The 72089-nt window shown below is 36.2% G+C and overlaps 1 long non-coding RNA gene across 1 annotated transcript; it reads left to right on the top strand.

Moving 5' to 3' along the window:
• Window positions 1–43981: 43981 nt before the first annotated feature.
• LOC116596906 lies at window positions 43982–67044 on the top strand. Its single transcript, XR_004288357.1, has 3 exons — window positions 43982–44059; window positions 64876–64945; window positions 66884–67044. It is a non-coding gene; the product is annotated as an uncharacterized LOC116596906 (long non-coding RNA).
• The last annotated feature ends 5045 nt before the right edge of the window (window positions 67045–72089 follow it).

Raw genomic sequence — 72089 nt, 5'->3', positions numbered from 1 at the left:
ATGTATAATGGAGCCCAGATCTTATAGAGCTTAAGAACAGTGTCCCAGGGGCTGCCTGGGTGGCTCAGTGGGTTAAGCCTCTGCCTTCAGCTCAGGTCATGGTCTCAGGGTTCTGGGATTGAGTCCCGCATCCGGCTCTCTGCTAGGCAGGGAGCCTGCTTCCTCCTCTCTCTCTCTCTCTCTCTATGCTTACCTCTCTGCCTACTTGTGATCTCTCTCTGTCAAATAAATAAAATCTTTAAAAAAAAAAAAACAGTATTTCAGATGTCAAAAATTCACTAGAGGCAGAAATAGATTTGACTAAAAACTTTACTGACTCCTTTCCTCACAATATCGCTTTAAAATATTTTTTTAACCCTATTTAAAAATGCTCTTTAAATTTGGGTGCAGAACATTCAATACTTTAGATTCCACAATGAGTCATGAATATAAAAAGCTCTAAAGAAGAGATGACCCTTAACTTGGTACTCTTCTACATTATCTCAAGTTTCAAAACACTGCTCCTCCCAAACTGGGTGCTTGCAGTCAGTGACCAGAATTTAAACATTAGAAGTATAGATCATATTTTAGTAGACTTTTGATGTGGACCCTCAAGAATACACCAGACATTGAAGATGGGGAAAAAGAGTGTGAGCCAAGGAAAAACAATAGGCAACATCATGAAGGTAGGTGTCAAATTATGGAGAATTGTGCTGTCTGAAGGAGTCATCATGTGGATGGAAAAGGAAGGAACATTTTGCAAATTACGTTTCACAGAGCTGTCTCTGGAAACAATATACTATGGAAAACTGAGGAACTTGACTAAGATACAGCCATTGAGCAATTATTGCAAGAATTCATGTAAAAGATGATAGAGTCTGACAGCTAAAGTGAGAATGGAAGAGTTAGAGTCAAGAATTGTTTCTGAAATGGAACTAAAAGTGATGCTTTCATTATTGCTCTATGGGGTTATTTGTCTGTTGTGGGAAGTACCTGGCATAGGATTTAACTGAGGTCAGTATACTGATCATAGTGCTTACTAGATGTAAAACTTTGGACAAGTTATTTAATCTTTCTTAAGTTTTGGTTTCATTATCAAAAATGTGAAGAAGAGGGGCGCCTGGGTGGCTCAGTGGGTTAAGCCTCTGCCTTCGGCTCAGGTCATGATCCCAGGGTCCTGGGATCGAGTCCCACATCGGGCTCTCTGCTCAGCAGGGAGCCTGCTTCCTTCTCTCTCTCTCTCTCTGCCTGCCTCTCAGTGTACTTGTAATTTCTCTCTGTCAAATAAATAAATAAAATCTTTTTAAAAAAATGTGAAGAAGACAATTCATAGAGTTTGGGAACATGCAAAGACTCCATAGTTCTTAGTTTTTCTTTATTTTTAATTTAACTTTATTTTTAAAGGTATTTTATTTATTTGACAGAGAAAGTAAGAGAGCACAAACAGGAGGAGCAGCAGAGGGAGAGAGAGAAGCAGACTCCATGCTCAGCAGGATGCCCAATGATGCAGGATTCCTTCCCAGGATGCTGGAATCATGACCTGAGCTGAAGGAGGATGCTTAACTGACTGAGCCACCCAGGTGTCCCTAAATGATAGCTTTCAGATATTAGATTTCTTTTTTTCTGCTATAAGCATAGAAGCTTGGACAGTGGTAGTAAGAAATTATAACTGTTTTTAAACTTAGTATGAATATTTTGACTTTACCATGGTTTCAGTGACTTTTTCCTCTAATCATATATGAACTTTCACTAAACAGAACATATATATATATATATTAAATATATATTAAGGTTGATTTTAATCTATAAAATATTGAAAAAGAGCACAGGTTATATGTAATGGTGTCGTTTTGGCTCAAAGTTGGTAGCTCTTAGCTTTGGCTAAATACTGGATTCACCAGATACTTTTGAGAATAAAATTCCTAGGATAAAAGCCAAATCAAATGAATCAAACTATCAGCAAATAGAGAACAGGTGTCATTATTTTTAGATCCCAGGTGATTCTAGCACACAACTTACATTGATCACTACTGCTCCAAGTGTTCCAAGACACCACTTCTCAAAATTCAATGAGAAAAAAATTACCTTGAGAATTTGCTGAAATGCAGATTCTGAATCTTTATGCTTGGGTGGAGACTGAGACATTCTTTATTTCCAAAAAAAGATCCCAGTGAATGTCTTGTAACTGATGGGCACAGCCAATTCTGAGTAGTGAGGATCCTCATGATTAAGATCAGAGAGGCTACTATAAAGAGGGAAATCCTCCCAAAGGTTGGGTCAACAATGGCCTGTGTGTCAATGGTTGATGAAGGATGGGGGCTCCATTTCAGACAGGCAGATGAGGAGATAGAAAAGTCATACATGAAGGAGACACAGAGAAGTATACAGGACACAATTAGATTTTTGAGGAGCAGTGGATGATTAAGCCGTAATATTAAAAATGTCAGACCAGACTAAGGCCTGGAAAGCTCTAGAGTGATATTTGAGCTTTTACTTTTGATTTAAACAGAAATTTGGGAGAAGCCTTACAAACACATTAAAATATGATCAGGAGAACTGGGGTTTGGGAGGGTGAGCTTCTGGGCAGGTTATATATAGAGCCAATGAGAGCTGAAGGGTGGAGTAAATGATGCTGGTGGTATAGAGTAAAGGGAGTAAGGGATTCTGGGAGTAAGGGAGGCTATGGGTGGGGATATTTGTCCCTAATAATGAAAGGCCTGGCGCAAGTGTACAAACAGAAGCAAAATTTTAAAAAGTAGTTGTAATAGTGCTAATCATAAATTTCACAATTGATTTTTTTTTTTTAATTTATCATTTTTTTTTTATTTCCAGCATAACAGTATTCATTATTTTTGCACCACACCCTGTGCTCCATGCAATCCGTGCCCTCTATAATACCCACCACCTGGTACCCCAACCTCCCACCCCCCGTCCCTTCAAAACCCTCAGATTGTTTTTCAGAGTCCATAGTCTCTCATGGTTCACCTCCCCTTCCAATTTCCCCCAACTCCCTTCTCCACTCTAAGTCCCCATGTCCTCCATGCTATTTGTTATGCTCCACAAATAAGTGAAACCATATGATAATTGACTCTCTCTGCTTGACTTATTTCACTCAGCATAATCTCTTCCAGTCCCGTCCATGTTGCTACAAAAGTTGGGTATTCATCCTTTCTGATAGAGGCATAATACTCTATCCCCAGGGGTACAGGTCTGTGAATCACCAGGTTTACACACTTCACAGCACTCACCAAAGCACATACCCTCCCCAATGTCCATAATCCCACCCCCTTCTCCCAAACCCCCTCCCCCCAGCAACCCTCAGTTTGTTTTGTGAGATTAAAAGTCACTTATGGTTTGTCTCCCTCCCAATCCCATCTTGTTTCATTTATTCTTCTCCTACCCACTTAAGCCCCCATGTTGCATCACCACTTCCTCATATCAAGGAGATCATATGATAGTTGTCTTTCTCTGCTTGACTTATTTCGCTAAGCATGATACGCTCTAGTTCCATCCATGTTGTCGCAAATGGCAAGATTTCATTTCTTTTGATGGCTGCATAGTATTCCATTGTGTATATATACCACATCTTCTTGATCCATTCATCTGTTGATGGACATCTAGGTTCTTTCCATAGTTTGGCTATTGTGGACATTGCTGCTATAAACATTCGGGTGCATGTGCCCCTTTGGATCACTACGTTTGTATCCTTAGGGTAAATACCCAATAGTGCAATTGCTGGGTCATAGGGCAGTTCTATTTTCAACATTTTGAGGAACCTCCATGCTGTTTTCCAGAGTGGCTGCACCAGCTTGCATTCCCACCAACAGTGTAGGAGGGTTCCCCTTTCTCCGCATCCTCGCCAGCATCTGTCATTTCCTGACTTGTTTATTTTAGCCATTCTGACTGGTGTGAGGTGATATCTCATTGTGGTTTTGATTTGTATTTCCCTGATGCCGAGTGATATGGAGCACTTTTTCATGTGTCTGTTGGCCATCTGGATGTCTTCTTTGCAGAAATGTCTGTTCATATCCTCTGCCCATTTCTTGATTGGATTATTTGTTCTTTGGGTGTTGAGTTTGCTAAGTTCTTTATAGATTTTGGACACTAGTCCTTTATCTGATATGTCGTTTGCAAATATCTTCTCCCATTCTGTCAGTTGTCTTTTGATTTTGTTAACTGTTTCCTTTGCTGTGCAAAAGCTTTTGATCTTGATGAAATCCCAATAGTTCATTTTTTCCCTTGCTTCCCTTGCCTTTGGCGTTGTTCCTAGGAAGATATTGCTGCGGCTGAGGTCGAAGAGGTTGCTGCCTGTGTTCTCCTCAAGGATTTTGATCGATTCCTTTCGCACATTGAGGTCCTTTATCCATTTTGAGTCTATTTTTGTGTGTGGTGTAAGGAAATGGTCCAATTTCATTTTTCTGCATGTGGCTGTCCAATTTTCCCAGCACCATTTATTGAAGAGGCTGTCTTTTTTCCATTGGACATTCTTTCCTGCTTTGTCGAAGATTAGTTGACCATAGAGTTGAGGGTCTATTTCTGGGCTCTCTATTCTGTTCCATTGATCTATGTGTCTGTTTTTGTGCCAGTACCATGCTGTCTTGATGATGACAGCTTTGTAATAGAGCTGGAAGTCCGGAATTGTGATGCCACCAACGTTGGCTTTCTTTTTCAATATCCCTTTGGCTATTCGAGGTCTTTTCTGGTTCCATATAAATTTTAGAATTATTTGTTCCATTTCTTTGAAAAAGATGGATGGTACTTTGATAGGAATTGCATTAAATGTGTAGATTGCTTTAGGTAGCATAGACATTTTCACAATATTTATTCTTCCAATCCAGGAGCATGGAACATTTTTCCATTTCTTTGTGTCTTCCTCAATTTCTTTCATGAGTACTTTATAGTTTTCTGAGTATAGATTCTTTGCCTCTTTGGTTAGGTTTATTCCTAGGTATCTTATGGTTTTGGGTGCAATTGTAAATGGGATTGACTCCTTAATTTCTCTTTCTTCTGTCTTGCTGTTGGTGTAGAGAAATGCAACTGATTTCTGTGCATTGATTTTATATCCTGACACTTTACTGAATTCCTGTATAAGTTTTGGAGTGGAGTCTTTTGGGTTTTCCACATATAGTATCATATCATCTGCAAAGAGTGATAATTTGACTTCTTCTTTGCTGATTTGGATGCCTTTAATTTCCTTTTGTTGTCTGATTGCTGAGGCTAGGACCTCTAGTACTATGTTGAATAGCAGTGGTGATAATGGACATCCCTGCCGTGTTCCTGACCTTAGCGGAAAAGCTTTCAGTTTTTCTCCATTGAGAATGATATTTGCGGTGGGTTTTTCATAGATGGCTTTGATGATATTGAGGTATGTGCCCTCTATCCCTACACTTTGAAGAGTTTTGATCAGGAAGGGATGCTGTACTTTGTCAAATGCTTTTTCAGCATCTATTGAGAGTATCATATGGTTCTTGTTCTTTCTTTTATTGATGTGTTGTATCACATTGACTGATTTGCGGATGTTGAACCAACCTTGCAGCCCTGGAATAAATCCCACTTGGTCGTGGTGAATAATCTTTTTAATGTACTGTTGAATCCTATTGGCTAGTATTTTGTTGAGTATTTTCGCATCTGTGTTCATCAAGGATATCGGTCTATAGCTCTCTTTTTTGGTGGGATCCTTGTCTGGTTTTAGGATCAAGGTGATGCTGGCCTCATAAAATGAGTTTGGAAGTTTTCCTTCCATTTCTATTTTTTGGAACAGTTTCAGGAGAATAGGAATTAGTTCTTCTTTAAATGTTTGGTAGAATTCCCCCGGGAAGCCGTCTGGCCCTGGGCTTTTGTTTGTTTGGAGATTTTTAATGACTGTTTCAATCTCCTTACTGGTTATGGGTCTGTTCAGGCTTTCTATTTCTTCCTGGTTCAGTTGTGGTAGTTTATATGTTTCTAGGAATGCATCCATTTCTTCCAGATTGTCAAATTTATTGGCGTAGAGTTGCTCATAGTATGTTCTTATAATAGTTTGTATTTCTTTGGTGTTAGTTGTGATCTCTCCTCTTTCATTCATGATTTTATTTATTTGGGTCCTTTCTCTTTTCTTTTTGATAAGTCGGGCCAGGGGTTTATCAATTTTATTAATTCTTTCAAAGAACCAGCTCCTAGTTTCGTTGATTTGTTCTATTGTTTTTTTGGTTTCTATTTCATTGATTTCTGCTCTGATCTTTATGATTTCTCTTCTCCTGCTGGGCTTAGGGTTTCTTTCTTGTTCTTTCTCCAGCTCCTTTAGGTGTAGGGTTAGGTTGTGTACCTGAGACCTTTCTTGTTTCTTGAGAAAGGCTTGTACCGCTATATATTTTCCTCTCAGGACTGCCTTTGTTGTGTCCCACAGATTTTGAACCGTTGTATTTTCATTATCATTTGTTTCCATGATTTTTTTCAATTCTTCCTTAATTTCCCGGTTGACCCATTCATTCTTCAGAAGGATGCTGTTTAGTCTCCATGTATTTGGGTTCTTTCCAAACTTCCTTTTGTGGTTGAGTTCTAGCTTTAGAGCATTGTGGTCTGAAAATATGCAGGGAATGATCCCAATCTTTTGATACCGGTTGAGTCCTGATTTAGGACCGAGGATGTGATCTATTCTGGAGAATGTTCCATGTGCACTAGAGAAGAATGTGTATTCTGTTGCTTTGGGATGAAATATTCTGAATATATCTGTGATGTCCATCTGGTCCAGTGTGTCGTTTAAGGCCTTTATTTCCTTGCTGATCTTTTGCTTGGATGATCTGTCCATTTCAGTGAGGGGAGTGTTAAAGTCCCCTACTATTATTGTATTATTGTTGATGTGTTTCTTTGATTTTGTTATTAATTGGTATATATAGTTGGCTGCTCCCACGTTGGGGGCATAGATATTTAAAATTGTTAAATCTTCTTGTTGGACAGACCCTTTGAGTATGATATAGTGTCCTTCCTCATCTCTTATTATAGTCTTTGGCTTAAAATCTAATTGATCTGATATAAGGATTGCCACTCCTGCTTTCTTCTGATGTCCATTAGCATGGTAAATTCTTTTCCACCCCCTCACTTTAAATCTGGAGGTGTCTTCGGGCTTAAAATGAGTTTCTTGGAGGCAACATATAGATGGGTTTTGTTTTTTTATCCATTCTGATACCCTGTGTCTTTTGACAGGGGCATTTAGCCCATTAACATTCAGGGTAACTATTGAGAGATATGAATTTAGTGCCATTGTATTGCCTGTAAGTTGACTGGTCTCTGTTCCTTTCTGATCTACCACTTGTAGGCTCTCTCTTTGCTTAGAGGACCCCTTTCAATATTTCCTGTAGAGCTGGTTTGGTATTTGCAAATTCTTTCAGTTTTTGTTTGTCCTGGAAGCTTTTAATCTCTCCTTCTATTTTCAATGATAGCCTAGCTGGATATAGTATTCTTGGCTGCATGTTTTTCTCGTTTAGTGCTCTGAAAATATCATGCCAGCTCTTTCTGGCCTGCCAGGTCTCTGTGGATAAGTCAGCTGCCAATCTAATATTTTTACCATTGTATGTTACAGACTTCTTTTCCCGGGCTGCTTTCAGGATTTTCTCTTTGTCACTGAGACTTGTAAATTTTACTATTAGGTGACGGGGTGTGGGCCTATTCCTATTGATTTTGAGGGGCATTCTCTGAACCTCCTGAATTTTGATGCTCGTTCCCTTTGCCATATTGGGGAAATTCTCCCCAATAATTCTCTCCAGTATACCTTCTGCTCCCCTCTCTCTTTCTTCTTCTTCTGGAATCCCAATTATTCTAATGTTGTTTCGTCTTATGGTGTCACTTATCTCTCGAATTCTCCCCTCGTGGTCCAGTAGCTGTTTGTCCCTCTTTTGCTCAGCTTCTTTATTCTCTGTCATTTGGTCTTCTATATCACTAATTCTTTCTTCTGCCTCATTTATCCTAGCAGTGAGAGCCTCCATTTTTGATTGCACTTCATTAATAGCTTTTTTGATTTCAACTTGGTTAGATTTTAGTTCTTTTATTTCTCCAGAAAGGGCTTTTATATCTCTCGAGAGGGTTTCTCTAATATCTTCCATGCCTTTTTCGAGCCCGGCTAGAACCTTGAGAATTGTCATTCTGAACTCTAGATCTGACATATTACCAATGTCTGTATTGATTAGGTCCCTAGCCTTCGGTACTGCCTCTTGTTCTTTTTTTTGTGTTGAATTTTTCCGTCTTGTCATTTTGTCCAGATAAGAGTATATGAAGGGGCAAGTAAAATACTAAAAGGGTGGCAACAACCCCAGGAAAAAATGCTTTAACCAAATTAGAAGAGATCCAAAATCATGAGGGGGGAGAAAGGGGATAAAAAGAGGTTCAAAAAGGAAGAAAGAAAAAAAAAGAAAAAAGAAAAAAGAAAAGAAAAGAATTAAAAAAAAAAAGGAAAACACCTAAGAAAAATGTAAAAAAGAAAAAATATATATATTAGATAAACTAGTAAAAAATCGTTAAAAAAGAAAAAGGTAACAGTTAAAAAAAAAAAATTTTACCCGAAGGCGAGAAAAAAAAAAAACAAAAACTGAAAAAGAAAAAAATTAAATTAACTGCAAGACTAAAAAAAAAATCACAGGGAAAAAGCCATGAGTTCCGTCTTGGCTTTCTCCTCCTCTGGAATTCTGCTGCTCTCCTTGGTATTGAAACCGCACTCCTTGGTAGGTGAACTTGGTCTCGGCTGGATTTCTTGTTGATCTTCTGGGGGAGGGGCCTGTTGTAGTGATTCTCAAGTGTCTTTGCCCCAGGAGGAATTACACCGCCCTTACCCGGGGCCGGGGTGAGTAATCCGCTCGGGTTTGCTTTCAGGAGCTTTTGTTCCCTGAGCGCTTTCCGTAGAGTTCCGGAGGACAGGAATACAAATGGCGGCCTCCTGGTCTCCGGCCCGGAGGAGCCGAGAGCCCAGGGCCGCACTCCTCAGTGCGCCCTCAGAGAACAGCGCCCAGTTACTCCCGTCTGCCTGACCTCCGGCCGCGCTCCGAGCTCACCGAGCCTGCGACCAGTTCAAGGTAACACCGATCTGCGAGCTTACTGTCGGCTCTGTCTCTGTAGCCGGCTTTCCCGTTCTAATACCCGCAAGCTCTGCGACACTCAGACACCCCTGATCCTCCTGTGACACTGCGGGACCTGAGGCCACGCTGAACCCGCGTGGGCTTCGCCCCGGTTTAGCCTCTGGAGCGATGTCCCTCAGCGGAACAGACTTTTAAAAGTCCTGATTTTGTGCGCGGTTGCTCCGCCGCTTGCCGGGAGCCGGCCCCTCCCCCCGGGGTCTATCTTCCCGTCGCTTTGGATTCACTTCTCCGCCGGTCCTACCTTTCAGAAAGTGGTTGTTTTTCTGTTTCCAGAATTGCTGTTCTTCTTCTCTTCGATCTGCCGATGAATTTTCAGGTGTTTGCAATCTTTAGATAAGCTATCTAGCTGATCTCCGGCTAGCTGAAGCAGTCTCAGCCTGCTACTTCTCCGCCATCTTGACTCCTCCCCCCTTCACAATTGATTTTATATATGACAGGTACCCTGCTAATAGTTCTGATTATATAGTTTCATGTTCATAATATTCCTATGAGATAGATCATATTATCCTATTTTATTGGTTGTAAAACTAAAATAGAGGGAAAATTAGTATCTTACCTAGGAGCACAGTACTGATAATAAGTTCAGAGCCAACTAATTCATTCTTTTAATCTTTGTCAGTTTTTCAAAAGCATCACACTATTCCTTTCTACTAAAAAAAAAAAAAAATCCATGTTTCCATGTTTACAGTTCCATATCCATGTGCTGCTGAAATAGACTTTTAGTGCAACTGAAGTAAGCAAATTTGTCCAAATTCAACAAAAAGGCAAAAAAGCTATGCATGACTTTGGGAAACCATATAACTCTCAACTTTTTCATGTTTATTGTAATAGTTTAGAGAAAACATTTCTAAAGAATAATGTCAAATTTTTGATATGGAAATCATAATACCTGTTTGTGGGAGTTTAAAGACTTGTTCTTTATATGGCTCTCAGGACACCTATGCAGCTTGGGATATGATATTGGGATATGATAGGTTTTTGTTTTTTGTTTTGTTTTGTTTGTTTTTAAGCTTTATTAAGGTACAATTTGCATATCATAAATTTCACTCATTTAAAGTGTATAATTTAATGTGTTTAGTATATTTAGAGCTAGTGAAATATCATTATGATCTCATTTTAGACCACGCCATTATGCCCCCAAAACACATGCCAACTCCTGTCCTAATCTACTACTGCTTTCTATTGCATGGACTTGTTATTTTCCATTTATATAGATTTGCACACTTAATATAAATGGTGTGATAGAATATATTGTCTTTTTTGACTTTCTTAGCATACTGTTTTGTGGTTTATTCACATTGTAAAATGTATGAGTACTTCATTCATTTATACTACTGAATAATACTCTATCCTATGGATTCATGGATACACCACATTAAATGTATCTTTATCAGTCTATGGACATTTGGGTTCATTACACGTTTTGGCTACAGTGAATAATACTGCTAGGAACATTCCTGTACAACTTTTTGTATATATTTTTTTTCCATTTCTCCTGTTACGTAGAGTGGAAATGCTGGTTTATATGTTAATTCCATGTTCAACAACTTGAAAAACTGCCAACCACTTTTCCAGATTGGTTGCTCTATTTTGTATTCTCACCAGCAGTATACCAGAATTCCAATTTTTCAAAATAGTAATTTTAATTACTCTACGTAATTTGATTTAACAAATCTGTCCCAAGCCCCAAGAACCCAAATTTTTATAAGAGCCCTATGCAAATAAATGGTACCCCCAAACTCACTTTGAGAAAAATGAATAAAAGTGAATGGATTCTACCAAATCGTGAGACTTTTAAGATACTTTTTGTATTAAAACAAAAAGAAAAACCAAAAACAGTTCTAAGGGGATTGCAGACATCCTAACGCTGAGGACAGAGGATGACTTTATTGTACACTTGTATGTACATATACAAGATGTACATTGTATATATAGTATACATATATACAGACTATTTTACTATAGAAATCACAAAATGTAACCCTGAGTTCCCCTAAATCTTGTTTTCAGTGGCTATATAGTAATAATGTAACCACCATAATTTTTCTGTGCTATCATAGTCCAGGGACCATTCTGGCTCTAGATGACAGGGAAAACAATTTTAGATGGGAAAGTTCCTAGAGAATTGCAGAACATGCAAACACAAAACATGAAAATTTCTTTCAATCAAACCAATATTGTCATTAAAATGTAATTTTACCATCCAAATATTATGTATTCTAAATGTTATCTTGACATTTCTTACTATCTCTAACTTCTTTCAGGATGCAGCCTCAGTCAAAGAAAACATGCTGGGAAGAGCTGTCTTGACAATTATCTTTAAACTAAAATCTGCATGATACAGATTTCAGGGAAAGCAAGTTTATCATTTCTAATTGCTTTGAGGGATGAGAATGAAAAAGAAAGCAGTCCCAGAAAGCACTCCTCCGTAAAAAACCAAAGTGGTAACGTCACAAATATAAAATTGGGGGAGAAATTTCATTTATTCAAAAATGTGCAACATAAGTAAAGACAGTTGCTGGTCTAAGGGCTGAGTGGATGTGATCCTGTAGTGTATTTTGCCAATTGGAGGACAATGCAATTGTCAAAAACTTCCTTCTGTGAATAATTTGTGTGGGAATTGAGTAGTATTTTGTTTTTGAAATCTGTGAGGATTGAGAATAATTTTACTATATTCCACTATTTTTAGTAAAAATAATGTTGGTGTATCCATTATCCATTATTTTTGTTTTAATTTTTTATTATACATTATTTTTAACAAAAAAATATAAAGAGATGATGCTGAAAAATTTTTAACAGCAATTATTTTAAAAATATATAATTTTTTGAAACTTGAAAAAGGCAGAGTATAGGAAGTTGTCATCAAACTGTGAGCTACGCCTTTCTTGCAACACACAAGGCCAAATAATGTCAGATGCTAGAAACCCGAAAGTAAAGGTAAAAGGGAAATCAGTGTCTGGTTTCTGTCAGGGTGATAAATTTAAGACAACGTTTCTGAAAATCACATCATAGGGTTTTTAGGAAAATACCTGACAGCGCAGATGATAGTTTAAAGAGAAAATAAATGAAAGATATCCCCAGAAAACACAGACAGACAAATATAAAGTAGTGACTCAAGGGCAACATAAACTTATTGCCTTCTGATTTTCTTCACAATAATACTTTTTTTTGCTGATTATTATAAGAAATAAATGTCAATGAGACAATGTGGCAGAAGTTGATTTTGCTACGTTGGTAAAAATGTAACGATATTTTGTCTCTGAAAGGTTGGCTGAGAGTTTATAAATATGGTTTCTGGACAGACTGAAAACAAATGAGCTTCAATGTAAGATGTTTCAAGGCATGTTTTATGCTCTCGATCTATGAGCAATCAGGTATTTAATGTTTAACTAGCCACGTACTGTTTATTGGGAAGGAGGGGGAAAATCGAGCCTTTAATTCTACTTTATGGGAAAAAGAAGGAATGGGATAATCCTTCGAGTGCTGTAATTTGTACAAAATATTTCCAACCAAGGGGTTTTGGTAGGACCTTATAAATGTGTACCATACATCAGGATAGTCTATTTGAAATAATGGAAACGCATTGAGAAGACATGACCCTAAGCAATTCAGTGGGGGGTTGGGGGTTGAAGAGGAAGGTGGCATGGAAGATATTAAATCATGCTTCCTTCTGTCATTGCCAATTATATATTCAATTTCCAAGTCAATGTTTAATATATCATCAGAGCAATGCATTATAATTCTAGGATGGCTGGCATAGTCATAGTAACATCACTCTGATGTCATCTTAAGTTCTGGCAAAGAGCCACAATGACCATGAAAGTTTAGCCATCTTAAGAAACATTTCTTGTATTTTTTTTTAAATAAGTGATTAACATTAAGCCAAACTAAAGAAACAACTCATTTGAAGAAGTGGAGGTCATTTTCCAACTGTTACTTCATAGTGTACACTGGCATTATGCCAGGAAGACAGAAGGGAAAGCCCTGTAATAAAATATGTTTTAATAAATTATTAATTTTTCATAGCCAGGCTAAAGATTTAGAAGGAGGATGGCATTTTCTAACTAGGCCACAGGCTTATTGAGGTTAAAACTCTTTCTCTTTTGCCCAACATCGCAATATGGATGAGCCTTTGCTCTAGCTTATCGTAACTGCAGTGCACAATCGATATTTAAATCCTGAAAGATCAGCAATAATGGATGCAAACGGAACAGATCAATATTTAGCCTTTTGTGGACTATAACTTTTATCTTAGCCCCAATTACTCCATGGCACAGAGGTTGATTTTAAATGTCTTGGGTGTTTGGAATCTCACTAATTTTAATTTTAATTTTCCCAAAGTTACAAAACACGTTGTAAGATACCTAGGGAGGTGTTGATAAAAATCATTCCAAAAAGATGTTAAAAAAAAAAAAAAGATGCTTAAATAGGTTTACTGTCTTTTCAAGATCATTTAGCAATAATGAATTTCAATTGTGACATATATACGTGAGTGTGTATATATATGTGTGCATGTTTAATCATAGGGGATCAGATAATTTTAAAATTCATGAAAAGATATTTCCTTGTAATGTCTTTGGCAGTATTTCATGACCACTTGAGAGACATTTGCCCAGTTTATCTTTTTAGGATAAAAAAAAAAAAAAAACTAATTACAAATTGAATCAAATGTTAGCACTAAGATATTGTTTAATTATTCAGGTATCACAGCATAACTAATCACTTATGATAATTTGTCTCTGAACTTTGCTAAAGGTTTTAAGGAAATCAAGATTCTGGAAAAAATAGCATACTTTCTTTAGAAATAGCAATTTCAATTTATCACTCTGTGAGAAGATAACTACTCATAAGTGTGAGTTCTGTTCCCCAAACCCCAAACCCTATCTAATGCTAACAAAAAAACAAAACAAAATAAAACTACTTTTCATGAATAAGTAAACTTGAACATTTAGTATGGAGAAGTATAAAGTAATACCCTTTTTTGTAGGACTTCTATTTTTAGAGTGCGCGTGTGTGTGTGTGTCTGTGTGTGTGTGTTGTCTCAGAATTGAAAAGGGAGGAGTAAGACTTCCAATCACAGTAAGCATATTGCAGTCAATTACTTAAACTAAACAAAATACAAAAAGCAACTGCTTGAAGAATCCGACAAGTAAGTAAGAATAGGAAAATTGGGAAGGACATTAAAACTTGAATAAAAGCTAATATGGTCATGTTGTGATTCAGTTTTTGTTTCTTCTTAATCTCCCCACTGTGAGACAAATTAAACTGTAGGATGGATACTATCATCAAAAATCTCTTGTAATTCCTCCTCTGGCCAGAAGGCCAGGAAAAAAGCCACCTGCGAGCTCAAGTGAGTAGGAATAATTCTTTGTTCCCCCCCCCTTTATAATTCTCCTCTTCAGAAGCCGGCACCAGTGCAGAGCTACAATACCACATGGCAGAAGTGGCACTAATATCTAGAGATTAAGAAAAACACCAATAACCCTGGATTCATAAAGAGTATATAAAGGTATTGTTAAAAAAATAATGTAAAGGAATTCCAGATATATATATATGTATGTGTGTATATATATATCCAGATGTATATATATATATATATATATACATATATTTTTTTTTCCTCTTTTTACCTTGTCCCAAGGGCAGGCTCAGATACATGGATCTGTACAACAACTTGGGAGGCCAAAAGATTGATATAATCCCATCTTTCTTTCTAGTGGCATCAAAAAAACCCAAAACAAAAAATAGTCCATACAAGTTACAGAGTGTCAGAGAAATCCCACAGAGGAATAAGCTGGAGAGCCCCTATCTGCATGTGAAACAATGCAAGTCCTGAGCTCACCTCCAAGTGTCCTTGTGCAGAATGTACCCAAGAAGCATAGCCAAGAGTTTGAAAAGTGAACTACTGTATAAACCACTGCTACTCCTCAGGTGACAAACAGACTCAAAGAACACAATACATTAGATTTACATTAGATTACCTGCAGAAGGCAGTCTGACTTGCATTCTATAAATAATTTGACTCCTTGCTAAAAGAAACAAAAATCAGCATTATCAAATGGACTTTAGGAAGACCTAGTTTATAACAGTTTCCAAATGTCCAGACACTATCCAAAGTTACCCAAAACATCAGGACCCAGAACATTTGACCAAGAACCAGAAAAATCTGACCAATTATCAAGGGAAAAGAAAATCAACAGATGACAACCCTGAGATGACACAGATATAGGAATTACCACACAACAATCTAAAGAAGTTATTATCAAGCTTTATGAGGTAAACATGGGCACTCTTGAAATGAATGGGAAGAAACAGAAACTATAAAACAAAAGCAAATAGAAGTATTAGAACAGAAAATAAACCAATATTTGAAAAATAAAAATACTGGATAGGCTCAAAGTAGAATGGAGATGACAGAGGAAAGAGATAGTAAATTTGATGCAGAACAATAGAAATTGACCAGGTCTGAACAAAACAAGAAAAAAAAAAAAAAAGATGGAAAACAAAATAAACAGAGCCTTAGTGACCTGTGGAATAATATTTAAATGTTTAATATTTTTATCATTAGAGTTTTTAAAAGAGGAAAATGTAAATGCTATACAAAACATATTTGAAAAACAGTTGTTATAAGCATCCTAAATTTGGTGAAAAGCATACATTCACAGATTCAAGAATTTCATTAAACTTCAAATCCATAACAATCTTAAAAACCATCTGTATATAGAGAGCTCCAAAATATTAGAAACACTAAAACTTGATTTTAAGAAGGAGAAATATAAAAGTCCACAATTACACTAGAAGATTTCAATACCCCTTTCTCTGTAATTGTAAAGCAATAAGACAGAACATTAACAAAGATATAAATAAAAATATTTTTAAAATACATATTTTTAAAGATTTTATTTATTCATTTGAGAGGGATTGTGTGTGTGTGTGTATGTGTGTGTGTGTGTGTGAGAGAGAGAGAGAGAATGCACAAACAGGGAGAAGGGCAGAAGGAGAAGCAGACTCCCCACCAAGCTTGGAGCCTGATGTGGAACTTGATCCCAAGACCCTGGAATCATGATCTGAGCTGAAGGCAGACACAACTGACTGAGTCACCCATGCATCCAACCTCCCCTTAAAAAACTTAAAGAAGGAGAAAAAAAAAAAAAAAGCTTAAGATAGTTAAAAAAACAAAAAACAAAAAACAACAACAACAAAAAAACCACAACTATCTTAACAGTACCATCAAGTAACTAAAAACAGGGTTTGGCAAATTATGGTTTACCAATCAGATATGGGCTACCACCTTTTTTTGTATGGCCTGGGAGCTAAGCATGGATTTTACACTTTAAAATGGTTGTATTATAAGTGGTTATATACTTATTACATGGTCTTTTCAGTTTTGCTTCTTGGTCTGTAAAGTCTAAAATATGTACTACTTTTGCTCTTTAAGAGGTTGCCAATCTCTGAACTAGAAAGTGACATCTATACAACATTCAACAACTACAGACCAGATATTCTTCCAAGTGTTCATGAAATATTCACTAAGGCAATGTAGGCCACAAGGCAAATCATAAAAAATTTAAAAGAATGGAAAGCATACAAAGTATGCTCTATGATAATATCAAGATAAACATATAAATCTATATCACAAAGATATCTGGAAAATCCTCAAGTAGGTTGAAATCAAACAGCACAGTTCTATATAATTAATGGTTATAAATGTATGTTACAAAGAAAAATAAAAACATATTTTAATTGAATTACTATACATCAAAATTTGTGGAATGCAGCTAAAGCAGTGCTGAGAGGGAAATTTATAGCAGTAAATGTTTGTATTAAAAATAATAAAGGTCAAAGATAATCAGAGCTTCTACCTTGAGAAATGAGGAAAAGAATAGCAAATTAAATAAAAAGCAAGAAAAATGAATGAAAAATAAGTAGAAGAACAAAACAATGATGTAAAGATAAGATAGAATCCATAGAAACAAAGATAATTTTTAGAAAATATCAAGAAAATGCATAATCTACCACTTCGACAAGAAAAAAGAGAGATTAACATTAATAATAACATCAAGAAAAGAGGACATTACTACAGAGGCTAAATGGTGAATACAGGAATAAAATAAATAAATCTACAAATCATTGTAAGAAATTAAAGGTCTAAATATTTGTGGGGTGCCTTTTTGGCTCAGTCAAGTTAAGCATTTGACTATTGATTTTGGCTCAAGTCATGATTGTGGGGTTATGGAATCAAGCCCTAAATCAAGTTCTGTGCTGAGTGTGGAGCCTGCTTGATATTTTCTTTTTCCCTCTCCCTTTTTCCCTTCCCACCCTGCTCATGCACTCTTTCTCTCTCTCTTTTAAGAAAAAAATCTAAATATTTGCAAAATATTTATTTTTCACATTTTTCAAAAATTATATGTTCATGGATCAGAATGCTTAATTTTCTTTAAAGATTTTATTTATTTATTTGACAGAGAGAGAGATCACAAGTAGGCAGAGAGGCAGGCAGAGAGAGAGAGGGAAAGGCCAGGTTCCCTGCTGAGTAGAGAGCATGATGTGGGGCTCAATTCTAAAACCCTGAGATCATGACCTGAGCCAAGGCAGAGGTTGACCCCACTGAGCCACCCAGGCGCCCCTGAATGCTTAATATTTTTAAGGTGGAAATACCACTCAAATTGATCTACAAACTCAATATAACCACTATAAAAATCCCAAATTTCTTCATCATAGAATTGACAAGATAATACTAAAAGTCTTATGGAAAATCATGGGATGCAGAATAGCTAAAATCTTTAAAAAGGAACAAAGTTGGGGGTTTCACACTTCTTGATTTTAAAAATTTGATATGAAGTTATGTAATGAAAACAATGTGTTACTGACATAGGGCAGACATATAGATCAATATAAGAGAGTCAGGAGCCAGAAATAAACCTTCAAATTTATGGTAAATTGATTTTGACAAGTGTGCCAAGACAATTTAATGGGGAAAAAAAAGTGTTTTCAAAAGCAATGTTGGGAAAATTGGAATTCCACATGTGAAAAAATAAGGTTGAAATCCTTACACATACACAGCAATTAACTCAAAATTATTGCATATTTAAATTTAATACCAAAAACTATAAAAAGGAAGGGAAACAAAATTAAACTATTGGGTCTACACCAAAATTAAAAGCTTTTACACAGCAAAGGGAACTGTCAACAACACAAAGGCAACCTACGGAGTGGGAGAAGATATTTGCAAATAATAAATCTGATGAAAGATTAATATCCAAAATATATTTACAAAACTACTCAATTTAATATAAAAAAACAAACAACTCAATTAAAAAATGAGCAGAAAACTTGAATAGACATTTTTCAAAAGAAGATATAAAAATTGCCAATACACACACACAAAAAGATACTCAACATCACTATCATCAAGGAAATGCAAATCAAAACTACAATGAGATGTTACCTAACAGAATAGCTAAAATTAGAAACACAAAAAGTAATGTGTCTTGGCAAAGATGTGGAGAAAAAGGAACCCTTGTGGACCTTTGAAGGAATGTAAAATGGTGCAGCTGTTTTGGAAAACAGTGAAAATTCCTCAAAAAATTAAAAATAGAATTACCATATGATCCTATAATTCCACTACTGTGTACTTAAAACAAAAACATGAGTTTGAAAAGATATGTGCACTCTTGTGTTTATTGCAGCATTATTCAAAATAGCCCAATGTCCATTCATAGATGAAAGGATAAAAAAAAGAATCAGTATATGTGGATGCACAATGGAATATTATGCAGCCATAAAAAGAACAAAATCTTGCCACTTGCAACAACATGGATAGACATAAAAGTTATACTGTTAAGTAAATTAGTCAATCAAAGAAAGACAAATACTATATGATTTCCCTCATGTGTGGAATTTAAGGAACAAAACAAAGAAAAACAAACAAACAAACAAACAAACAAACAAAACAGACTCTCAAATATGGAGAAAAAACTGGTGGTTTCCAGAGGGAACATGGGTGGGGGAATGGGTGAAACAGTAAAGGGGAATAAAATAAAAAAAATAATTTAAAAAAATAAGATAAAATAAAAAGACAATCTATATAATGGAAGAAAAGTTTTGCTACAATTATGTAGCTGATGAGAACTGTGGCTGGAATATATAAAGAACGCTTATAAATAAATAATAAAAAGATAAATAGCCCATTTTTTAAAAATGGGACAAACATGTTAATCTATTTTTATCTAAAAAAGGTCTACAGATGACTAAAAAGCACATGAGAAATGTTTTACAAGATTAGCTCTAGGGAAATGTAAATCAAAACCACAACGAGATATTACTTCACAACCACTAGGATGGTTATAATAAAACTACTCAGATGTGACTGTAAGGTGGGGCAGCTGCTTTGGAAAACAGTTTGACACAAAATGTTAAAAATGGAATTCACCATTGGGCAAAAACAATATTTTAAAGTTTATTGAGTTGATGTTTGCATAACTCTACAAATACACTGAACACCAGTGAATTGTACACCTTAGATGTATGATTTGTACCTATGTGAATTATATATTAATAATGCTCTTACATAAAACAAAACAAAAACCTATATATAGTGTCTGTAGCAGCTTCATTTGTAGTTACCAAACACTGAAGCAACCCAAATATCCCTGAACTAGGAAATGCATAAACAAACAAACAAACAAACAAACAAAAGAAGAAGAAGAAGAAGAAAGAAAAGAAAAGAAAAAGAAAAAGAAACTACTGATGCATGCAACGATATGGATGAATCTCAGATGCACTATGCTACATGAAAGAAGCCAGTCTAAAGAATCAATATACTCTACAGTTCCACTAATATGACATTCCAGAAAAGGCAAAGTTAGAGAGATAGAGCATAGATTAGTGGCTACACGGGTAATAAATCATGGGAGGTTTGACAGCAAGAGGATAGCCTGTGGGGCTTTTGGGGGTGATGGAACTCCTCTGTGTCTTAATTTTCCTGATGATCCCATGATTTTACACAAGCCAAAAATTTTAGACTCCCAAAAGTGTGTATTTCTTTTTAAACAAATTTAATAATAATACAACTTAAACAAACAAATTGGCAAATTTTCTCTGTGCTTTATTTGTTCCAGGCAGGCATTCTTTCAGGGTCTTTAATGTTGCCGGTCCTAGCAATGACAGCATGGAGTTAGACACTATTATTTTCACATTGATGTAACAAATGAGAAACTAAAGTTTTGAGAGCTTGAGAAACTTTATCAAAGTCACAAAACTAATACCTTAGAGCAGGAGATTTGAACCCAACAATGTGGTACTAGGTCTTAATTCATTTGTCCTGTTATAACCAAATACCAGAGACCCAGGGCTTATAAACAACTAACCTTAATTTCTCACCATTCTGGGGACTGGGAAGTCAAAGATCAGGGTACCCTTGGACTCAATGTCTGGTAAGACCGGCTTCCTCAATAATCCCCTTCTTCTTGCTGTTATCACACATGGCAGAAGGGACAAGGGAATGATCTTGGGCCACTTTTCTAAGGGCCTAATTCCATTCATAAGGATTCCACCCTCATGACCTAATCACCCCCCAACTTAAGGCTCCACCTCCAAATACTGTCACATTGGAGGTTAGGATTTCAACATATTCATTTTGGAGGGACATAGGCATACAAATCATAGCACACTAGGAACTAGATCTTAATCTTTCCATACATTGTGTTTTATCATATGATCAGGAAAAAAAAAAGAAAAAAAGTCTGTATAGGGGTGGATTAGGATAATCCCCGCTCCATGCTTGGGAACTACAAAATCAACAACAAAATTTTTACTTTAAAAAAAAACAATTTTTACTTTAACTTTTCATTGAAGTTCACCATGATTCAGAAAAATGAACAGTTTAAAAGCACATAGCTCAAAGGATTTTCACACCCCCACAACACCTGTGTAACCAGCATTCAGATTAAAACAAAACAAAACAAAAAAAACAGACCATCTTAAGGTTCCCTTAGCCCCCCACACCTAGAAGCCCCTCATGCCCCTTCTGGCTACTACTTTCCATAAATTCTGTCTTCTAAGATCATAGGTTGGCTTTGCCTGTTCTTGAACTTTTATGTAAATGGAATTACACAGTGTGTGCCCAATTGTTTTGGCTTCTTTGGATTGGCATAATGTTGTGTATAGCAGTCATTCTTATTGTTGGGTAGCATTCCACTATGTGACTATAGCATACTTTACTCTGTTGTTGATGGACATATGTGTGGTTTCCAACTTTGGGGTTGTTGTGAACAGTCTTGCTATAAGAATGTGTGCACTTGCCCTTGGATGAACATATGAATGCATTTATGTTGGTATGTTCCTGGGAGTGGAACTGCTGAATTATAAAATCTTTAGTTTGTCTTTTTTTAAATATCTTATTTATTTATTTGACAGACAGAGATCACAAGTAGGCAGAGAGTAAGCTCTCTATCTGCTGAGCAGATAGACCTGCTGGGGGCTTGATCTCAGGACCCTGGGATCATGACCATGGGGAAGGCAGAAGTTTTAACCCACTGAGCCACCCAGGTGTCCCTGGTTTTGTTTTGTTTTTATTTTTTAACATAAAATATATAGTTTGACAAGTCTTTTGAAGACCCTTCAAAAGGATCAAGGGGATGTCTGAGTGCATCTCTGTCCAAGAAGCTGAAACAAATATTCAGCAAAGAATAAACATTTGTTGATGTGGTGCTAAGGTCACAGGTAAGTTCTACCTCTTTCTGATCTTATCTCATGGTATGAATTTTGGGTACAGATTTTAGCTCATGTGTTGGGCTACACTCTACATTGTTTGTGAATATTTTTCAGGTTACCTCCCTAAACCCTAGAGACTTTTCTTCCTTATTCAGAAATATTTCATCTCATAATCTCATTGAAAGCTCTTCATAGTCAAAAGTTCTCCAAAATAATTAAACTAGCACATATACTAGCTTTCTATTCCAAATGTTTTGACAAATGCAAATCACTACAGTTGTATTAATTACACAGCTTTCTTTAATTATTAAATAATACAAATCATTGTATCTAACTATATCCTCATGTTGGCTCAAGAGTACTGAGATTTAAGTTTCTGAAAACTAAACCTGATTTCTTCAATCATTCAGAATAAAATGTATCTGCTTCCTTTTTCTTTTGGGCCAAATTGAATAAGATTTATTTTAATTCTTTATTTATATGAACCCCTTGATTCCAATATAATTTAGCCTTTAAGCTAAGCAGACATTTATTATATTTTAATCTGACAAAAGGGTTCAGAACATTTCAGTATCTTAACCAAAGGTGGGGAAAGAATAATTAAAAAGAAAACTTCAGAATTGATTTTCACAAGAGAAGTTTCCAATCTGTGTTATTTACCATCCCACATTTTCAGTTTAATCTAACCCTGATTAAAAGCTATTTCAATTTCACATTTTTAAGGATGATTTATGCCCAAATCAACACATGTTGATGGGGAAGTCTAATGTTTGTTTTCTTCCTTCAGATAAAGTCATTCAGATTTTGTCAATAATTTTTTTTTCATCTTTGGGTTTACATTCCATCTTTAATTGATTTCAACAAGCTTCTCTATGTGCCAATCACTAATAGGACATTGACATATAGAAGTGAAGTTCAGTAACTACTGGCCTTTTTTATTTTTTTATTTATGTTTTTATAATTTTTAAAATTTTTTAATAAACATATAATGTATTATTAGCCCTAGGGGTACAGGTCTGTGAATTTCCAGGTTTACACAATTCACAGCACTCACCATAGCACATACCCTCCCCAATATCCATAACCCCACCACCCTCTCCCTAACCCCCTACCCCCCCACTCCCCTTAGTTTGTTTTGTGAGATTAAGAGTCTCTTATGGTTTGTCTCCCTCCTGATCCCATCTTGTTCCATTTATTCTTTTCCTACCCCTCAAACCCCACATGTTGCATCTCCACTTTCTCATATTAGGGAGATCATATGATAGTTGTCTTTCTTGGATTGACTTATTTCGCTAAGCATAATACCCTCTAGTTCCATCCACATCATTGCAAAATACAAGATTTCATTTCTTTTGATGGCTGCATTATATATATATATATATATATATATATATATATATATATATGGCACAGCTTCTTGATCCATTCATCTGTTAATGGACATCTAGGTTCTTTCCATAGTTTGGCTATTGTGGACATTGCTGCTATAAACATTTGGGTGCTTGTGCCCCTTCGGATCACTACGTTTGTATCTTTAGGGTAAATACCCAGTAGTGCAATTGCTGGGTTGTAAGGTAGCTCTATTTTTCAACTTTCTAAGGAACCTCCATAACGTTTTCCAAAGTGCTTGCACCAGCTTGCATACCCACCAACAATGTAGGAGGGTTCCCCTTTCTCCACATCCTCGCCAGCATCTGTCATTTCCTGACTTGTTAATTTTAGCTATTCTGACTGGTGTGAGGTGGTATCTCATTGTGGTTTTGATTTGTATTTCCCTGATGCTGAGTGACGTGGAGCACTTTTTCATGTGTCTGTTGGCCATCTGGATGTCTTCTTTGCAGAAATGTCTGTTCATATCTTCTGCCCATTTCGTGATTGGATTATTTGTTCTTTGTGTGTTGAGTTTGCTAAGCTCTTTATAGATTATGGATACTAGCCCTTTATCTGATATGTCATTTGCAAATATCTTCTCCCATTCGGTGGGTTTTCTTCTGGTTTTGTTAACTGTTTCCTTTGCTGTGCAAAAGATTTTGATCTTGACGAAGTCCCAATAGTTCATTTTTGCCCTTGCTTTTCTTGCCTTTGGTGATGTTCCTAGGAAGAAATTTCTGTGGCTGAGGTCAAAGAGGTTGCTGCCTGTGTTCTCCTCAAGGATTTTGATGGATTCCTTTCGCACATTGAGGTCCTTCATCCATTATGAGTCTATTTTCGTGTGTGGTGTAAGGAAATGGTCCAATTTCATTTTTCTGCATGTGGCTGTCCAATTTTCCCAACACCATTTGTTGAAGAAGCTGTCTTTTTTCCATTGGACATTCTTTCCTGCTTTGTTGAAGATTAGTTGTCCATCGAGTTGAGGGTCTATTTCTGGGCTCTCTATTCTGTTCCATTGATCTATGTGTCTGTTTTTGTGACCACTGGCCTTTTTTTAAATATGATAGATGATGGTTTTTTAAGGGGATAAATTAAAACATTATCAGTAAATAACTTTGTATTTCTCATCACTTTATGGCATCTAGTGTTATAGTAGTATATTCAAGTGATTTACCAGCAACAAAAATGCTCTAAAATATATTCTTAAATAATTGTTATTTATTTAATGCTAATTAGTTGAGCATCAATACTCCCTTTTCAATCATCTAGCATATTATAGGTCTTTTAAGATTAACCCTCACTTTCCAATATTCTAGTAATTTAACCATTGAACCAATCTATACATTTATTTTCCAAAACAACGTACCTCTTACTATCCAATGAAAGAAGACTATGTTTCATTTATAAATCTTATCACTGAATTTCATTGATAATAATTATGTTGTAACTACAAAATCCAGCATTATTTTTAACTTTTCTACATTTATATGTGACCATTTAAAATCTCTCAAACAATGTAACAACAAAATATAACATTAATCCTATGGGAAATCAATCTTTTACTTTTCTTAAAATATAAACATAATTCATTAAAATAAGAGAGATTTGGACTCTGAAATTTGAGGGCATCTTTATGATAACATAATAAAATTGTCTCTTTTATGTTTATTAAAACTATGTGGTATCCATTTAAGTACTTAGTACATTTTTTTTTCTTGTTCCTTAACATATCTAAACCTGATTATCACTTCATTTTATCTTGTGTTTACTCCATAAGCTATCCATACAGTGAAGACATTAGGCATAAACAAGGAAGAGGAAGCAAATCTCCAAACACCTGTATGACTCTGGCAAAACGAAGCCATAGTTAAGATTTCTCTTCTAATGGCCAGCTCCTATACAGTGTCCCTGGTGTTGCAGCTTGCTGATGGACATCATTTACATTCTATTACTCATTAGGATTTCCCTTTAGAGTAATTCACATTAGGGTTACTGAAAGGCCCTTTTGTCCATATTCTCCTAGAGCTCTGTGGTTAGAGCATATCATGAATCTCTCTATTAATTACTCTCTTTACAATTTAAGCTGGACATTTTTGAAACTTGAGAATCTTTTATTCCATAAACCACAACTGTCATTAAGTAGAACAAGTAGGAACCAGAAAAATAAGTGTTGATATTTTCTTGAATATGTCTAAGAGTCTGGTTCTTAATATATTTGCCAGTTTCTTTTAACTTTCTGGACCCTAATAACTTGTATTTAATATATCAGGGAGAATATTGCAGCATGAAGAAATGTTGAATGTGGTAAGATGATTGAATAGCTGGTGCTTCTTTTGTGAAAGAATATTGTATTCTTTTTTATTTTTTCTGAGATTTTATTTATTTGATAGAGAGAGAGAGAGAGAGAGCAAGAGAGGGAACACAAGCAGGGGTAGTGGGAGAGAGAGAAACAGAACTCCCATTAAGCAGGGAGCCCCATGTGGGACTCAATCCCAGTACCCTGGCATCATGACCTTAGCCAAAGGCAGACACTTAACAACTGAGCCACCCAGGCACCCCAGAATATTGTATTCTTTATTATCACCCTGGTTATCAGAGAGTGGCTCATGTAGTTATTCCGTAGTATATAAAAAGTCAGAATTCTGTTCCATAATTCCTTTTTCTATAATTGTTGGAGAGAAATATACTCTAAGTTCAAGTTCTAACTTCTCAACTTTGGGAAGCGTTATGTATTTTTTTTAGTTTGAGTTATATTTCATATTATTTTACACAATATTTTTTAAGCATGTAAGAGATTTGAGGGATGGCTGAAAAGTCTTCCTCAAAACTCTGAAAATTTCTCTTTTTCTCTCTCTCAGAAACCAAATCCTTTATCACATTTTCCCAAATTAATTACAAAAGTTAAAAATTAAATCTTACTTTTGTCCCTCACATTAATCCTAAGTAGATCAGTTATTTTGTCCATATTAATGGGAGAATAGCACTGGTGAGATTTAATTTCAAACTTTTGTAATTATAGCTAAAATTAAATTTTACCATGAATGAATTGTCTATGTCCTAGATGAGAGCAGACTAGGAGGATTAGCAATTGGACCTCCAGGATGACTTATGTTATCTTTGATAATTAATTAAAATCAATGTGTAGAGGCCTATATTTGGAAATTTAAGGAGTTTTCAAGCAGGAATTTTTAAAAAATTCTCTTACAAGTTTGATATAAGATATGCAGGAGTGACAGTGGTTTGAGAAAACTCCAGGAGACCAAAAGTAGTACAGTGAACCTAGAATACCTTACTCTAGTTACTGAATTAAGCAGGGTTAGGTTCTCTTCCTGGAATACTGCAGAAGTTTAATAAAGTTGAGAAACATGAGTTTTTTTTTTTTTTAATATTTAATTTATTTTTTATTTTTTTTTATTTCCAGCATAACAGTATTCATTATTTTTGCACCACACCCCGTGCTCCATGCAATCCGTGCCCTCTATAATACCCACCACCTGGTACCCCAACCTCCCACCCCCCGTCCCTTCAAAACCCTCAGATTGTTTTGTTTCTCAAGTTGAGAAACATGATTTTTGTTTCTCTAATATCTGAATAACTGATAAATAACTGAGAAGCCACAATAGGGACAGAAGAGATTGGATACTTTATCCTTTAAAAAAAAAAAAAAGAAAAGAAAAAAAGATTTTATTTATTTATTTGTCAGAGAGAGAGCACAAGCAGGGGCAGCAGGAGGCAGAGGGAGAAGCAGGCTCCTCACTGAGCAAGGAGTCTGCTGCGGGACTCAATCCTTGGGCCCTGGGATCATGACCTGAGCCAGCCAGGTGTCCCTGGATAATTTAACCTTAAAATTGAGTCTGTATGGATAATTATAGGAAAATGGGGGAGGAAATCTGTTAACTCTGAAGAATCTCTTTAAGTGGAAGCAAACACAAATTACAAAATTTCTGGTTAACTATTCAAATGTAAATGGAGAAAGGTGTAAATGTAGTTACAATGTAGATGTTGTACAAGATATTATTTAAAAAACATTGCCCATCTCAGAATGTCGACTCCTAGAGGAGAACATAGGCACAGCAAATTCTTTCAAGACAGGCTTCCAAAGGCCAAGGGAAAAAAAGTGAAAATGAACTTCTGGGACTTCATCAAGATAAAAAGCTTCTACACAGCAAAGGAAACAGTCAATAAAACAGAGGTAACCCACGGAATGGGAGAAGATATTTCCAAATAACCCTATAGAGAAAGGGCTGATATCCAAGATATATAAAGAACTTCTCAAACTCAACACCCAAAAAACAGATAATTAGGGGTGCCTGGGTGGCTCAGTGAGTTAAGCCTCTGCCTTCGGCTCGGGTCATGATCTCAGGGTCCTGGGATCGAGCTCCATGTCGGGCTCTTTGCTCAGAAGGGAGTCGGCTTCCCTCTCTCTCTCTCTGCCTGCCTTTCTGCCTACTTGTGATCTCTGTCTGTCAAATAAATAAATAAAACATTAAAAGAAAAACAGATAATCAAATCAAAAAATGGGCAGAAAACATGAGTAGACATTTCTCCAAAGAAGACATACAAATGGCTAACAGATGCATGAAAAAGTGTTTACAATCATTAGGGAAATTCAAATCAAAACTACATTGAGATACCACCTTATACCAGTTAGAATGGCAAAAATCAAGAAGTCAAGAAACAACAAATGCTGGAGAGGTTGTGGAGAAAGGGGAACCTTCTTACACTATTGATAGGAATGCAAATTGGTGCAGCCACTTTGGAAAACTGTGTGGAGGTTCCTCAAAAATTAAAAATAGAGCTTCCCTATGACCCGGCAATTGCACTACTGGGTATTTACCTCAAAGATACAGATGCAGTGAAAAGAAGGGCCATATCCACCCCAATGTTCATAGCAGCAGTGTTCACAATAGCCAAAATGTGGAAAGAGCCAAGATGCCCTTCAACAGACCAATGGATAAAGAAGATGTGGTCCATATACACAATGGAATAATACTCAGCCAGCAGAAAGGATGAATACCCAACTTTTGCATCAACTTGGATGGGGTTGGAGGAGATTATGCTAAGTGAAATAAGTCAAACAAAGAAAGTCAATTATCATATGGTTTCATCTATTTGTGGAACATAAGGAATATCATGGAGGACATTAGGACAAGGGGAAAATGAAGGGGTAGAAAGCGGAGTGGGAGATGAACCAGGAGAGTCTATGTACTCTGGAAAACAGACAGAGAGTTTTAGAACTCTAAAACTCTAAGAGTTCTCTAGAACTCTAAAACCCCTCTTTAGAGGGGTTTGAGGGATGGGTGAGCCTGATGATGGGTATTAAGGAGGCCATGGATTGCATGGAGCATTGGGTATTATATGCAAACAATGAATCATGGAACACTACATCAAAAACTAATGATGTACTGTATGGTGACTAACATAACACAATAATAAAAAAATTACTGGAGGAAAAAAAATAAAAATAAAAAAATAAAAAATAAAAAGCATTGCCCAAAGTTTTTGAACATTTAAGGAGAAAGGCCTTATAAATTCCCAAAGAGGTAATCATAGTAATCAGAGCACACAGGCATTAAGTTCAGTGACTAAACAACTGAGTGGTTTTTCTGGATGTTTAGCTATTTTATAAATGCCATACCAGAGCAGTGTGTCACTCCATTAAAAAGTCCAGCTGGGTATCTATTTCCCTGGCCCTGGCAGCCTTATGTTTCCAGGTGCAAGGTTGTACTTAGAATGGCAGCTGACCCTTCTTATGGCCAGTGCTGATGTGTTCTCGCAGTTCCTGCTGTATCTCCCTGGCCGTGAGAGTAACTGCACTGTGGGTGGATGTATTCTGATGCCTTCCATCATGACATCTGCCCAGTCTTGTTGTGCATACCCATTCCAACTAAATCTTAAGAAAGATCATTTTCACACTGCTACTTAGGAATTTGTTAGAGCTGTTTTTTTTTTAATGGATTAACTACACTACAAAATGCAAAAAGTGTAAGACTTATACTTTGCCTATAATCTCATAGCAATTAGGTTTGTGTTGAAAGAGAATGGGGGTAGATCGTTATTTTGCTTATTCTGTTATAACATGCATTTACTATAGATTTGTTTGATTTTTTTTTTTTTTCCTTCAGCTCCTCCTTTAATACTTTCTTATAATATCTGGTTCTGGTCACTTGAATTTTCAGAGTGGACTGAGTCACCCTCTACTACCAACCAGGCAAGCCTTAGATTTAACTTGAAAAGTAGTTAAAATAGGGGCGCCTGGGTAGCTCAGGTTGTTCAATGTCTGCCTTCTGCTCAGGTCATGATCCATGGGTTCTGGGATTGCGTTCTGCATCCATCAGGATCCTTGCTCAGTGGGTAACCTGCTTCTTCCTCTGTCTGCTACTCCCCCAGCTTGTGTGCCCTCTCCCTCTCTCCGATAAATATATAAATAAAATCTTTAAAAAAAACAGCCACTCTGGAAAACAGCATGGAGGTTCCTCAAAATGTTGAAAATAGAACTGCCCTATGACCCAGCAATTGCACTATTGGGTATTTACCCTAAAGATACAAACGTAGTGATCCAAAGGGGCACGTGCACCCGAATAGCAGCAATGTCCACAATAGCCAAACTATGGAAAGAACCTAGATGTCCATCAACAGATGAATGGATCAAGATTATGTGGTATATATACACAATGGAATACTATGCAGCCATCAAAAGAAATGAAATCTTGCCATTTGCGACAACATGGATGGAACTAGAGCGTATCATGCTTAGTGAAATAAGTCAAGCAGAGAAAGACAACTACCATATGATCTCCCTGATATGAGGAAGTGGTGATGCAACATGGGGGCTTAAGTGGGTAGGAGAAGAATAAATGAAACAAGATGGGATTGGGAGGGAGACAAACCATAAGTGACTCTTAATCTCACAAAACAAACTGAGGGTTGCTGGGGGGAGGGGGTTTGGGAGAAGGGGGTGGGATTATGGACATTGGGGAGGGTATGTGCTTTGGTGAGTGCTGTGAAGTCTGTAAACCTGGTGATTCACAGACCTGTACCCCTGGGGATAAAAACATATGTTTATAAAAAATAAAAAATTAAAAAAAAATAGTTAAAATATACACCCACTTCTAAGCCTGGCAATTTGTTATTATGACTGAACTAGGAAGATGTCCTGTCCTCTTTGCCTGATTTTGTGCTCATGCTAGACGTGTTCTGCTTTTTCTCTCAGTTCTATCTATCATTATTGACAGGTGTAGCCTCAGTGTCCAAAGAAGTCTTTTTAGTGTACTCCAAGACCATGCACTTTCCCTGTCTATATTCATAGAATTTCACACCTGGCTTCTTTAACTATCTTTAATTGTTCTTTGGCCTCTCCTGTGGTCTTGAATTAGTATCTAGTGTTGGTATTTTACTAAGCTTTCTGTGTATGTTTATTTCATCTCTACAACTAGACTGTAATGTGCACTATATGCATTTCTGTATCTTGCCCATCTTTCTCCCATCCTACCCCACTATGACAGTATCTTGAATGTAACAGTTGCTCAGCACATTCTTGTTAACTCACATTTTAGTTGCCAATTCTAAGTAGAAAAGATAAAATCTAATTTCTCATCTATAATAGCTTAGATGTTTTTAATAATCAGATCAGAGCTAGCAGATATATGGCCAAAGAGAATTGAGGGAATGAAAGTCGAAAAAATATTCTGTTGGGGAGAACTAACTGAGTTGGTGTCTGCTGCGATTTTGTCTGAGTAGATGATGATCGTCTGAGTGATCATCTGTCATTTTGGGAAAATAGTTCATTCGTTTTGTCCTAGAATGTAGTAATCATATAATAGCTTCCATAACATTTTTTCAAAACTAGAAGCAACATGTTAAAAGCCAAAAACACAGTGGCATGCATGTAGCCTTCCATAATTATCATCATCTATAATATGGTCTAAATTGTCAATGCTACCACTATTAGGCCACTAATAATTGACATTTCATAGTCACAAATTTCCCTTGACAGAACAGCATGTCAGACATCTGTTACCACTGCACTCCATTGCTTTTGCATATTTATATTAACCTCCTTGTTGACCTAATATCTGTCTTCTGCTTCTAGATACAACAGAAGAAGGTCCTCTGAACTTCAATCTGATAGTTACAGGGCCTACCACCATGGTAGGTAGCAGTCTACATCCTGAGAACCTATGCCCGACAGCAAGCTGAATTCTGCGTTACATTTTATGCTGCACAGCTAGAATTTCACTCAAAAGCCATTGAATACATTAGAAAGATTACTTTGCCCCTTCTGACTCTAGCAGAAGCAATAAACCTTGAATGCTGTGAAAAGGCTACGAATGACTGGCCCCTGAGCTTAACAGTTGGAAATAACAAACGACCAGACTGGTTGCTATGACAGTGTCCGTCACTGGCAGTCCACAGGCTCTCACATTCTCTGTCTGCATAGTTTTGCTTGGAGCACACGTCTTCCCTTTCAGTCATAGAGAACCCTGGCTGGCTCTAGGCTTGTCTTTCCCTCCACAAGGTCCTCAGTTACACTGACCAGTAAAATGCACATCCCCAAATGCACCCGCCAGGTTTTCCTCTACCTCCAGAGGTTTCTAAAGGCTCTCATCTTGGGATTGATTCCAGTGTGAAGCTTTCATTTATCTTCCAAACCTTAACTTTTGCTTTTGTCAGCAGAAAGGGAATATAACATCTACATTTTGAAAAGTGACCTAAGGGGTTTCCTTTTATTTTAGGCATCTGAATAAAATTCCTCAGTGGGACTATCATTTTTATCGTGTTCCTAATCATACAGCCACTCTCTTACGTTTGCCCAGAAATGCATTTAATAACTGATACCTTCTTGTTCTCTTTTATCTCTTCTTTTAACCCACTGACCATTTCCTGTACGCCAAAAAGAATTCACTATTTGTCAGCTTTTCCCTCACTTCTCAGTTATTCATATTGTGTCATAGCTGTAGACTAAGTTTATGTCTTTACACCTAACAATCTTCCTTCTACATATTTCCCAGGCTCCTTTATCCTTTACAAGAGTCAGATGTAGACATCAGTCCCCAAAGTGCCCCAGATAATGGGAAGCAAGAGGTCGAGAGGAGGGGGTGAAGCCTCCAGACAAAAATGTGTAATGAACAGATTTTCATGGTTTAATGTTGTTGTCTAGACTGTGCATCCCTAAGACCTACCGCAGCTTGGGGACTAGGTTAGGAATGGGATGAGACATAGAAATGTTATAAACCTAAATAGAGACTAAAAATCTTTGGCAACCGTAACTAAACTCCTTCCACACCAAGAATTACACTCTCTTTAGAGAATTACTGGGGAAAAGAAACATCTCCTTTGTAGCAGGAAGGTGAGCACAAGAGGTAGGACATTTTTCTGAGCTAAACAAGGTGGGAATGACGGGGCTGAATTGTTATGTAAAGGAGAGAATAAGCCCCCCTCACTGAGATAACTCAAGAAGATTTTCTAATCATAGGAATTTGGGAGAAGTGTAAAGTGTCCCATAAGAGAAAAATTTGTTAAATTTTATGGGCTTTTTGGAGGAAAAGACAAGTAAAAGTTTAATACTAAAAGAAGTGTTAAAAGCATGTCAATTAGTACAATTTATGAATAAGATATCACCTGATACCTGTAGAGAGCCATGATTAATTGGTTTGATTGGACTAACCATAAATAATGGTTATTCTTTCTGATATAATCCCATGTGATAGGAACGAGGAACAGTTTAAAAAAAAAATACATGTACTATGAAAGTTTCACCACCACATTAGGAGATAGGTGTTACCCCACTTTAAAGAGGAGGAAAATAAAATGTGGGGATATTAGGTAATACATTTAAGGTTCAGAGTTAGTAAGGTGGTAGAGCAACAATATTCACCTTGTTATCAATACTTTCTATAGAGCTAATGTAGTCACATCTCATAGATTTAAAGCAGTGTAAAGACCGTAGGGTTTTTGTTGTTACTGCTGTTTGTTTTGTTTTTTACTTTTTAACTAGGGGATAAAAATAGTTTACATGCTTTGGAGGGATTAAAATCATATCAATGAAACAATGTGCTTATTACTTTGTAGTAGTATGGAACTAGATCTTTTATTTCCTCCACTCAGTCTAAGAACTAAGAGAAAGGAAGATATTTCCCCTATGTACTGTGTTATTAGGTGCACTGTCTTTGGAGACCAATATAATTTCTTTATGTTTTCTCCAGAGAAGACATAATGACACAGGGTTTTCAGTTTGAACCATCCACGCACAACAGAAACAACAGTCGTTTCCATCTGTGTAAACTAGATGACAAACAACCAGAATTATTGGAAGCCAGGTACTTCCCAGGTTTAAATCACCAGAAAAGTAAGACTCTTGTCATGTCTTGATAAAGCATGTCTTTAAAAATAACAAATGCAGTAGCCTCCAAAGTGAATTATGTCAGAAAGAGGAAGCTGGAAAAAGGTAGAATCCAATACAAAGTCTGAAATCCTGAAACGTGAATGTATCTTGTGTCAGCTGAAAAATAGCGTAGAAGTTGAAGACACCTTATTTTACTCGTTTACCCTACGCAATTGTATATATGCATCTCAATTGTATGGGTTTAGTTGAAGTATTATCCTTTTATTTTGCTCCAGTATTCTCAAATGAATAGAGGGGAAACATATATATTAAATATAGAAATATAGAAAAAATATATGTAACACATATATATCGCTAAAGGGCCTGGGGGGTACACAGAGCTTTCAGTGATAGATTTAAATGGCCATGAATTTACACTGACCTTACAATGTTCCTGTTTATCCTGAAGTGCACATACCATTATCCCCCTTTGGTGCCTTGATTAATGACTCCTACTTCTCTTCTGTAGGTTCTCTTTTCTTAACTTCCCTTTTGATAAGTATCCTTCAATTCAAGAGTGTCACCACAGAGTTGGGGGTCACTTCCTGTTGGTCTTAGTTACTTGGAATTGCTAGCCCCCTGGGTTTAGCTTTTACAGTGTTACAAATATTTCATCTTGGTGATGTAGTCTCTGTGACTGGGCCACATTGTCTATTATTTTAGATGGAGTGGCCTGCATTTCCTTTTTTGTATGACACTTGAGTACCACTATGCCTGCGGACTCTTAAGAAAATGAGATGTGCCTCCCACAAGACAAGAACTGAGCACCAGAACTTCTAAATAATGTTTAAATAGAAGTCAGTGCACTAACTCTGGACTGTAAATCTATGCATGCTGTCTAAGTTCCTAAACAGAATTTTCCTGACATGCCCCTGTGCCAGTTAACTTGTGCTGAGTCATGAAAAACATACAATCTTTAGGTCTTCTGTCCTCTAGAAGCATCTGGGGGCATGGACCTAATTTTATTACAGAGTTAACTCTACCCCAAAAAACTGAAACTCAAAACAAGACTCTAGTCTGGCCAGATTCAAGTACTTGCTTGCAGCTGTTTTCCTCATGCATAGCAGAAGCACCATATCCCTCAGGTAAAACTTGAGGTTTCCAGTACTTCTCATAATCTGATCAAATGAAAATGAACTGCAAGATTTTATTCCTTGTATTATCAAATACAGCTTTTGAAGTAACTTGAGAATAACAAAGATGGCTTGTCTTTGCCTATGGAATCAGTCTCTCTCTCTCTCTCTCTCATTTCTCTTCCTCTTTCAATCTCCTCTCCCTTCCTCTTTTCCTCCCTCCCTTTCCTTTGTGGAACATGCAGTAAGAAAACAAATCTCAAATGTACAATTTGTAACATTTTTTCCCATGACGCAGTCTATCATTATTTGGATGACTAAAAGCTTTAATTATTTACTTTTGGGAGTCCCTGAAACCCATGTCATCACAAATACTGAAGAATTTTCTGGGAAAGGTTTGAAACACTTCCAGTTAAACTCTTGACTTAATATCTCAAGAAAAAAAAATAATGTTTCTACCACATATTTTATTAAACCCTTTAGGTCCTTTTACAAGAGAGGAAATACCAATTAACGTATAATTTAGCAGAACAAAATATTATCCCATTTCAACCAGTACCCACTTCCTTGAAGTTTATTCAAGCATTAATAACCATTTAATGCAATTTAACTCCACTAAGGTATCCATTACATTAATATAATATATCCATCAGGAAATTAGAGTTTTGTTTCCATGAATTTTGTATTACAAGAAGGTTTTCATAATTTTATTCTGCATTTTATGATGCTTAATTTCAACTCCTTAGTCCCTGTTAGAGTGTGAGATGATCAAAATGTCCCCAATGCTAAAAGATTGCAATTACTTGATTTATTTATCCAGGAATCACAAATCATTTTTTTTTTTTTTTTTTTTTTTTTTAAAGATTTTATTCATTTATTTGACAGAGAGAGATCACAAGTAGGCAGAGAGAGAGGAGGAAGCAGGCTTCCCGCCGAGCAGAGAGCCCGATGTGGGACTCGATCCCAGGACCCTGAGATCATGACCTGAGCCGAAGGCAGCGGCTCAACCCACTGAGCCACCCAGGCGCCCCTCACAAATCATTTTTATATATACATACATATATGGTTAAAACATTTGAGGATTTAAACCTCTAGATGCGCCAGGATCATCAAACCTCCTTAGGAATAGATCAGTGTGACTAGGTTTTTGTGGACAGCTTATTAACAATGATCTGCTTAAAGCATACATACTGGGATGATGTCCATAAAGTAGTATCTTCATGGTCTGGAGACCTATAGAGTGTTTTCAAGGATAAGTTATATTACCTATGTAGACAGTTATATCAACAGATGCATTCTTGAATGCTTTAGTTCAAGAAGTATTGATCATGGGGGTGCCTGGGCTCAGTGGGTTAAAATCTCTGTCTTCAGCTCAGGTCATGATCTCAGGGTTCTGGGATCAAGTCCCGCATCAGACTCTCTGCTCAGTGAGGAGCCTGCTTCCCCCTTTCTCTCTGCTGCCTCTCTGCCTACTTGTGATCTCTGTGTCAAAAAAATAACATTAAAAAAAAAAGTACTAATCATGGAACTTTAGCTATGATTCAATATGTAAGGGAAAATGAAATCATATGATAGTGTATATTAGAATATTAGATATTTAAGGGGCCTGATAAATTTCAACTAAACATCCTTTATCTGTTAGTAAATGTTTAGATAGAAAAAAAAAAAAAAAACCTTGATTAAAGGACCATGACTATTTTATTTTAGGATCAGAGCAAGGTTCTCAGTTTCCAAGTTAAAGCACTTTCTACAACCTAGTGAGCTCTCATCAAGATAGGAAATAAAAATATGCAAATGGCAACAGAATACCCAGACTGACACTTTGAAGTATCTTTGCTTCCATGTTAGGAAGATTGAGACGACATTCCATCAGACTTCTGAAACCTTCTGAAACCCTTTGCAACCTCCCTTCCTATCACAACATCAGGGAAACAAAACTACACTGTCAAGGAATTATCTAATCTCAATGTAAAAAAAAAAAAATGTCATGAACTCTTGTGGATCATATTTCTCTTTTCTTCTATTTTTTTAAACAAGATTTTATTTAGGGGCACCTGGGTAGCTCCGTTGGTTAAGCATCTCCCTTCGGCTCAGGTCTTGATCCTGCTTCTCCCTCTCCTGCTTCCCTGCTTGTGCTTTCTCTCAAATATTATAAAATAATATAAAATCTCAAATAATATAAAATCTCAAAGATTTTATTTATTTAGTTGAGAGAGAGATCAAAAGCTGAGAAGAGAAGGAGAGGTAGGGAGGAAATTGAGAAGCAGGCTCCCCATTGAGCAGAGAACCGCATGTGGGGCTTGATCCCAGGACCCTGAGATCATGACTCCAGCTAAAGGCAGCCACTTAACTGACTGAGCCACCTAAACACCCCTCATATTTGTCTTTTGGAGAAAATCTGAAACTTTACTTAAGAATTTGTATTCTTTTTTTTTTTTAATATTTTATTTATTTATTTGACAGGCAGAGATTACAAGTACGTGGAGAGGCAGGCAGAGGGAGAGAGGAGGAAGCAGGCTCTCTGCTGAGCAGAAAGCCTGATGCGGGGCTCGATCCCAGGACCCTGGGATCATGACCTGAGCCGAAGGCAAGGCTTTAACCCACTGAGCCACCAAGGTGCCCCAAGAATTTGTATTCTTTTTGCCTCATTATTATGATCTACTATTTACTTTTTTTTTAAACGATTATAAAACATTAGCTTAAATGATGTGTGAAAATAAAATATTTTTTTAAAGATTTTATTTATTTATTTGACAGACAGAAATCACAAGTAGACAGAGAGGCAGACAGAGAGAGAGGAGGAAACAGGCTCCCTGAGGAGCAGAAAGCCTGATGCGGGGGCTTGATCCCAGGATCCCAGGATCATGACCTGAGCCGAAGGCAGAGGCTTTAACCCACTGAGCCACCCAGGCGCCCCTGAAAAGAAAAGATTTTGAAAGCAAGAGCCTGAAAGGAGAAATCAAAGATTGGGAAGTTCCTAGAATCCTACTGAGGGAATTTCAGAGGTCATAATTTGGTTAATTCATGAAAGAGTTCTTGCTACTGAAGAGGCTTAGAAATGTGTGTACATGGAGAAAGTGAATATAAGATCAAGCACAGTCTATGAGTTTCAGCAAAGTAGACCAACCAGGTGGGCAGATCTGATCTCTTATCTCCTCCTAAGTTGAGATATTATATAAGAAATGGTATAATGTCCTAAGTTTTCCCATCTATATTTTCTACATGATTCAGGTCAGGAGGTTACTCATAAACACTATTCTGAATACTAAATGCTAGAAGGCAAGTAGGTATAAAAAAGATAAATGCATTTTCCAGAGCTTTTTAGCTAAGTCCATATGAGTAAGTGTTTTGTGTCCTAAGCTAGCTTTTCCTACTCCTTCTTTGTTATCTATTTGCCTTGTAATGAAATAAAGTAAGATCATATACATTTGTTGTTTGGCTCTATTCATTTCACTGATTCATAAGATGAGGTCCTTATGGAGTAATGCCTTAGTGAGAATAGATCAATAGCTTTAAATTCAATGAGTACGACTTTCTACCAGATGACAAAGAGGAAACACAAAAGAGGGAAGAAAGGCAGCCAAGTATTTGCTTCAGCAGAGAAATGGATCCTGCAAAGGATTTCCGATAGAAGTTGAGTCCATTCTGGTTTTGCCAGGCTTTCCTCACTGCTTCATATCTTTCTCTCTCTCTCCTCTCTCTCTTTTTTTGCTATCCCCATATCTACCTTCAAATAAATAAACCAAATTTCCTTTTCTTCTTTTTTTTAATTTAAATTCCATTAGCCAACATATAACACACCATTAGTTTTTGATGTAGTATTCAGTGATTTATTAGTTGCGTATAACATCCAGTGCTCATCACATCATGTGCCCTCCTTAATGCCCATCACCCAGTAACCCCATCCCCTCACTCACGTCCCTTTCCACAACCTTCGTTTTGATTCTCAGTGTCAAGAATCTATTATAGTTTGGTTCCCTCTCTGATTTCTTCCCATTTGGTTTTTCCTCACTTCTGCTATGATCCTCTGTATTATTTCTTATATTGCGTATATGAGTGAAACCATATGATAATTGTCTTTCTCTGCTTGACTTATTTCACTTAGCATAATACCTTCCAGTTCTATTCATGTCAATGCAAATGAAAGGTATTCATCCTTTCTGATGGCTAAATAATATTCCATCATATATATGAACCATATCTTCTTTATCCATTCATCTGTTGAAGGATATCTTGGCTCTTTCCACAGTTTGGCTATTGTAGACATTGCTGCTATGAACACTTGGGTGCAGGTGCCCTTTCTTTTCACTACATCTCTATCTTTGAGGTAAATACCCAGTAGTACAATTGAAGGGTAGCTTCCTGAAGAAACTCCTCCTTCAGGAGGTTCCAGAAGAACCTCCATGCTGTTTTCCAGAGTGGCCATACCAGCATACATTCCCACCAACAATATAAGAGAATTCCCTTTTCTCCACATCTTCACCAACATGTTGTTTCCTGTCTTGTTAATTTTAGCCATTCTAACTGAAGTAAATAAAATTCTTCCCTCATTTTTCCTTTTTAGTCTGTGTCTATCAAACCTGTAAGCAAGCTTTCATATTCATTTAGTAAACATTCATTAGGTGCCTATTGTGTACCAAGCCTTGTGCTATATGTTTATCTTTTGGCCCTTTAACCTCTTATTCTTTTCCCCACCTGCATCCTGGCTTCCCTCCCTTCTGGGGATGTGCTAGAAGTCTGATGCTGGATCTGCACTAGCCAAACCTCTGGTCTAGGATTCCAGGCACTCAGGTCCTATTCCTGACCCAGAACACCCAACTCTAAATTGATTCCACACATTTTATCAATTCCCAATTATACAGAAGAAGTTAATTTTATCAAAGAATAAAAAAATTTGTTATGTATTCATTCAAAATGAAGTCTGAATGGCATAAAAATTCCTTATCAAAGTTATCACCTTTAAAAATAAATAATTGTCTCAAATCATTTATAAATGAACTTTAAATGGGTTGGTTATCATGAAGTTTTAAAAGAATCTCCCGTCCCCACTTACCTGTCAAAAGCTGGCATCCTTTTCCTACACTTCTCAGTCTGCCTCCTTTGCTAATGTTTAAGGCCACACCTGACTTATTGAGACAGCCATTTTGACTGGCTGCACACAGAACTGGTAAACTGATTTTTAAGCTGATTATCTCACACCGGGATGACATGGTCTTAAATCTGACAGAAGATAATGAAAACAGACATCAAAACTGTTTCTTATAGAGAAAAAAAAGGATGAATGAGGAAAACAAAACATAAAAATGGAAATATTGGCCATATTGATGGAATAAATAGTCTTGTGAGATGAAATTTTTGAGAAGGTAATAAACAGCCTGTGTGTACTACATGTCAGTCATCCTCATGTTACAGAGATTAAATATTCTTTTTCAATGCTACAATTTTTATTGCATTTCTTAAGATAAGTTTATTGGAACCCACTGATATGTACTTAATATTTCTTATTTCAGTGTCTCATAATGTTAACAATTCTCAATTCAACATTTGTATTCACCAAGAAAATGTTAATATTTTTTTTACCCACCAATAGGATCAACAGACAGAAAGATAATAACAAACCAACACTTGAATCCATATTTGCCCAAATCAATGTGAAATCCCTTGACTTACCAATAGTCTTATGGATGATGAAATTATCTGTAAAAAATATAAAATAGAAATTACCAGTGATATATTTACCTTTTTAAAATAAAAATTCATGCAATTTCAGTACCAAGAAGCAGCAATACTTAGAGATTTCATATTTAATTTCACTTGGCCTGTTTAGATTTATAAGTTAATTTCCAATTAAAGTTAATCAACATTGAGACTCCTTGTCTCAGTGACATAAAACATAAGGGTTGTAGTTGACATTGTGTTAATTTCAGCTTGTCCAAATTAAACATGAATTATATTACAAAAAATAGCATTGGTACTATATCTCTTTATGTATGAACTTTTATCCTAATAAATACTGACTTCCAAAATCACTACCCCAACTCTTAAAACTTTTCTACAACACAGCTTTTATTCTCTGAATGTTTACAATGTACCCAGAACTTTAGACAATACTGTCAACAACTGAGGTGAAAATATATGAAAGAGTAATTAGGATATCCAATGTCACAGGTCAGAGATGGAGTTATAAAGAAGTAAAACAGCTAACCCTAGCTGGCTAATGTTTTAAAATGCAGACTCTAACAATTCAAATCCAGATCTAACTGATTCTATAGTCATCTACAGTTTGTCTACTGTCCATCAAATCACATAAACTTGGACAATTTGTGGTTCTGTAAAGTTAGGTCTTATTGTTGTTCTAATTCTATTTTTTTTAATTCAATATAAATCATGACTGCATAGAAAAGCCAGCAACTCTAATGAAATTGTATGAAACTGTAAATGTGTAACATTGTATATAGAACAGATTTTCTATCACTTGAAACAATTTCAAGTATAGGTATTTGGGATTTATGCTTTCATTAGTTTATGAAAATAGATAAATGAAAAGAGGTTCATAGTTTTTGTATAATGTTATTTAGAAAATGAGTCAGTGCTTACTTTCTAATCATGTTTATTAATAATAAAGAATTTAGGTGAGGAAATGTAAAGATATTGTCGCAACTCACAATTGTCAGGCATAGAACACTTTCAGAATACATTTTAGCTTGAAAATGCTCATTGATAGCAAAAACAATTGGTCTAATAATTTGATTCTAACAAGCATATTAAGTTGAAAAGCAATCTCATAAATGCAGAAATATAGTCTTTCTACTCATTTTTTTCTCTCCCTATTCTTTCATTGAGTGAATAGATACTTGTTCTATTCACACTAGCAATTTCTACTAATTTCCCTTACTACTTAGACACCTCACTACTTTTGTTGTTGTTTTGAGAGAGGGGCGGGGAGAGAGCACTCGAGAGTGGTGCTTGGGGGAAAGGAGAGAGAGAGAATCTTAAGCAGTCTCCAAGACCAACACAGATCCCTATTCAGGGCTTGATCTCATGACGTTGAGATCAGGACCTGTGCCAGTATCAAAAGCCAGACACTTAATCAACTGAGCCACCCAGGCATTGCTGACACCTTACCAGCTTTTGAGCGTGTTTCACACTTGTGCTCTTAATACATATAAGAGCATATAAGAGCATTCATTATCGTACTTTGCTTCAGTTCTTGTTTCACCTGGATGAAAAGCGCCCGGGAAACAGGCTATGTCTTATCCATGTTAATTCTGCATAGACCACGATCTCCATAACATTGAGCAAAAGACACTCAATTAGTATTTAACTAATAAATCTTAAGATTTCTATTCTTAGTCAAACCTGGGGGAATATGGACTGTTTTGTGTACTTTTAGTGAGAATATGAATTGACAAGACCTTTCTGGAGGACCATTTGTTATGTATATAAATATGTACATGTTTATATGTATGTATGTATTTATATGTATATGAATTTGTATGTTTATAAATATCCAAACCTTTCAACCCAGCCATCCCTACCTGGAAACATTTTCCAGAGACTGCTCTGTGCATGATTTTCCACACAGAACCACCAGCTCATTTCCCACTTCGCCATTTTTTTTTTTCAGTTGTCTTAACCCTGTTATTTGTTAAATCTCAGCTTAAAAGCAACACCCCATGGAAAATTCCTCCTGATATTAAAAATAAATACTAAGTGTCTTTATTTGGGATTCCCAGAGCTCCCAGTGTATCTCATCCCAGCACTTATTTACACAACTGTTGAATCTTATCCCCAAGAGTATCTGCAAAATTGTATTTGCTTGATAAGTGTCTATTAAGTCAATGATTAAATGAGTGAACTGATTAATTAATTAATTAATGTGTTTGAACCCATGATGTAGAATAATTGTCTGCATTTTATGACATTAAAATTCACCAACCACCATAACAATTTTCTTCATAATAGAATGTTTTTATTTCATGAAAGGATTGTTAAAACAGAGGAGAGAGAAACCTAATTTGATGTTCTCTTTCCACAATTTCCCCATCAAAGAATAATCCTACATGCTTATTATAGCACCATCTTAAAAAGTATTATATGGAACTCTATAAATAGAAAATAGATCTGGGCCCTCCATTAGGGAGAATTACAGAACTGAGACTGAACTATTTTGTGACCTCTGAATTCCTTATATCCATATTTTATTACAGTCCAAACTAGCTTGGATTTATTCCTCAAGAACACTACACAGTAGAGAGTCTTCTTGGATTGTTCCAGCAAAAAAAGAACATTTTCTCTTTTTTTACCCTTTTTATCTTACTTAGAATCCTTTAATAATGAATGCTCTCATAATAAAGGTAAAGCTGGGAAGAAATCAGCTGTAAGTGAGGAAGTTCGTTTTGTCCATTTAATTTGTTGTTTATTTGCTGTACATATTTTAAAAATTGGTTTAATTATTTCCACTTTCTCCTAAAAAGAATCTAAGGAATCCACATTGCAATATATTAGTCTATCACCATATACATACATATAACTTTGTATATACTTTATATAATACTTTTTATAAAACTTTAAGTTGTACTCATCTCATCTCACCTAATCATTAGTCATTAACTAAAATGACTTTAGATCCACACAGATTCTGAACGTAAGTGGGAAAATAATACAGAGAAGGTATTTTGGGTTCTTTTGCAAGGACTGAGCGTACGTAATTGACACAGATGAATAATACTGGAAACTACCTCTTCAGACCCAATCCCCTCGCTTACCTCCCACTTTAACTAATGTGTTACTTTTAAGTGACATTAGTGACAGTTTAGAACTTATACTTAAACATCAACCCAGTAATTACTTATCCCTAAATTCATTCTCATAAGAATTCACAAGTTGAAACCTAATATTTTACAATTTTTTGTATCTATTTGCCAAAAATGATACACAGCAGTAACCAAATACACACACACACACACACACACACACACACAATCTTGCTAAACCAAGAGTAGTAACAGTTCCTGTCTAAAGGAAAGGAAATTAAAAAAAAAAAAAAGTACATCAATTATTTGGCATGCAAACATTTCTTAAGATTCTTTTATGCCATCCCCTTCCAACCCCCACCCCTTGGTAAGATTAATCGTGTGACAAATGACATCAAATGGCCTTATGAAATTTTGTCTGGAACAATTTTTACTGCTAATGGAAATTATAAATAATATGTGCCTTTCGTCAACTGCATTCTTCAGTAATCTAATTGTATCAAGCTAATGAGACCTGGGTTAGGAAATGTTCTGAGGTTCCCATGCCCCAGGTCAGGGAATGCTGCAAACATCACCGAGCAGATGTGCTCAGTCTCACGAGAATGGCAGCTGGAGTGCTTGGTCACTCCACAGAGCACTGGCTGTGCAGAGAGCTGTGCACTTGACCTACTGCTAGAGGTAAACAGCCTTTCTGTTGGTTAGCTGCAAAGAGTGGGGGGAGGGCAGTGAGAGATAAAATTCTACTTTTCACCCTCTGTCCTCCAACCTTTTACTAATTCTGTGGAAGATTCACCCCATTTATTCCCAGGGAAAATGCTTGTAAATGTTGTCTTTTAGAGATTAGCACATGTGTTGGTGTCTGCATGTGGTGTGCTGAAGGAAGCCGGAGAGCTGGGAGGGGCGGCATGAGAATGAAAATACCTCATTTACCCATTTCTTCAAATCAATATTGTTCACTCTGCATTTACGAAGGTTGATGAACCACCACTCTAGGCTGTTAACAGACAAGCTGCTTCAAAGATGATTTTATATTATAGTTGGATAAGAGGTGTTTAAATAAAAAATTCCAACATACTCCAAAAGTAGTTATGACTACCCCACAACCTTGAGGTTAGGAAGTGTGGGCAGTAGAGCTGAGATATAATTACCTACATCCTCTAAATGATGTCATAGAAGGGCAACACGACCTCGGGAGTTGATTCTAATATTTGGTCAGTCTCCAAAATCCAACAGGAGATGTTTTCCCCCTTAGTTACTCATATGTTTTCAAAATTCCTCCATTTCAGTGTATCTAGGAAATATTTTTCCTTTTTCTTCCTTTTTTAATTTGTGTATTTTTCAAACAAGGTACAACTAGCCTGATGTGCATATCCTTCCGCAACTCCATGTACCATGTGAGTGATGTGCGCGCGCGCGCACACACGCGCACACACACACACGCGCACACACACACACACACACACACACACTCACACTGTGTCCTTTCTTCCTTTCACTCAAGGGATTTCTTACTCCATAGTATTACATCTGCAAAGAACTGTTCCTTTAATAAGCCTCTTGATTAGAATGTTTCAAATGTCCCAAGAATGAGGATGCTCACTGATTCTCTAGCAATGGGATCAGTTCTCACGGTGAACATTCTCTTCTCATTCTTAACTTAAACTTTTTCTTTGTCCTTCGTGCTGTCCATTTGCATCCTGCCAGAGGATTCTTCCTCTCCTGAGGCGTTTACATCTTTCACATATTTGCAGACTGTTATCATTGCTCCTCTTAGCAATCACTTAGCCAAAATATACATTACTCTGTGCTCTTTTAATCTCTCCACATAAATCAAGACCTTGGTGCCCTAATCATTTTGTTGTTCTTCTATGAAGTCACTCCAATTTGGCTTTGCGTTCTGAGGTGACAAAAATGGAAGACAGATTTCCCTGTTTAGATTCAGTTCTGTCATGTTGAGACCCCATCACCTCCTGCTCCTTCATACGAAATTTTTTCGTATGCCAACTGATTCAATACTCCTTTCATACTGTTGGATGATGTTGCTCTTACATATTGCTCTCCCTGGAGGTTTAATCTTGTGGGAACCTTGAAGTGGTTTATTATGCTATTTTTGAGCTCTAACAAGAATAGAAACTGCATTTATTTTTTATAAAGACAGCGGAAGCAGACCTCCATGTCCCTACGCCCAAGTTCCCAAGCATTTATTGGATCTATGGATTTTTCAACTTTTTCCAAGGAGTTTCCATTAAGAATAAAACCAGATGCAGAAATTTCTAGGCCCCAAAAGGAAAAAAAAAAAAAATTAGAAGAGGAAAGTAGGAGTGTATAATGAAATACCTCTCGCAACTTTACCAAATATGCTTTAATATAGGCACAGAATCAAAAGTAGTTTATTTTATAAGTACTTGCTAAATTTCAGAAAGAAAACCAAATGAAACCTGAATACTTAAGAAGTTCTTTGGAGGCATTTTCTTTCAAAAGTATATCATATTGCCACTTTTAAATTTCTGTCATTCAGTGATAATCCTTCAGCTTCCTGATTGGCTATGGTATTTGGAACGGACTGGCCCCTGAATCATTATTTATGCTGAAGGCGGGTGTGGATGCTAATCCGTGGGTCATTAACACCTCATATATGTTAGTTCAGAGATCTGGGGTGTGCCTGTGTTCACCCTGCCAACATGCATAGCATTTCTTGGAAATTCAGAGTTTTTGTTTTCTGAGGGTTTGATTTGAAATATTTTCCACATAGGCATTTTCACTCTCACTGAGTAATCACATTTTTGGAATTTGGTTTTAGTTTAATTCTTCTTTTCTGAACTCGTTGATTAGCAGAGATAGGCACCAGCTGAAAAGTAAAAAGAGGAGGTCCAAGTCTTGCTTCAGTGCTCTCTGGAGCTAAAGTACGTCACCTTTTCGGCTCTGTCTTACTTCTGATTTCTAATCTTTTACCTACACCAAGATTTTCATTTGTGTGGAATTTATAAACTCCCAGTGTGACTTTTGGTATATCTGAGAACATTACTTTTCTATTAACATTAGAAAACTGAACACATTCTCTTTCTTATCCTCTCTGTGATCTTAAAGGGCAACTACTGGGTCATAATGGTCCACCAAAATGTTTGCTTACTTTGCCCATCATTTTTCAAAAACCAAAACTTACTGGGAAAATATTGAAAAAAAAATATCAAGGTCCTGAAAGTTGAACACATTGGAGAAAAGTTTGATTTTGGAAATTTCACCAGTATCTTGGCACATTACTTTTTGTGATACAAATCTGCTTTATAAAACGGGGGGAAATGACCTAAAGTGAAACCAAACCTAACCTGGCATCCTTCTTGCAGCAAGATCGTAATCCCAGGTGCTAAGTCACCCAGGGAGTGTTTCCTGCCTCCAGGCTTGCGGTTGCCATTCCTTCTACTTGAACTCTTCCTCCCTCAGATCCTTGCGTTGCCCGTCATTTGTGCTTTCACCACTTTTTTACTGAAACCTCTTCTTGAGGCCTTCTTGGACCAAACATTCTCACACTGGAGCACGCACACAAGCACTTCCTATTTAGCTTCTCTGCTGTATTACTTTTCTCTATCATTTATCAATATTGAACATGTCAGAAATTTTACATTTTTATCCTGCTTTTTTTCCCCACCTCTTCTGTTGAAACATAAGCCCATAAAGGCAGACATTCTTGTCTCATTGTTGTATCTTCAGAAACTACAAAAGTCTTCAGACCACTGTAGGCACTCAGTAGATACTTACTATATGAAGAAGCTAACATAAAATTCCAATAGACCAAACAAATTAGAAAGTAATTTTGAGTTTATTAAAATAGACCGATAATCTAAAACATACCTTTCTATAAATCAAAATTAAAAATGAGGTAAATGTAATTGAAATTGCAGGATTGAATTTAGGGGAATTAATGTGTAATCAGAAATTTTCATTTCCCCTTTATTTTTACATACATATAATGGACACAAATATATTCAATTTACAAATAAATCATTACTTTCCAAGTGATGCTATAATAGGAAGAGACATGCAGCTCATCCTTAATATCATCTCTACCAAGATTTCATTGGTGCCCACTCCTCCCACACATTCCAGTTACAGAAAAGTATGTTTTCCAAATCCCCTCTGCACTTTAAGAACTAAACGGAATCATGTTTCTTCCATAAAACTACTGCTAACTACTCTAGTCCATACACATCATTCCCTTCCTTACATTCACATGTCCAAGTTAAAACTGTTTGAGAACTGTTTTGTGCCAGGCACTACCCCAGTGCAGAAAAGACTCAACTAAGAAGAAATCTCATGGGACCAAGTTTTGTTTAATCTAAATTTGCCATGACCATTTAAAAAAATTAGTCTCACTTTATATTCACTTCCTCTTTCTCTTATCTCTTGCACATATTATTATCTGACATACCACACATTTTATTTAGTTATCCTACTTCCTGGCAGCACTTCCACTAGAATGGAAAACATGTGACACTCTATAGCATAGAGAACCAAGTTAAGCACTCAGTGAGATCTTCCTGTCCTTCCCTTCATCTGGGACTAAAAATGGACTTGGGTGTCAAGTAGGATCCAACCAGAAAAAGATAAACTATCTTGGGTAGCTAAAGCAGAGGAAATTTAAGGCGGTAAGTGGTGACATCAGGACTTAGAAGAGGCTACAGTGGTAATCAGAGTAAAGTGAGGCAACCCAAAGATTGTCTTGAACCAAAAGCACAGTGATTTCCTGCACAGAAGAAAGGCATTTTCTATAAGCTTACTGTTTTACAGGGAACTTAACAAGATTTGGTTCTGGGGAATAATTTTTTTTCTATGGCTAAAAACTTGAATTCATGAAAAGAATGTTTTTCTTTTATGGGTGATGCTGGAAGGCTGAAGAGGAGCCTTCAACCCTGGTAGGTGGAGTGTGGTGTTTTCCAGGAAAGTCAATAAAGTACAGTGGGGGCCTGCAGGGTGCACTGTGTGACTCTGGGAATGTGTGGGAGGAGTGGGCACCAATTCTGAAAGAAGGGCAAGGAAGGAATGGGCTGCAATGTGCTGAATCTCATGAATGACTCAGAAAATGGCAGAATCAGACTCTAAGCTGCCATGGCCCCTGCCACATTTCCCAGAGGAAGTTGGATCTCACAAGATATTGGGAGTTCTTTAGGGGTGGCACACCTGGGACCTCCTTGGTGCTGGTGGCCTCTCATCCCAGAGTCATTCATAAGTAGTCTGGCTCACACCATCTATCACACAAACCTCAATGCTTGTGGATGCTTCCCTTGCCTGCCCTCCTCAGAGTCACAATGCTGGGGCCCCTCACCTTAAAGACCTGGCCACAGGGGAGGGTATGGACTCTGGTGCAAAAGCTATGCAGGGGAGGCACTACCCCAGGCCAGAATGGGTGAGCAAACTGCACATTCACAATGATAGGTGTCTATACCTGAGGGAAAAGGGGCCAGTCATGTTACTGGAGCTCAAGACCGTGTTTACATGGAGGACACTGAAATCATTTTGGGGTCCTCCAGTAGAAGAGGCAGTGCCAACTGGCCTGGTAAGGCTGGAGAAGTGAAATCACTCCACCTTCACTACTCCTGCCTCCCAAACCCTCAGAAGTGTTTTTGATCGCAAAAAAACATCTGAAAGTCACTTAAGAAACCCATGGCACAGGAGTCAGGTCCCTCTACAAGATAAAACAGAGTAGAGCAGAAGGGCAGGGCAGGTGGTTCTTGGAGGCCAACAGGCCTGGCAGGTGCAAACACCCAGAAAGGAAAAAGTTGACAGAAGACACTTTAGAAAATTTAAATCAATAAAGTTTCTTTTCTTAATATTCTGGAAACTTTATGGAAAACTGGACCTGTGAATAATTTAACTATGAAATGGTGATTCAAACATGGGAAAGAAAAGGCTTTACAAGGAATTTTCTATTATATGGTGTATGTTCTGGTATATACCTGAACTAGATATTTGCAGTTAATCAAGTGGATAAAAAGGAGGCTTGATTCAAAAGGGCATGTATGATTGGTGGTGAGGGTAGTAGTAGAAGGGAGATGATTATTATAAAGTTTATTATCAGAGGGTAATTTAGAAATAGAGATGAAGAAAAAAATGTCCTATGGTTTGATTGCCTTTATTTTTTGTAGACCTCAACATGACCCAATGGAAAAAATCTGTTTAAAACAGTATTTATATTTTCTATGTAAGATTAAAAAAGAGGTAGAAAATGATAGCACTAATCCAACTTTTCTAAGGTGAAGTAGGATTAAAACCCAAATATTCTTTATGCTCTCCTAAGGAGAAAATGACCTCCAAAGACAGAGAGAGAGAGAATGAATATAAATATGAAAGAGAGAAATCTGGAAACACCATATCGAATGAGGACCCTCAGTAAATACTAAAGTTTGGTTGGCATTTTTCAAACTGCTTAATACTGCTGAATGGACATCTTTACATGACAAACACCAGATGGAAAAAATCAGTTGAGAGTCACAAGCCGAGGATGATTTCATTATAAAATGATCATTTACTCATAATTATCCAGAAAAGCCCAAAACCCTACAGTGCTTTCATAATAACATTTGTGTTACCAAAATATAGCAAAAGTATACTTTTGCTGAAAGTTTACATTCTAATCTGCAGGAGAAACTTAATTATTCTAATATGATAAACACATAAAATTCCTGTCTAATTTTAAAATTGGAATTTCAATTTCCAGTAACACATTTCACCATGACACCGTTTGCAATTTTTCTCCTAAACTGCTGTCTACAAAAATGTTATAATAACATAGCTTTTCTGCTTAACCACACAACTGGTCACCAAGAAAACAAAGTGGTTTACTCTCATCCTTGTGTAAATAAAAAGCTTGTTTTTTCCTCCATAGTTGCATCTGACAATAAGATGCTTTAAGTAAGTTTTAAGAGACTTTATAACAATAAAATACTCTTAAAAAGTTTTAAGAGACTTAGACCAAAAAACCCATTTAGAAATACTGCTTTCAGTGACCACACAGCATGCTTAAGGCTGCCTCATGACATGTTTGTATTGTTATTTGATAATAAACAAAATAAAAGGATCTGTCATTGAAACTTAAATAAGTGACATTTGTTACAGAAACTGCAACATTCTACAGTTCGGTACTGTACAGTCAACCACTTAAAGCAGCCCTTCCAGCTAAACACACTTGGATTGTTTTTCCAGACAGGAAAGATTAATAGCAGAAAATCGTGACCTTTGACTTTTGACATAAATTCTAAGAAGTGAAATGCAATTGGAAACATTGGTGAAGCCTTAAATTATGGCTATAGAGTGAAAGAATAACCATATATCTATAATAACTAAACATATATACCCAATTTTGGGTCACAGATTTCCTCTCTAGCTTATACTTCAGTATATCCAATGAATGTACAGTTCCACGTTTCATCCCCACTATACTTCTACAAAATAAAGCCTCAAATTGCTGACTCCCTAGATAATGCAAATTGTTTACAAGTATGATTTCCAGAGAAAATAAACCTTTATAAATACGTAGAATTTGTTTCATCTGACATTTTAATAGCCCTTATTTATAAATCACTTTGCACAGGCATTACTTCATAATATTGCAATTCTGAACCTTCTTGAGGAACAGATACTGATGATTTTCATTATACATTTAAGTAGGTAAAATGAGAAAATTATCACAAAATCTTGGCGTATGTGTAAGTTCATTAAAAGAAAAATGTATACCTTTTATTATGGACAATGACCTTTAGCAGTAATTTATCAAATTATCACTACTAAAACAAGAATGATTTTATAGCTTAATTATAAATAATACAATATAATATATTATGATAACATTCATAATTCATTTATGATTATAATAAAATATCAGATATATGCAACTACCAGAAACAAGTCAAATCAGTAACTTTCTAACTGCCTTCAACCATGCTTCCAATAAAGGGATAATTAAATTAATACCTGTGTACCAAATGAGTTCTCAATAAAGAGTTAATGGCCCTTTTCACTACAATGTAAAACTAGAAATCCAAATGGTATTCAGTGGCACAGAAGCAGCTCATCAAGCTGCACTTTTCATATCCCTTTAGGAATAAGACCTATCATATTATAAATTCTAGAGGAAAAAGATCCCAGGGTGAAAGAACTGATAAGTAACAAGCCATATACTGGTATTTCAGATAAAAAGCTTCCTGTAAAACAATAAAACACCCTTTTTTTCATAAATCCAATAATCCTGGCTAAATCCTTACAATGAAACTTGGACAGTATCTTTAGTTTCTAAAAGAAAGGGGAAATACACACACACACACACACACACACACACACACACACACACTGATTCAGTTCATCTTTAGGATCCTCATATTCTAACCCTGAAACATGACTCAGCCTTTGAACTTCAGATATCAAGTCTATTCATTGACTATGGGCATATCTCCAACTTGAAAAAAGAAAACCTTAAAGAGGAATTTCTGTTTGTTGACCTTCTCTTAAAATTTATCATTTGTTCACAGAGCTTTAAGATAACTTATTACAATTCTCTTAGGGAAAAGAAACAAATGTTTCATTGTTATTAATATTAAATGTGCATGTCATTAATATTTATTTATTTCTAGATGATGAGCTTTTAGAAACCTGAGAATTTGCATATCTTTTCTTGACTTTCAGTTCAAGCTGATATACTGAGGAAATGAATTAATCCCCCTTTCCTCCTGAGGCCTTTATGAATAAAGAAGACAAGAAACACAAAACTAATAAATACAGAGAACCAAAGAGGACGGGTGGCTATCAACATTGTCTCCAACAAAGTTTGGGGAGATTGAAAGTAGACAGACGTATATAAATCAATGAACAGAGCAGAGTTTACTGCGAAATGTTCTCATCTCTTGGAGATGAGAGTCAATGTTTCTGCCAGACCACCACAGTGGCTTTGGCTCAGGGGCAGAGATGATGTGTAAAGAGAATGATCATCTAAGAGTCAATATTTAAGATGGTTGTGCCAAGCCATTGTGTTTCCAGGTAGCCCAGCATTTTGTGTTTGGGGGAAGGAGAATGATCATCTAAGAGTCAATATTTAAGATGGCTGTGCCAAGCCATTGTATTTCCAGGTAGCCCAGCATTTTGTGGTTAGGGGCGGGGGGAGGAAAGACAGGGCATTCTTTACTAAAGAAATTAAATGAGATATCTGGAAACAGAAGCAGTAAGTCTGATGTGTATATTGAAGCTCTGAATATAGCTCTGATTATTCTGATATGTGACATGTAATCACATACCAAGGACCTTGCTTGGTAAGACTTTGATGAGCCTGATAGTTGACCCACCTTACTCATATGAACAAATCTTATAGCATATTGAAGGGAGGGGCATGAATAGAACTATATGCATGTTTGCAAATTTGCCAAAGAAACCCATATCTGCTAACCCTTCTTTTTTTTTTTTTAAATATGCACTGGCAAATAAAATCACCAGATGAGTAAAAAATCAACAGTATCAAAGAGAAAAACCAAGATAAACAGAAAAGGTGATTATGGAGCTAAAAATAACAAGTAATTCAGTAAACAAAAGAGGAGAAATCAAAAACCTCTCTTACATAAACAGAGAAATCAGAGGTGATATTAGATTAATGTAAATAAACAGCAATCCTATGTAAAAGGAAAGCAAAAATGTCAGAGAATACAATTAGTGTGCTGAAGTGATTAGAGATTAAAAATTTGATTAAAGAAAGGAGGAGGAAAAGGGGAATTCTTCGTCCCAATTGGTAGGACTGACTGAAAGATTAGTAAAATCCGTGAGAGAAAAAGATAGGCATACAGCATCAATGTCCTACTAAAGAGTTCTAGGGGAAAAAAATGAAAGAAAGAAAGAAAGAAAAAAAGCTGAGAAAAAATTATCCAATCATAGAAGATAGCAGAGAATTTAAGCCAGAAATCTTAGAGTTAATAGATTTTGATAATTTAAATGCCCAGCACTCAATGAAATTTTTTTCAACTATCCTTATGAAAACTTAAGAACTCCAAGGATAACAGTATGGCAATTTTCTGAATAAATAAAATAGCTTATTAAAACAAATAGAACTATGACTGGACTTGGAATTCTCCTCAGCAAGACCAGCTCGTAAAAGAATAAAGAATCATAGGAGAAAACATTTTTTACTTAGAACTCTAGGTCATAACAAACTGTTACTCAAATGTGGGGGTTAAAGAAAAACATTTCAAACAGAGGGTCTTCAAAAATTCGCCTTCCATATATCCTTTATTAGACAGTTATTTTTATGTGTAACAGAAAATGTTGATAAATCATAAGAAGAAACTACTGGATCTCAGGAAGAGATGTTATAATCCAAGCAATCCTCTAATGCAAGTCTGGACTGATGGCTATATGTCAAGTCTAAAAATGAGCTGGTTCAAAATGGGGCCTCAGGAAAGAGGCCTCCATGAAAAAAAAGGGGGTGGGGTGGGGGAGACTTTAAGAAAGACAATTGTATAAAAAGATGGAAGCTTTAAGATTTTGATAAATACACATGGAGAAAGACAAAGTTTTCAAAAAAAATAAAATAGATGACAAAATACTATGGTCCAAATGTAAACCCAGATAAAATGCACTATGATTCTCAATTCTTGAATGGAATGTAGAAGAAAATAAGAATCCAGGTGACTTTGATACTAAAAATATTTTTGTAAGTATTCCCAGCATCTTGGCATTAGACCTTTAAGGAAAGAAATTTCATCTTATTTTCTCTGGCAGTGAACAATATTCAAATGGTTATTATAAAATAAACACTATAAATTGGTTTTCAACTTTAAAAATCAACCTAGGGATAAAGCATGCAAGAATTGCTTGTGTATGAAGAAGAGAATGTACTAACCAGCTTGATAAGTTAAAGTAAATCAGAAAAATGAGGAAGAGGAAAAGTGGAGAGAAGAGTAGTTAAACTGACTGAAATTGATGGTTCAATAAGTAGAAGTATATGTAACTCATTCAAAGTTAAAGGTAACGGATGGAAGTACTTAGAGTATTGATAAAACTGTCAAACTATGGAAGGAGATTGGGGAAGGGCAGATGAAATAGAATGAGATAAATTTTGTCTTTCCTAGGAAGTGAACAGACAATTGTCACAAGTTGGAAATTAAGAAATGGAGATATAAACATATCTAGTGTTAGGAATATAATCTACAGAGGAATGAAAACAGAAATAGGAAAAGTGGTTCTGGAAATTGAGGGTGGGAATAAGAAAAAAATAGTTGGAAGACTTCTTTTCATTAGAAACCCTTCTATACCTTGTGATTTGTTATAATGCACACATAACCATGATAAAATTTTAAAACAAATAATCCAGTCAAGAAATGGGCAGAAGACATGAGCAGACTTCTCCAAATAAGACACACAAATGGCTAACAAACACATGAAAAATGCTCCACATCCCTAACTATAAGGGAAATACAAATCAAAACCACAATGAGATAGCACCTTATGCCAGTTAGAAAGGCAAAATTAACAAAAGAGGAAACAACAAATGTTGGCGAGGATATGGAGAAAGGAGAACACTCTTACACTGTTGGTGGGAATGAAAGGTGGTATAGCCACTCTGGAAAACAGCATGGAGGTTCCTCAAGATGTTAAAAATAGAGCTACCCTACAACTCAGCAATTCCACTTGTGGGTATTTACCCCAAAGATACAAATGCAGTGAAAAGAAGGGGTACCTACACCCGAGCGTTCATAGCAGCAATGTCCACAATAGCCAAGTTGTCCTTCAACAGATGAATGGATAAAGAAGATGTGATTCATGTATACAATGGAATATTACTCAGCCATCAAAAAAGATAGATACCTACAACTTGTGTTGACATGGATGAAACTGGAAGATATTATGCTAAGTGAAATAAGTCAAGCAGAGAAAGAAAATTATCATATGGTTTCACTCATATGTGGAACATCAGAAATAGCACAGAGGACCACAGGGGAAGGGAGGGAAAACTGAATGGGAAGAAATCAGAGAGGGTGACAAGCCATGAGAGACTCTGGACTCCAGGAGACAAACTGAGGGTTACTGAGGGGAGGGTGAGTCGGGGAATGGGGTAACCAGGTAATGGGTACTAAACTAAGGAGGGCATGTGTTGTGATGAACACTAGGTGTTATACACAGCCAATGAATCGTTGAACACTACACCAAAAGCTAATTACATTCTATATGTTGGCTAACTGAACACAATAACTAAAAAAATAAAAATTAAAAAAAAATAAAACTAACTCCTTTTATAGCATTTTCAACCAGCTTTCAATGATCCAAGGAAAAATAATTTTTATTCTGAAAAATAGTGCACCAATTAAAAGAAAGTCTTTTTTATTTTATTTTTTTGTAAAAGCAAGCATCACCTCCAAGTATAAAACATATACTACTTCAACTAGACCTTTGTTTCAGAATGTAAAAGAGAATCTTAATTTAGGAATCCTGAATTTAGCTATCAGTTCAATCTAGTTTAATTTGTTTGCATGTTTGGATTCATGATTGAAGCAGTTCATTTTTTTTTTCAAAGTCCAATTGCATATGTCTAACTTTTTAAGCAAAACTAAGTCAACTATTATATTATTTGAAATACTTTCACTGTACGAACTTGTTTCTTAATTGATAGAGAAGGCTGTGATGTTTCCCAAGGACTTATGATTATTTCCAGGATCTTTAATTTGTGAATTAAAGAGGATTTGTGAGATAGATGAGTCAACTTGGCATAATGGGTCAAAAATGTACTCCTTTAAAAGTTGCTAAATGAGGAATTGAGTAAATGCATGCATTATCCACATTGAGCACACCCCGGTTCTGTAGTCTGTGGATCAGTAACACAGTGTCAAGTGAATGGAACAAATTTTCAAATTAGCAGAATATATAAACATTGTGACATATTTCTTTTTAAAGCTAGCAAAGACCAGGCATTGGCCCATGTTCTTGGTATACTATTAACTCCCTCAAACCAAGGGCCAATATGAGCTGGATCCGTATAAATGATTCTGAGAATCATCCTAACTATGATATTTCATCAAATTTATTGGTCTAATACGTGATACAATGAGGGTTACCAATTCATCTCTACTTCCTCCTAATTTCACCAATGGTTAGAGGAAATAGGGTTCATGTAGTTTTTGACTATTTGTCCTATTATAAATACATAATGATCCTATTATATATTTACCAAGGTCTGATCAACCTGCTGCAATTAATATAGAATCCATATATGAGATGGTCTTGTGAACTTACAAAGTTGATCCAGTTGCATAAAAACTAATGTTTTGCAGAGAAGAGATAGATGCTCAGTGCATTTTTGTACTATTTAAAGAATTATTTTGAAAAAAAAAATAATCTATTTATATATTTTGAGTAAGAAACATTTAAAAGATGAATTTATTCCCTATTAAATAGTTTGGATGATTCCATACTTAACCTGATGTAAAGATGTTAGTAGACCATTTCAAACACAAAGGATTCTCAAATATGGTGTTCCCTTTTGGGACTTCAGATACAAGTCTATACAGATGCTTGGGAGACACATATTAGAATCAGAATTCCTGTTCAGAAATCCAAATTCCCTTTTCTTCACTAAAATGTTCACAGAGTAAGGGGAAGACATTTCTAATATATAACTTTTATTCCCATGTTTGGGTAAATCACCAAGACCAGGACATGGGAACCAGGGTTATAAAATAGGAAGGATTATAAAAGTGGTCAATAGTTTGCAGTTTGCCAAGGACGGTGGTATGCATTTTGCCTGCTTTATCTCATTTAATCCTGTCTACAAACCACTGAGGTGGGTGCAGTTTACACATTTCACACTTCAGGGAAAGGGGTCACAGACTGGCAAGTGGACCTATCCAAAGGACATACATAGCTAGTGAGTGTCTGAAAATAGCCAGGCCTCCTGGCTACAGAGTACACAGTCTCTTCTGCTTAGGCTATCTATAGCCAACTATACCAGAAATAGAATTTTTCTCACCAAAAAAAGTGTTTGTGTTTGTTTGTCTGTTTGTTTGTTTGTTTTCATTCTAGGGCATTAGATTTTATATAATGAAAGTATTTCTCATATGATTGACATGAAAAACAGGGTAAATGTTATTGTTATTGCAGGAGAAAAAAAATATATAGAATTTTGACTGTATTTATTTCCTTTGCCTGAAAAATCTTCCTCTTTCTATATGTATGTGGCACACCGCATGCAAGTTTTTTTCTAAATATCACCAGATCAGAGTGGCCTTTATGGAAATCTGTATATAAAATATCATTCTTCTACCTCTAGCTCTTTATCCCCTTAATTTTATTTTTCTTTATAGCCCTTTACAGTATTTAACTCTTTCTGATATACTACACATTAATTTGTTGTTGTTTCTTTACTGTGGAGATGCACCAGAGAGTAAGCTCCAGGAGACAGGGGTTGTTCTGTTTTGTTCACTGATCTCTTGTGAGTACATGGAACAGCTGGTGACTGACAATCAGTGGACACTCAATAAATGTATCTTGAATGAATAAGATTTTAAGTCTTATGATACCACATGGATAGAAGATAGTTATTTCTGCAGTTAAACAGGTATGGACAACAGTTTTACACTAAACGAGACATTGATACCAAGTGGAAATGGCTGAGAGAACATGGAAGGATCACCACAATGCACCAGAGTCTTCGAATGAAATACGCAAAAACTAATCCCCAAAAAAGGCATACAAAGGGAGCACGAGACTCACCATTTTTACAATAAAGACCTTATCTGTGCATTTTGGGTTGCAACAACCAAAAACATGATTTTGCCTTATCACTGCTACAGAAATACAGTTAGGGGCACCTGGGTGTCTCAATTCATAAAGCCTCTGACTTTTGGTTTTGGTTCAGGTCATGATCTCATGGATCAAGAGATCAAGCCTTGCCTCAGGTTCCCTGCTCAGTGCCCAGTTGGTTTGAGATTCTTTCTCCCTCTTCCTCCCTCTCTGCCCCTCCTCCAGGCTCACACTTACTCCTACTGATGCATAAATAAATAAATAAATAAATAAATAAATAAATAAATAAAATCTTCTTAAAAAAGCATTTTAAATCTTTTATTAGGACAAAGATCTATCTCAGTACCAGACTAAATTAAATGTTATTTTCTGTCCTGTTTCCCACTCTTTACTTAGAATTTGTTGTATTTTATACTCAGCATTGAAGGTTTCCTAGAACATCCTCCTATAATGCGAAACAATACTCCATGCAATTTGTCTTTGCACTGGTATGTTTTCAATGGAACACTACTTTATAGTAGGACTTTAAGTAGTATAAATGTAACTAAGATTTCTGTTTCATCCCATTTGCCCAATTTGATCAACTGGTGAAATTTACTAGCTGATCGGACTACTAAGAAAGAGTAATTATTATTATTAACAGCAAGAAGAGAATTTCAGAGAAACTAAACAAAATGAAACACACTTTAAATTAATTTGATGTTGCTCTAGAGTCTGGAAAAGTAAGGGGTGTATATTTTTGCTGGCTAAAAAATGAGACAAAACACAACCTTCCTCAGTCAATTGCGTTATAAAACAGAATATATATAGTAACATTAAGAGGCTAATACATGCTACTTAAATTAGAATCACGTTGTTAAATTGCACCACAATCCAAAGCCTTACAGCAAAACTAAAGGTAAATTACTGAAATCTACAAGAGTCCAGAAGAAGTACACGGTGAGTTTCTTAGCAAGTACTTTGTCTCCTCAGAGGTTGTGATTCCATTTCTACTGCTAGGACCAGAACAAAGTAGGTATGTACTAAATATTGAGTATGTGAATGACAAGGGTCAGCTGTAATCATATGTAATCATATATCTCATAAACAGAGTTTCAGTGTGCCCTGGAAAGTCAGACTGCCTGGGTACAACTCCCGAACTCAGGATTTATTATGATTAACAGTCTTACTTGGCTTATTCGTATGCAGAAAAGAGACTATCATAGTTACTAATGCCTAGGGTGCTGGGAGAATTACCTAAAAAGAAAAAAAATCCAAGCAATGTTCTAAATCCACACCAGGTACACAGTAAAGTTGAATGTCAAAGAATGTGAAATGCTACTTTTACTCATACCCAGCACCAAATATACTGAGCCCATTATGATTATATTATGTATTCCATTTTTTGATTGTTTTTTTTTTAAGTATACTAGTTGATGAATTTGCTTTGGTACTGACATCTTTGTCCTATTATATAGAAACATGCTTGGAAACTCCAAAAGCATGCCTTACATACATTTTTGTTCACACATTTGTCTGCATGGACATTCTCTTTCAATAATCTCTTTTAGAACTGGTGCTATATCTGTTTTTATTGCCACGTGGCTCCATGATGGCCTAGTGTCAAATATGTAGTGACAAAATTCTGGAAGAATGGTAAATTTCAGTTACCTACTTTGTTGGTATATGCCCATCTGTGACTCTAGTTAAGTAGGGTATGCTTACAGAAGTTTTGTTTGTTTTTGCTAAACTTTTTTCATCTACTCTCAATTCCATTGCTATTCCCATGTTTCTCTTTATTTTTGAGATTTTATTTGTTTGGAAGAGAGAGCACAGAGAGTGAGAAAGAATGATTGGCGGAGGGGTAGAGGAAGAGGCAGATTACCCATTGAGTAGAGAGCCCAGATTGGTGCTTTTAGGGCTCAATCCCAGCTGGGATCATGACCTGAGCTGAAGGCAGACACTTAACTGACTGAGCCACCAGGTGCCCCTTATCTCTTTCTTCTTCATTTATTCCATTAATTTCTCCACACACAACGCTGAACACAATCAAATGATTGCTATTGGTTGCTTCTGTAGGATTGGAATGTTCATGAGGGCAGCAACTGTTTCTATTTTTGTAATGACATTTTATATTCATTCCCTGACATGATACCTGCCATGTACTAGTAGTTTTAAAAAAATTGTATTGCATATCTGAATAGGCATGTCAGATAGCATGTTCATTGTTTTTGTCCTTTTACCTGAAATGTAAACACTTCCAAATACTTTCTAAGAATGTTCATTTTATTTATAAATTTCTTGAGAATATATATGCCATTTACTTGTGTTTATTTATACCACACCAGTTAAATTATATATTTCATATGCAAGACATTTTTAGATAAATTTTCCATTTCTCTAAAGAAAAACATGAAAATACTTAATTTACCCTAATAGATCCTGCATGGTCTATACCTTTCCAGTTTCTCTGGATTTTCTAAAACAGGGTACCCACTGCTTTCTGCTCCCTACTACAATGACCCCTCCCCCCTTCAACATCTCCAATATGCTTCCTTCCTTTATGCCACAAGAAAGGCTCTTCCTTCTTTCTGATTCTCTCCTAGCCCCTTTCTTCCATTACTACAAGGTTGGACCCTATAAAATAAGGAGTGGGAACACTCTGCACTTCTCTTTTAAATATATTACACTTATTTTATATTTAGTGTATGACATTTCATTAGAAAGATGTCATCAGTGTAAGGCACAGTGTTATTGCAAATACTCACCAAGAAAGAGACACCACCACCAGTTATAATTTCAAGACTCTGCAAATTATAAAATACAGCCTATTTCAGAGATGTCAAAATGGAGAAAAAGCAAGTTTCATAAAATATTAGAAGAGGTGATGTTGAATAAAGGACATTACAGCTAAAAAAAAAAAATGGAGAAAAAATGCACATTAGAAATAATTAAGTCTGATGTTTTTGTAATCAAATGATTGCTATTGGTTGCTTCTGTAGGATTGGAATGTTCATGAGGGCAGCAACTGTTTCTATTTTTGTAATGACATTTTATATTCATTCCCTGACATGATACCTGTCATGTACTAGTAGTTTTAAAAAAATTGTATTGCATATCTGAATAGGCATGTCAGATAGCATGTTCATTGTTTTTGTCCTTTTACCTGAAATGTAAACACTTCCAAATACTTTCTAAGAATCTTCATTTTATTTATAAATTTCTTGAGAATATATATGCCATTTACTTGTGTTTATTTATACCACACCAGTTAAATTATATATTTCATATACCAGATCGTTATTAGCTTCTTTAAATTACTTCTAAAATAATATGAGGTAAATAAGTAAGCACATCAGTAATCAGTGCATAGTAAATTTTAATAAATGCATTGCAAATTTGATGTGTATTTGTTGCCACAACAAACCACTTGCCAAACTAAACATATTCCAGATTTTTTATTTTAACCAATTTCCATATAACTGTTAAATTATATCACCAAATTCAGTCAGTTAAACATCTGCCTTTGGCTCAGGGCATGATCCCAGGGTCCTGGGGTCAAGTCCTACATTGGGCTCTCTGCTCTGTGGGAAGTCTGCTTCTCCCTCTCCCACTCCCCTGCTTATGTTCCCCCTCTCACTTTGTCTCTTTCTGTCAAATAAATAAATAAAATCTTTAAAAAAAAGAAGAAGAAGAAGTGAATTTCAATGTGCTACTCTCCTGCTAGGAAAAATTCATGAAATCTTACACCTAATGTCATGAAACTTAAAAACCTCTTGCTGATTTTCAATCTCTTCTCTAGCAGACACTGTCCACTAATCAAGAAAGTATTTCTATCAACATGTCCTCTTTTTCCGGTATCTATGCCTTCACTCCTACTTAAAACACTTGTTCTTTTCTTCCTTTTAAAATCCTTAAAGGCACAGATTTATGTCCTCCTCCTGCAAGATATATTCTCTGCCCCTCTACCACACTCACTTCAATCTTTTCAGAATGTCCAGAATATAATTCTTACTCCACTATATATCATCTTCTTTTTAAAACATGTCTGTCTTTTACAGCCATTTACATTCATGATCATAATAGAAATTGCCATCATTCCCATGAAATTCCCATGAGATCTGCAATCTCAGTCCAAGCGCCCATAACTGAAAACATCACATCCCACATTTCAGCTACCTCCCATTCATATTCGTCTCCAACCATTCTTCAACTCCACTTGAAGCTAAAATCCACTAGCCCCACCAGTTTTTCATAGGCCAACGACTTGTTTCTGTGTTAATTCCCTACCTTACTCTATTAAACTCCATAATTTGTCTTTATAACTTACTCTGAGGCCATATTTTTTCTTAATTTTCCTCATAATACTCACCTCAAAAAAAAACAAAAAACAAAACAACAACAAAAAAAACCCCAAGCCTGACTAAATCCTTGCCAAGTTCTTGTGTAGTAGATTAAAAAACTCCATATATTCCTCCCAGTAAAGGTAGAGTCTAATTTTCCTTCCATTGAGAGGATCTCGGATGATGATCTCTCTGGTTTCACTTGAGCAATAGAAGTGTCATTCTTAGTCTTCTAAGGCTAGGTCACAGGAAACTTTGCAACTTTTACCCAGGTGTCTTGGAATACTTGCCCTTAGAAGTCAGCTGCCGAATCTGACCCTTGATTTTGGCTCAAGTCATGATCTCGGGGTTGTGAGATTGAGCCCCATGGCAGGCTTCACACTCAACACAGAGTCTGCTTAGACTTTGTCTCCCTCTCCCTCTGCCTGTCTGCCCTGTGTTCATCCTCTCTTTTTCTCTCTCAAGTAAATTAAATCCAGAGGAGGAGGAGGGGAGGTGGAGGAGGGGAGGGGGAAGGCGGAAGGAGGTGGGGAGGAGGAGGAGGAAGAAGAAATCGAAGAAGACGATGAAGAAGACAAAGACCAAGACAATGACAAAGAAGCTGCCAGCTGCTGTGGGTAAGCCCAAGTAATTCTGTGGAGAAGCCCACATGGAGAGGAACCTAGGACCCCACCATCAGCCCACTGACTTCCTGGCATGCTGGTAGCATCAACTTGACCGTCTTCAGTAAACCATCTTGGAAACGGATCCTTTAGTTCCAGTCAAATCACCACAGCCCAGTATTTCTGAAAGTATGAAGAGAAATGAGCAATATTTCCTGAGGTCTGCTTAAAATTTCAGGTCTGTGAGCGAATTAAATGATTGTTGTGGTTTTAGATTATTGGGGTTTTAAACCATTAAGTATTGAAGTGGTTTATTAGATATCAGTTGTTAATCAAAATGCTTTGCCTACATACATGAAGATTAACATCACTATGAAAACACCACACACACACACAGACACACACACACAATCGTACTGACTGGCTTGGATTTAAATTCTTCTCACAAAACTCAAGCAGCTCTTAAGGTTTTCCAGCAGTCATATGATATGGTCCTATCTGCTCACTTTCTTAAGCTCTTCATATACTATAGCTCTCTCTCTCCTCAAATTTAAAACATCTGTCTCTATCTTTTTCCTTAGTTGATAAATTTGTTTGCTAGTTTCTGATAAAGGAAAAGAAATCAGTATAAAATTACCACAAGCACCTACCTTCACTTTTACCTCCTACTTGCTTCCAGAACAAAATTATTTTTTTTTCCTATTCCTCTCCCTACTTCCTCCTCAGCCTGCTTTCTTGTTCCACCCTATGTCCCCAAACTTGTACTTTTCCAGTACCTCAAGGATAAATCTATGAAAACTTTTTTTCTGTCCTCACTCTTCACTACACCCAATCCTTTGGTGTTCTCATTCAATCTTATGGTTTCAAATCCTAATTGATACACCTTAATTTATATCTCCATCCTTGAACTATCCCCTTAATTGCAACTTACTGGAATATATGCACCCTCTACTTGACATCTTCACTTTGATACCAAGCCTGCAGCTAAGATGTAACATACTTTACTTCAAACTCGTCCTAATATTCTTCCTCAAATCTGCTGTACTAGTTTGTCCTATCTCAACTGATTAAAAATTAACCTTCCCAGTACCTCGGGCCTAACAATCTTGCTATAATCTTTAACTCCACATTCTTTCTTGTAAGTAAGGAATTCAAAAGTAAATTTTGTTGGTTTGATCATAAAAATATATCCAGAAATACAGAATTTCACTGTGTCTGTCTATGTCTACAGCCACCACTCTGTCTTAAGATACCATCTTTACCTCCTAATTGGTCTCTGTGTTTCCTGTACTAGGGGTGTTGGTGAGGGGTTAAGAGGGAAGGCAAGTTTATACTCAACACAGTAGGCCATTTAATCCTCATAAAACTGTTAAGTCAGATCAGATCCTCAGATCAATCTTCTTTCCAACACTCTCCAATGACTCTAATTCACTCAGTAAGACCAAGTCCTAAAATGCCCACATAGACCATATGATTGGCCCCCTCTGACTCATATCTCACTTAAACCTCCCTTTACTCACTCACTTCTAGTTATATTGGCCTCCTTGCTTTCCCTGGAATTTTCCAGCCAAATTCTCACTCATGGGCTTTTGTTTTTGCTAGTGTCTATTCAACCTGGAATCTTTTACTTGCTGTTGGCTTCCTCAGCTTCTTCAGGTCTTTGTATAAATAAAAATTACTGATTACCCTATTTAAATTTGGAAAATCCTCAGCCCTGTTCTCTCTAACACCCTACAGAGATTAGTTTTCTCTATAACCTTCATCCCCAACTAGTATTAAATATTCTATTTTATTGTTTGTCTCCCAGCTCTCTAGAAACCAAGCACCATCGTTTACTGCCAGATAATCATCGTGCAGAACAGTGAAGATGCACAAAGGTATCTCTTTACCTGATAATGAATGAACATTTATCAGTCTTGCTTTCTTCCTAATTAGAAATCAAGCTTCACAAGTACTGGTCCTATGCCACACACTTTGCCAGTACTCTCACAATACCTAACACACATTTAATGATAAGGTAGCTTTATAAAACACTTGATGACTGATTACAATTAACAAAATGTTTCTCAGCAAATTAGTAGGGCCTACAGGATGCTATTAATAGGCTTGAAGCTATTTAGTACTGCATCAGTGCTCATTTCCAAGCAAAATTATTGTCCAGAACGTAAAGGATGCTGTCTGCTGATAACATTTCTCAAATTAATCCCAAGACTCTGTGAATATACAAAGTAATAAAGATGAGTTTAATTTTTAAAAAATTAAAAATTCACTTTTTACTAAAACAATGTGAGATTATGTCCAAGTATTGAATTACTGTGACTTAAATCTTTGACAAACTAAAAATATTGAGTAATTTTTAAACATGAAGAATAAGGCTCTGACTTGTTTCTAAAACTTGGCATCACTTGGATTTTAGATCATAAATACTATAGGAAATTATAATTCCCAAAAGAGTTTATCCCTATGTATCTATCAAAAATTAGGTAAGTTTAAAATTAGAATGGAGTATTCATGGATACTTTAATTTTTTAAAGAATTCAGAAGTTCTCCTGTGTTGAACTTCTGAGTACCCTTGGACAAATATAATTTATTTCTGCAGGTCCACATGTTTATAGAAACAAGAAATGAATGTGATGGAGGGAATAGAGTTTGTTAGAATGTGGAAAGGTTGGTCTAAGATCCCAGAAAATAATAACTAATAATAACCACTAACATGCAATCCATCTCATTTAATGCTCACAACAATGTAGGAGAAATTACCACTACTATCCCAGAAGAGAAGAGAGAATAGAGAATAGTTACCTTATTCAGAAAATAGCAAATGACCAGGTTAGAATATGAATCTAGATGGTAGGATCCAGAGAGATTGATCTTAAATACTGGACTATGTTGTTTTTCTAATGTTAAACACACACACACACACACACACATCACCCCATACAGATGTGAACACACAAACTTGTCATTTCCTGGAGTAAATAAAAGATATTCATGTATTTTTTTTCTCAATTGTAGAGTTAATTTTAGTAAGGGCAGAAATGAGTCAGAAATGGCCCTTGCCCTGGAGGATACTTTCTATACAACATCACCGTGCACTGTATGACAGTGGCCCCTTCAGTCATCATCAGAGCTGAAAGCCCCCTCACAGTTACAAATGCTCCTGCGATAGGAATACAGTGAAGCCCCAAGGGTGAGAATTAGGCTATTTCTCCATTTCTTATCCCCTAATGACCCAAACAAAATTTATAAGTCAACATGCGTCTGTCTTCATCTTTAAAAACTATGGAAAACAAAGATTCCCAACTTCCAGCATCATTACTAGTCATTGTTAAATAATCCTCACAGCTAGGAATCTCCCATTTTTCTCTATCGAGTTCATCCTTCTGCAGCTCACCATATTTCCTTCTCCTCTATTTTTACTGAGAAGTAAAAAAAAAAAAAAAGGATGAATATTACCCTTTCATGAATTTCATACTCCTATCACACTATCTAATCTGTTCATCTACTGTAAATACATATTTCATATGAAAACTTTCTATAACCCATCATCCCTCTCTCAAAAAATAAACAGTTGAGAATACAGAATAGAATTATATTTGCAATTAAGCACCAATTCAATTAGGTGAGTGGGGTCTGGAAAGAAATATAGTTTCTTTAACAAACCACCTCAAACAGTGCTTAAAACAGATTGGGCTGACAGCTCTCACAACCTTAGTGTCTCCTCCAAGATTTACAATGGCATAGCTCCCCTTTTTAGCAAATTAAACCTTATGTCAAGGCTTCAAATTAAATCCAAACCCCTTCTTTCTCTGCAGAAGGAACAAATTGGCCCCACATGGCGGGAGTAAGGAGAGCTGATAAGAAACAGTGAAGCGAGAGCTCCCCAACCTGGAAGGCGTCACATGGCCAAATCAACCGGGATAAACAGTCAACTCCACTTAAGGTTTTACATAAAGAGCCTTGTAAAATACAGAGAATTTAAATATAAGAAATTTTTTATACCACACAAAACTGACTGGGTGCCAAAATTTTACATTTCTGTGCTGTGCAAGCACTTTATGGGGAATGTGCTTTTTATTCCATTTTTACGTGTTTGTTATGGGTCTGTTTTGCAAAGATTGCTCCAAGCCTAGGTAATAAAAATAAAAAATGCACACAAATGGCCATGATTAACGCATAGAGCAATCTATGCTTCTATAAGTATGAGAGGCATGATATCCCTCTCTGGATATTTCATATTTCAATATAGCAAAATGTGTGTAGGTTGCTCTAGGATTCACATATTCATTGTAACAGCAGATCTCACTGTGGAATTATCCTAAAAGTCCTAGAAAACAAAGTTCTTAGTTTTACAGTTATTTTGCCAGGAAAATATTGTGAGACTGTTTCTTATATGTTATTTGGCATTAATGTCTATATTAAGAATTGACAGGAATTGTTTCTCCATAGGAATCTGAGGATATGGCACATGTATTAAAAATTTCTCAATATATTATTAGATTATTATCTTAAAACAAGTTGTAGTATATTGGCCCCTACCCAAATAGCATTGCCTTATATTAGAGGACACTGATTACCAAATTAGTGTGATGCTTTCCAATGAAAGTGGAAAAAATTTGGTTCAAAACACTCTGTAACCAGGGGTAATGTGGTGAATTTCCTGACGAGCCCTTACTTTTTGGAGGGTTTTATTTTCAGGACATATATCTAAATGACTGCGTTTCTTTGCTCATGGTAGGGGTAAGTTGGAGAGATAGGCAACCTCTTCACAGAAAACCTGAGGTTGACAAAATTAAACAAAACATCTTTATATGTTTATGATTGTCCAGGTTAGGTACTCACAATTCTAGGGGACTGTCTGTCATTCATTTGTGTTGTGACCATAGATTTAAATGTTTATCAAGCACCTCCTGAAAAAGCAGCTTTTGGTGGGTGCATGTTGGTTTGGGCTAGAGAAGGCAGGCATATCAGGAGAAGAGAGACAACTAGCCTTATAATGACTGAATGGAAGGTGGGTAGATGAAATTAGAGCATGAAAATTATGTCTTTCGTTCGTTTGCTTTTCTGTGTTTTAAATGATCTGAGCAGATACCCTCAGTGGTACTTTTGGATTTTGAGTTAAATTGTAAGAAACTAGTATGGAAAATGGGTGTTTAGGAAAGAAGATCTAGAAAGAGGCTTTCGGCATACTATCAAAATGGATTCTTACCCAGTTTCTTACTTCTTTCAGATTCTTTTGGTTTTCATTTGTAATTAAATTCCAGGTTTAGTTTATCCCAGTTCCGTAACTGGCAGCATATTATAAAGAATATACCAGTTGCCAATTTATTTTGCAGCTATTTGGTTTGGAATTACACATGGATTTGTATAAAAGGATTGTTCTCGTTGTGTACTAGCATGGTCTAAATTCAACTTTAGTTTCATAAACTCTTGGATGGAAAGCAACATCAGGTTTATTTTACTGGGGAAATTTTTTGATTCTTAATAAATAACTAGTAAGATGACTGGGGAAAATGAAAAGAAAACTGATTCAGCTCAAAACATGCAGTTTCATGTTTACATAAAAACACACACACACAAACACACACATGAACATATGTATGTTAGGGAAAATAATTCAGTGATGAATACTTGTTGTGGTCCACATCTTAAATCAAAGACAAAGAAGTCGTCCTTTGGGTTACATCAGTTTCTGAAACTTCCCTGAACGAGTTACCCTGCAATTTCTTCCAGTCATTGCAGGGAATCCTGTGATTGAAACTGTCAGGAGTTCTGTGAACGATTATTTTCCATGGCTCCACAGCCCTGCATTCACCAAGCCAATTTTTTTTCCCTCTAATATTGGATCAGTTCTTTTACATGTGAACCATAACTGCCTTAGAAGATCCATGTCAGTCTTGACAATAAGGTGGAATGAGAGTAAAATCTACTTTTTGCCACAGTTTCTTCTTTACATATAAGCTGGATAAATTATTCTAAGAACTTCCTCTCTTAGGAGGAAGGTAAACAATCACACACCTGCAGAATGAAATCTTTACCTTCCAATTAATTACGTAGTAAAATGTAAGAGGATGTGTCCTAATGGTATGAAGAACAGGACATCAAGAGAAGAGTCAGAAAGTGTGAAGTTATGAATGAGGTACACCATCTACTGTTTCAGCTGGTTCTCCTCTGGCTGTTTCTCTGAAATACAAAATTTCTATGTCCGACCAATACAGAGCACTGGCAGAGAAACTGTTGGTTCAGTAAATCTCTGTTTTGGAACAGATTCTCATTTGACAACTGCATCATTTCAGCTCCTTTTAATTTTGTCACTTTTTGCTCCCTTCAAACCAAATGCAGGCCCTTAGGTTTTCTTACTATTGCCAAAATCTGTTACTTCTAACCAGACATCATTTGCTGGTTTTCCAAGTGTAGTGAGTGACTGCTTACTTGGCCTTTATGGATCTGGGAAGAAGTCCTCTGAGAACAGAAAACCCCTTTAGGTTTGCATCCGTTCTTTGGAGTACACAAAACAAATATTATTTCAGAATAACCACAAAGAATGTATTACTCTATAAGATTTCAGGAATTGAAATATAAATTGGAGTGTAAGGACTCCTACTTTCTGAAGGGAGGCATATCTGTGAAGGAAAATTTGCATAGAATAGGAAAAATTCTGTGCAAGTTTTCCTAAAACTAATTGTTTTGGAGAAAAACATCAAACTTATTGTTATCTATTAGTTTTGAAGTTGGGTTTTATATTTGACAGGATTTTTAAAATGTAGTTGTTTGTTTTTTGCCTCAAGCTGCAAAATAAGCTAATGCTATCAATAAAAGGCTAAAAATAAATATAATTTATGAATTCCTAAAGAGTTACCAATAGAGTATATGTAAGAGCCTCTACATGTTTAACTTTCTAATAAAACTGTAATTCATCAAAATATATTTTAAGTTGATATACCTATGATTATAACTGCAAGTATGATTTTCCACATACAAAATACTTTGATAAAATGTATTCAATAATATTGCTTTATTAATACAATAAAATATTTTCAAATGTTCTAATAAATGTTATACTTTTAAATACATGCCCTGTGTTCCCCATTTTACAGATGGAAAAATACCAGTTATTTCAATGCAATTACCAGAACAACAGAATTTTAAGTACAATAAGAGCAATAAAAATTTCCTTGAGTCAAAAAAACTCCTAAGTCAAATTTATTATTTTCTGGTTCTCTAATCTCTTTCTGTCCCTCTCCCTCTTTCTCTCTCTCTCTGATAAATATGTATTTGAACAACACTGCCATGGGCAAAACACCTTGGGGGAATGCAAAGAAGAAAAAGTCTTATTCCCTCTGCTTTTGCCATTACTTTTTCCCAAGCTCTCTCCACCTTCTCCAACAGCTTTTTTTTTTCAATGTTGAATTAAAATAGTTGCTGCTTGAAAGACAAGTTTATTGTTTTCAGTTATCAAAATAAGCAAATACATTTCTGTAAATAGAATAGATTATATTTTAAATATGTTCTGCCAGGATCCAAGTGACTGTTACAGCAGCTAAGTTTCCAGGCAAGACAATACATTACTAATTAGTTAATCTCCGTATCATGACCTTAATATCTGCAGAAGGCTGTTTTCATTTCAAAGCTACCAAAAACAACTGCTTTTCTCAATTAGTCAATTGAAAAAAAATCGACTGCCATAGAGCGAAAGCCGTATTTTGATGAAATACAATTCAAATATCCTGTTGAAATGGCCATGATAAAGATAATAACTATTTTGGCATTAGGAGGTGTTGGACTGTCTTTGACAATAAACAAATATATTCGACAAGCAAAATTAGTTAAAAGATTTTGGAAATGAAATTACTTCTTTTTTGGTATTGCGTTGGTCAAGGTCCTTGCAGGAAATGGATGAGTTAAGAGAGTTGACTAAGTGAACTCTTTACAAAGTGTAGGTGAGGGGACAGAAAGCCCAGGCCTGGGGATAACAGCAGGGTGTGATGGGGCCATATGGAGTAGTCCCTGCTTAGGCCAGCTGGCCTCAGGTCCTAGAACTCAGTCAGCCATTGGTGCCAGTGTAATATGTTCCCTCAGCACCCTCTTCTCCTTCTCCTGACTGTTCTCCCCATTGGTTACCCCACCTTAAGCCAGAGGCCACTGGGCATATTGGACTTTTCTTTTTAGACCATTGTCCTGGGCCTTAGAATAGAAGGGAGAAGAGAAAAGACTGGATCAGGAAGAGCCAAGGAAGACAAAAAGAACTGTTTACTTGAGAGTCATAGACATGTATATTCCTCGATATTTTGAGATCACTGATACAATGGCTTCTTTCGGTGAACAGAGACATCTGAGATTGAAATAAAGGCTCATTTATATGTAAAATTTACTACATACTGTCCTAAGAAATTTATATCTATTAACCATTAACTCATGCTTTATTATCCCGATTTGGGAGATGAAGAAACTGAGGCACTGGGCAGTTAGGTCAGGGTTCATGGCTAGGTTGTCTAGCCAGAACTCTGAATTATTACCTAATAAATCCAAGTCATGCTCCAGAGTAGTTGCCAAGTTCCTGTAGTTATTCCACTAATCTAAGTGGAATAATTCACAATAATATCTGAGTAGTTCAAAATATTCTCTGCACTTTTACTCACTGTTAGAAATACCTATGTACACTAATACAATATTAATAATACCTAAAATGCAAATTTTTAAAGATTGTATTCATTTATTTGACAGACAGAGACAAGTAGGCAGAGAGTTAGGCAGAGAGAGAGGAGGAAGCAGCCCCCCTGCTGAGCAGAGAGCCGGATATGGAGTTCAATCCCAGGACCCCGAGATCATGACCTAAGCCAAAGGCAGAGGCTTAACCCACTGAGCCACCCAGGTGCCCCTGCAATATATTTTTATTCAACAAAGATGGTTAATTATCTTTTATGTACCAGAGTTTCCACTAGCTCACATGATTAAACAGTTCAGTTCCATGAGGTTTCATGATGTCCACAGACAGCAGATCAAAAAATTTAACTGAAAATA

Source organism: Mustela erminea, chromosome 8 (genome assembly GCF_009829155.1).
Source record: "Mustela erminea isolate mMusErm1 chromosome 8, mMusErm1.Pri, whole genome shotgun sequence".
In the NCBI taxonomy this organism is placed as follows: Eukaryota; Metazoa; Chordata; class Mammalia; order Carnivora; family Mustelidae; genus Mustela; species Mustela erminea.
This window is presented reverse-complemented; position numbering and strand designations above follow the sequence as displayed.